Below are 72,089 nucleotides of genomic sequence, written 5' to 3' on the forward strand. Positions count from 1 at the left end.
GGAGGAACCGCACCTCATATTCTGCTTACATAGCTTACAACCCAACGGTATGAGCATTGAATTCTCCAATTTTTTGGTAACCTCTAACAAACTCCCCCTCACCCTCGCTTCCCCCCAGGCCCCCTCCACCTTCTCTTTGCCCAACCTGGACTTGCACCTATTTCTCCCCCTCCCTTATCCCTCCCACTCCAGACACGATCCTTCCTCTGGCTTCATAATCCCTTTTGTCTCAAACCTTCTCTTTCATTCTCTGACCTCTGTTCTGACCATCTGCCCATCAGCCCCTCCCCCCGTTGCCTGGGCCCACGTATTACCTGCCTTGCTTTGTCCCGGCACTTCTCTCTCTCTCTCTCTCAACAATCTCCACCCTCCCCCACCCCCAATTAATCAGAAGAAGGGCCTCGACCCAAAATGCCACCTATCCATGTTCTCCAAAGATGCTGCCAGACCCGATGAATTACTCCAGTACTTTGTGTCCTTTTCTGTAAACGAGCAATGCAGTTCCTTGTTTCTACATTAAAAAACCCCCCCTGCTGCAATCAAGTATTGCTTTTCCCATTGTTTATAATTTACCGGCAGGCTTTTGTTTTATTCCTTGGGGTAACAAGTGTCCTTATTGCCTCGTAGACACATTGTTTTTAAATATAATATGTCAACATTTCATATTATGAATTTGCATATAATAAGTTCTTGATCTAACCCTTTGTAGTTTCTTTGGTCATGTGTGTGGGGCAGGTATTTTAAATGGAAAGTGAAATACATTGTTCCTTGCTGGGTCTGGGTACAAACTGCATGGAGTAGAGGTCACGCCAGTCATGTTAGTCTTGAATAATTTCTGTAAGAAATTTCTGATCTATAGCTATTTGCAAGAAATCATCAAATTTGTTCAAAACATTCAAGGACATGTTCTCAAAGTATTAAACACCTTGGGTGAAAACACCAAGTGGTGAACTGCAAACTTCTCACTGATTGGCAACCTATAGTTGCAAACAATCTAAGCAAACTATCCCAACAGTGCTCATGAAAAGAAAGGGTACATTGTTTTGAGGTCTTCTTCTTCACAGTATACTTTATTAAATTTGTATTGTATCTTTCAGATTTTCTATTAGTCATCTAATGTTTTGATCCTTTGCAAAGTGGTAGTAAATAGGAAAATTATGAAGAGACCTGGAATTACTCGTAGAAACAAGGAACTGCAGATGCCAGTTTACAAAAAAAGACAAAGTGTTGGAGTAACTCAGCAGGTCAGGCAGCATCTCTGGAGGGCATGGAGAAATGACATTTCAGACATAGTTCCTCCTGCACTGTGTTTTGCTCAAGATCTCAGCATCTGCAGTTCTTTGTGTCTACAACTTCCAATTCAAATGGTCTTTGGGAAATGCAGTGAAAACCACCTTCTCCTCGGCAATTCGTGAAGTGTTCTGTAGTTTAGTTATGGTCTTGTTAAATGCTTTCTGCATTTCCTCCATTCGTTTGCGATACCTAGAAACCAAAGTATTTCTCAATACAAAGACAATTCTACAGTTCCACAATGCCTTTCAAGGACCAGTTAAGCATAACTGTTGAATTAATGAAACTTGTATACTCGCACAACTAGTTACATTTGATCAGCAACATTTACAGTTCACTAATTGTACCCCACTATCCAAACTTTTAGCCAATGGTTTGAGATTCCTGTGACACCATGACAGTCCAATAATTAGCCCCAGAAACAGGGAATGAAACAATCTTATTCTGATAAATGCCAAGTTAAATAATTCAGTAATGCAACTGATAACATTCTTTGTTACACGAGGACGAGGAGCACTTGGAATGTGTGGAAAAAATTGTGATGTGCTTCCCTAATGGCTTCATCCAGTAAGCAGCATCACCAAAGCTAGGAAGAATAGCTAGGAAGGGCGGCACAGCGGTAGAGTTGCTGTCTCGCTGAGCTTGCAGCGCTGGAGACCCGGGTTCGATCCTGACTACGGATGCTGTCTGTACGGAGTTTGTACATTCTCCCCTCCCCGTATTCGCAAGGTTTTCCCCAAAATCATCAGTTTCCTCCCACACACAAAAGACATACAGGTACTTAAGAAGGAACTGCAGATGCTGGAAAATTGGTGCACGAAAATGCTGGAGAAACTCAGCGGGTGCAGCAGCATCTATGGAGCGAAGGAGATAGGCAAAGTTTTGGGCCGAAACCCTTCTTCAGACGTACAGGTATGTAGGTTAATTGGCTTGGTGTACGTGTAAATTGTCTCGATTGCATGTAGGATTGTGTTAATGTGCGGGGATCGCTGGTCGGCGCGGAATCGGTGGGCCGAGGGCCTGTTTCCGCGCTGTATCTCTAAATTAAACTAAATAAAACTAATCTCAAGCTGAGGATAGACACAAAATGGACCAATATTTGTTCTTGACTTCAGGAGCACTAACCTGATGTCCTAAATTTAAAATTAATCAAGATCAGTATCTTAAAGACATCTATAAAATTATTCTCTACAAAAACAGATCTTTGGGCCCCAGAGTCCACACTGATCATCAACACTATTTACACCAATAATTGTGAATTCTCCCCACATTCCCCTCCCCTCCTCGCAGATTCTACCACTCATCTGCACACTTGAGGCTATATAAGGGGACCAATTACCACCTTTGGAATAGGGAGGAAACTGAAACACTCAAAAGATACCCACAGGAAAAATACGAATGAAGGGCCCTCAATAATAAACCATACCTATGATAACATTCGGAGAAGAGCAGTGAACTGATTAAATATTGAGAGGTTCAGTTAAATCTCCAAAATGTTAAATTAGCAAAGATGGCATTTGTCGAAAATGCAAAGTGATTTTGCAGGGGGAACCATCAAACTAAAGTAATAATATTTCTGCAGTGATTGAATTAGCAATGCGTTCATGAATTCACTGACAAACAGGATGGTGAAAGAGGTCAGGAAGGAAGGCATCTCTCCCCAGGCTAGATGACTTTGAAACCTGGTCTTGCTCTCTTACTTTTCACTGGGGAAAAGCAAACACTGCTGCGAATGTTCCCATCGCACCTCTTCATCTTACAGACAATAGTATGCCTATGCCTTTTTTTTTTGCAGAAAACAGGACTATATCATTGAAATCAAATATATAGACAGAAGGTGCCTTAATATACTTGCTGCATTTGGAACCATGAGCAGATTGAGGAGCATAAATCGCAGCGATATCTAAATCCAACACTTCTCTTCAGTCCAGTAATCTACCATCATTAGTGGCAGAGTTTTATCACAATGTCACACGCGACCCTTAAAGTACAGAGGAAAGTTACTTTACATTTTGAAATCCTCAGTGCTGCCATACCTCCCATCAGATGTAGCTTCCTTAATGCAGTTTGCACAGCTCATGATTAATGAGAGGTATCTTTGAATTTGGACAGAAATGACTCACAAGGCCCTGGAGCACAGAAATAAAATTCAAGTGTGTACAGAATGTTAGTTTTACAATTGGCTGGTTAGGAGTGCTCATGCAACAGAAAATATTCTGATCAAAGTAGAACTGAAAATCTATTAACTCTCTTTTTACCCTTGGTTACATGGAAGTTACAACACTGAAATAAATCATTCTGTCTAGTTGGTCAGCATCAGAATCAATCCTGCCGTTCTTCATTGCGTACCCATATCACCACATCCTTATTGTCCAAGGTGGACAAGTGGGAATTTGGATAGATTTGTATCAAGGGGCCTTAATATTAAAGAAAAATGTATCGAGTTTCCTTCTAATTGTCACCGTGCTGCTCACCTCAACTATTCCCTGTGGGGGGGGGGGATGTTCCGCATTCTCGCCATAGTCAAATACAGAATGACCTCAAAAACTTTGAAGACACAAGAGACTGATAGACATATAACACAGCTCATAAGTAAAGGTTGATTCAAAGCCAGTTTCAATTGATAATTATTATATTGTGCCAATACTTTGAGGAAACAAAGTTGATTAACTTTTTAAATTCAGTGTCAGATAAATATTTGTTATCTTATTGTAAGATTATTGTCAATTAAGAAACATATCTTGGTTTTATGTATTTCTCCATGTTTATAATATTTAGATCTCATGATACACGTCTATCCAATGTCTAGTATCTTTATACAGGACAATATGTTATCTTGTATAATCTAATATTATAAAAGCCATTCATTCCACAGGGATTCCTGCTCTGCATTTTTCGACATTTAACATTTGTGGCTGAGTCCTGTTTTTTTATTCATTGGCCATCCCTGGTTGGCCTTGAGAATGTGCCAGATGAGGTTACAATAAGAGAGAGAATTCCTGGATATTGCCAGGCTTATGATGCCTGCAATATTTGTTTTATAACTTACAAACGAAATTGTTCATTTTCCAGAAATAACAATGGGGAGAAAGTTGTGCTTGACCAGCAGTGTACGTAACAGGTTAGAAATGGCCGTGAATTGTACTGGACTTATGAAATCCAGTAGGGAAACAGTAGGGAAACGGGTCCAAAGTGCCCCATCTAAGCTAGTCCCATTGCCTGCATTTCACCTATATCCCATCAAAAATTTCCTATCAAAGTACCTGTTTAAGTGTCTTTTAAATCTTGTTATCATGGTTACCTCAACTACTTCCTCTGACAGCTCACTCGATAATCCACCACCACCCTCTGAGTGAAAAAGTTGCTCATCTTGTTGCTATTAAATCTTTCTTCTTTCTTTTTAGAGAGACACAGTGTGGAAAGAGGCCCTTCAGCCCACTGAGTCCACACCGACCAGTGATCACCCTGTACACTAACACTATCTTACAAACAAGGAGCAATTTACAATTTACAGAAGCCAATTAACCAACAAACTTGCAAGTCTTTGGAATGTGGGAGAAAACCTACGTGACAACAGTGTGAACGTGCAGCCAACACCCAAAGTCAGGATCGAGCCAGGGTCTCTGGCATTGTAAAGGGCCGGTCCCACGAGCATGCAACTTCATGCGGCAAGCGCGACCAAACCAGAAGCGAGGCCGCGCGGGGGTCGCGTGGAGGTCGAGTGATCCCTGTACAGGGCTGGTCCCACCAGCATGCAACTTCATGCGGCGAACGCGACCAAACCAGAAGCAAGGCCGCACGGGGGTCGCGTGGAGGTCGAGTGATCCCCGTACAGGGCCGGTCCCACCAGCATGTGACTGCATGCGGCGAACGCGACCAAACCGGAAGCGGGGGCTGCGCGGAGGTCGAGTGAGTGACGTGAAGTTCGATCAAAGTCCGCGGGAAGTTCGCACATGACGTATGGTGTCAAGACGCTGCGTCTGGCGTCTAGACACTGCGTATGCCCGTCGAGGCGGTGCGTACGGCGTCGAGGCGGCTGCGGGCCGGCAGGCCGTTGCCGTGCGGAATTTTTGAACACTGTCAGTTTTTCGGAGCCCCGCGCGATGTCGGGACCAACTCCATACGGCTCCGGCGATCGAAGTGGGACCGGCCCCTCGAGGTCGTATGGCTCAAGCGACCACGTTAGGGCGCGCTTGCCGCATGCAGTCGCATGCTCGTGGGACAGGCCCTTAAGGCAGCAACTCTACCACTGAGCCACTATCTCTCACAAACTTATGTCCTGCTTCACGATTCCCCCACCCGAGGTAAACACTTTCTTTGGTCACTCCTTCGATTCCCCTCATGATTTTATACATCTCTAAAAGATCACTCTTCAGCCAAGAAATGAAGTACTAACTTGCCCAATCACTCCCTTATGGCTCCGGCCATCAAATCCTGGCAACATCCTCATAAATATCTCTATATTCTTCCCAATATATTATTTCCTATAACAGGGTGAACAAAATATAATATAATACTCCAAACGCAGCCTCACCAATAACTGTAACATAATGTCCCAACTTGTATACTCAATAGCCTGACTGATGAAGCCTAATGTACCTAAAGCCTTCTTTACCACCTGTGATGCCACTCTCAGAGAACAGTGTTCTTGTACCCTAGATCCCTCTGCTCCACGACAGTCCCCAGGGCTCTACTGTTCACAGGTAGATAAAACTAGAGGGCATAGATTTAGGGTAAAGGAGAAAAGATTTAGAAGATTTGAAGAGCGCCCATTCTACCCAGAGAGCAGTGAGTATCTACAATGCACTGCTAGAGAAAGTGATGAAAGCAGAGTTTCTGACAGCTTTTGAGAAATACCTACTTGACCATTTGAATCACCTAGACATAGAAGGCTACGGCTAAGTGCAGGAAGATAGCAATAGTACAGATAGGTGCCTACTGGCCGGCATAAAATTGTTAGGCTCTTGGCCTGTTCCCATGCTGCATGTGTCTATGTCTCTATCATTCTTGTACAAATGTATACCAATACCCAGATCACAACCAATTTTCCATCTTTCATGACAGAACCTATTTATCGCTGGAATTTCCTTCAACACAACAAGTCTTTAAATGTCACCTCTTGACAACATTTAATAGCACCACCACTGGCAGCTTTATTTAAAAATGCCAAGACCAAAAGGGCCTTCAATTCCCTCTTTGAATCTTTCTACCTCTCTGCTCCTTCTCCTGTATATTAGATTACAGTGGGATCATTGGCAATTGAAGGTTTATATTGACTAGGTGAAATGAATGGCCTGTTTGCATGCTGTATAAATCTTTGACTCTATGACTCATATTGATAGGATAAAGGTTTAGCTTCCGGTAAGACAAGCACATGTAGGCGTGGAAAAAGTACATCTTGGTACCAGCGTCCCCACAATTGGATTAGTTAGTTGTGGAGGGTATTTGGAATTGTGATCCATGTTCAGATAAAATATCTCCATGTCTCCAAAGTTGTCTGTAAAAGTACGAAGAGCACGGCTGATTTTGGACAGGTCAACCGCTTTTGGGGGCAGATCGATCTGAGCCTTGGATAAGGACAAGACCACTGTATCTCAGTACATGGGACAATAATAAACTAAACTAAACCAAACCAAACTAAACTGTTCAATTTGTATTAGGGTCTGTTAAAATTAATTAACTATCTTAATAAAATTGTGAGTGCAATACCTTAAACAATTGGCTAATATGTAATTTGTTTTACATATTAAAATCTAACAGGTCAGAGCTTTTTTTATTTGATAATAGAAACATAGAAACATAGAAAATAGGTGCATGAGTAGGCCATTCGGCCCTTCGAGCCTGCACCGCCATTCAATATGATCATGGCTGATCATCCAACTCAGTATCCTGTACCTGCCTTCTCTCCATACCCCCTGATCCCTTTAGCCACAAGGGCCACATCTAACTCCCTCTTAAATATAGCCAATGAACTGGCCTCAACTACCTTTTGTGGCAGAGAATTCCAGAGATTCACAACTCTCTGTGTGAAAAATGTTTTTCTCATCTCGGTCCTAAAAGATTTCCCCCTTATCCTTAAACTGTGACCCCTTGTTCTGGACTTCCCCAACATCGGGAACAATCTTCCTGCATCTAGCCAGTCCAACCCCTTAAGAATTTTGTAAGTTTCTATAGGATCCCCCTCAATCTTCTAAATTCTAGCGAGTACAAGTCGTGTTCTTGAGAATATTGTTGCTGCACTGAAGATTATCTCTCTGTGGAATATCTTAACATGTCCAGCTGTAGTGCCTTCGCTCTGTCAATAGGAACAGTTGCAGGACACATGAGCATCAAACCAGGATGTTTATCCTAACTCTATGCATGTAATGTTGCCACCATCTCAGCTGCTCACGTGACCAATCTATATAACTATATCCAGGCACACCACCTTTTCCATGAAAGGAAGTTGTTGCTCCATCTAGCCTTATCCCTGCTCCCATTTACCTGACTGACTGAGATTACAGCAGCTAGTTAGGATAAACATCCTGGTTTGATTCTCATGTGTCCTTTATTTTGCACTCCCTTCTGGCGACCCCCGGCGAGGGTTCGCCCGCTCTGTGATGAAAAGTTCACGCTGCGCCTGCTGGTGAAGCTCCGGGCCTAAGTCTGGGAAAAGCCGCACAAATCCTTGTTGTTAGGCCACGAGGGAGGGACCACGCCCCACACAAGACACACCGAGAGACATTAAAACAAACATTTGGACATATTAAAAAATTTAAAAAAAGTAGAAATGACTAACGCTGCTGGCAGGACAGCCGTCTTGCAGCGCCCCCACCGCTCTGCTCGTCTCTAAGGTCTACCACTCTCTCCACACCATCCCCCTTCCGAATCCAGACGAGATCCTAATGTTTGCCAAGCTCTTGTAGGAAAAAAAAGTAATGAATTTTGTCAGTCTTTTTTCAGGCTTGAATTTAAAAGGTTCAAAAGGAACAAAATCATTGGTATTGCGTCACTCACCCTTGATGATGTAATCATTCCTATAATCTTCAATTCGTATGGAAATCTTGTCCTCAAAAAGCCTGGTGGTATAAATGGACCAAATCAAATCAAACATGTTTATCCTTCAAACTGAAGTTGAGTCTTTGAATAAAGCAAGCCTTGTAGGAGACCTTTATCTGATTTGGATTTAAGCCAATGAAACAGTCAATATACAAACTACTAATGAAAGGAATGTTGTCTTTTCACTGACAAGTTATGGCAGAAAAGAAAACATTGGTTACGAATCGGGGGTTGGGAAGAGGGGTGTACAGTGCATGTCATCATAACTAAGGTTGATAAAACTGATCACTGCTTGTGGAGCATGTAATTTATTAATGTCTTTCAGAGTACGAGTCGCTATTGATGGTGAGATTCAGAATTCCATCCTTTACATGAAACACTTTGACTTCAATTAAATAAACACAGATATTAAAAGCCATCAATTAATAGAAACCCTTTTGTTAGTCAGTATGGGAGCTTAACACTGAACGGTTTACTTGGTGAGGCTCACAGTTCTGTGATTGCCAATACTTAACCTCTTAAACAGCATTTGCAAGAGCCACAGCGAGCCAGAAATTGATTGACTCCCTCATCACTTTTATCCCCGATCGCTTTTACCCCTCGTCAAATGTATCAATCCCTCTTCTCCCCTCGCCCATCAGGCAAGAAGTACAGAGGCTTGAAAACGCTCATCTCCAGGTTAAAGGACAGTTTCTTTCCAACATGTTATCAGACAATTTAGCTGTCCTCTCACCAGTTATAGTGCAGTCCCTACTTTCCATCTACCTCATTGAGAACTTTGAACTACCTTTAATCTGACTTTATTTTGCACTAAATTATATACCCTTTAGCCTGTATCTGTACACTCTGGACAGCTTGATTGGAATCATGTATAGTATTTTCGTTTACTGGATAGCATGCAACAAAAAAGCTTTTCACTGTATCTCGGTATACGTAATATTAATAAACGAAATTGAACTATTTCCATTTGGAATGGCTTTCAAAGGCTTAGTATTACACCCGATCACTTCAGGAGGTGAAGCGGACTATCCTTGATCGGACTTTGCTGGCTTGACCTTGCACCAAACGTCATCCCCTTATTATGTATCTATACACTGTAAATGGCTCGATTGTAATCATGTGAGCACTGTGTCTTGGTACACGTGACAATAAATTCAACTGAAACTAAACTGAAAGTAACCATATCATTGTGTACTCCTTCCAAAGTACTTACACCACATTCTATTCACCTGGATGACCTAATACATAGGCAACTCTGAGCAAAGCCTCCATGTACTTCTAGAAAGGAGTCTTGCACTCATTTCATTTGCACTATTTCCTTTTAATTCACTCTTTCCCCCTTCTCTGCCATAAGCAATAAGTGGTTAATTAAGCTCTACTGGAACAATAATTGTGTTATTCCAAGTTATGTCTCTAATCTGTCCACAGAGTTCCTTTCTCATTTCCTTCCTATAATTTGGACTACTGTAATGTATCCTTATTTTTATAACAAGCAATTATTTTTAATAGCTGAACTCTTCAGTCTGTGCCCCTTCTGTAAATGCTCTCTGCACTATGTATTCCTTATGCTACCAATAATGCTTCTCACCATTTCATACTGTAACATGCCCACGTCTGTGAAATATCTTCCTAGCCATGATGTTTATTTTTCATTATCAGCCACTTTACGATCAGATTTATGCTAATGTTACTAACTTCTGTAAAATAATAACTGTCCGTAAAACTATCTGTAAAATAATAACTTCCAGTTCCCCCAATTTATTTTCCACAATCTGTTCATTGCAATTTAACCTACATATTTAATTTAACATCCTTTTTTAAACCTCTTCCTGTTGAATCAATCTGGTAGTTTGCACCTAAATTGAAACAATTTGAATTTATTTGTCTACTCTGTATCCACCTATTTTCATTGTTTGCTGCATGAATGTTGTCTTTGTCTATATTTTCCTTCATTATTCATAAACGCTAACTTATTTGCTCCCATTCTTACATTTTGTAAAAACACCCAGCTCTCACTGGAGAGGAGCAGAAAGTTCCAACTCAATCATTCATGCCCTCAAAAACCCAGCCACACCTACCCACACCAATTTTTATAACAATGAATGTTAAATTATACTCCGCACCTTGTTGCGTTGTTATTTGGCAATTTGCAGACAGATTAACAGCCTGTCCCAAATCAAGAATAAGAAGTCAAGAGTCAGAGAGTCATAGATCCATACAACATCAAAACAGGCCCTTCGGCCCAATTTACCCACACTGACCAACATGTTCCGTTTACACTAGTTTCACCTGCCCGCGTTTGGTCCAAATCCCTCCAACCCAGTCCTATCAATGTATCTGTCTAACTGTTTCTTAAACATTGGGATAGACCATGTCTCAACTACCTGCTCCATACACCCACCACAACATGACCTACCAACTTCTGTACTCAATACTCTGATTAAGGCCAATGTGCCAAAAGCCTTTTTGACCACCCTATCTACCTGTGATGCTACCTTCAAGGAACTATGTATCTGCACTCCAAGATGCCTCTGCTCTACACCACATTCCCCACAGTCCTACCATTTACTGTGTAGGTCCTGCCCATGTTAGACTATCCAAAATGAAACATCTCACATTTCTCTGTATCAAATACCATCACCCATTCCTCAGCCCACTTGGCCAACTGATCAAGATCCAGCTGCAATTTTTGATATCCATCTTCACTATCTGCAATATCACCCACTTTTGTTTCATCTGCAAATGTGCTGATCTTGCCTTGTATGTTCTCATCCAAATCATCGATGTGGATAAGATAAGAGAGTCAAGAGAGTGTTTATTGTCATCTGCTCCGAAAAAGAGCAATGAAATTCTTACTTGCTGCAGCACAACGGATATAGAAAAACAACAGATATGTAAACAGTCTTATATAATCTGTAACACAATCTTGTGTCCATCCCTAAATTGATGACAACGTTGCAAATTGGAATTCATTTTTCTTGATAGACACAAAAAGCTGAAGTAACTCAGCGGGTCAGGCAGCATCTCTGGAGAAATGATATAGATGACGTTTCGTGTCGAGACCCTTCTTCTTTTCATTTTCCTTGGTACTCTATGTACTTTTAGTCCTCCACTGAATTCCAAAATTTCCCATTGACTCACAAGCATTCCCTAGACTTGCAGCGATAAGGCAGCCACTGTGGGAAGAGCAACAATTAACATTTCCGATCAGGGAGACTTCATGGGAAACCCAACAACTCAGGAAGAATCATCAACTCAGGCAGAATATTAGTCTACTCTACTTCCCGAGAAGACTAGGGAGAGTCGGTTTGTCAAGGAGGACTCTCTCTAACTTCTACAGGTGCACAGTAGAGAGTGGCTTGGTTCGGCAACTTGAGCACCCCGGAGAGGAAAAGATTACAAAAAGTATAAACACTGCCCAGTCCATCATCGGCTCTGACCTTCCTTCCATCGAGGGGATTTATCGCAGTCGCTGCCTCAAAAAGGCTGGCAATATCATCAAGGACCCACACCATCCTGGCCACACACTCATCTCCCTGCTACCTTCAGGTAGAAGGTACAGGGGCCTGAAGACTGCAACAACCAGGTTCAGGAATAGCTACTTCCCCACAGCCATCATGCTATTAAACTTGGCTCGGACAAAACTCTGAACATTAATAGCCCATTATCTGTTATTTACACTTTTTCAGTTTAATTATTCATGTGTGTATTTATGTATATAATGGTAAATGGACACACTAATCTGTTTTGTAGTCAATGCCTACTATGTTCTGTTGTGCTGAAGCAAAGCAAGAATTTCATTGTCCTATCAGGGACACATGACAACAAACTCACTTGACTTGACTTGACTTGAATCATCAACTCAGGCAGAATCCTGAGTTCATGATTCAATGCATTTCGTTGTCTCTGTACTGTACACTGACCATGACAATTAAAATTGAATCTGAATCTGAATCAGTCTCCATGGGAAGAGAATCAGTCAACATGTTTCTTTCCAAAGATCCTGCCTGCCCGAGTTTTCCAAAATATTTATTTTATATTTCAGTTTTCTCACACCTAGTTTTGTTTCTTTCTTTTTAGCAATAATGAGTCTTGCTCCCAAATGTTGTTTCCCAAGCAACTCAATTCTTTTTGTAACACTTCAAGTCTTGCATAATCTCCATTACTGATTCCTAAACCATGCTTACTTTAGTTTAAAGATACAGCATTGAAACAGGACCTTTGCTAACCAAATCCACATCGACTATCAATCACCCGTTTGCACATTATCAAAAGTCATAAGGTCATAAGTGATAGGAGCAGAATTAGGCCATTGGGCCCATCAAGTCTACTCTGCCATTCATCAAGGCTGATCTATCTCTTCCTCCAAATCCCATTCTCCTGCCTTCTCCCCAAAGAAGGGGTCATCGGCAATGTGGCGCAGTGGTAGACTTGCTGCCTTACAGCACCATAAACTCAGGTTCGATCCCGACTATGGGTGGTGACTGTACATAGTTTGCACGTTCTCCCTGTGGGTTTACTCCAGATGCTCCGGTTTCCTCCCACATTCCAAAGATGTGCAGGTTTGTAGGTTAATTGGCTTCTGTAAACGGTCCCGAGTGCATAGGATAGAATTAACATTTGTTCGTTGGTTGGCATGGACTTGGTGAGCCAAAGGGCTTGTTTCCACGCTGTAAAACTAAAACAACTAGTTTTACGCACTCCCTACACACTAGGGACAATTTACAAAGACCAAATAACCTGAAAAGCCACACATTTCTAGGTTGTGGGAGGAAACCGGAGCACCCAGACGAAACCCACATGGTCACAAGAGGAACATGCAAACTCCGCACAGGCAGCACCCGAGGTCAGGATTGAACCCGGGTCTCTGGTGCTGTGAGGCAGCAGCTCTACCCTCTGCACCATTGTGCTGCCCTATTGTGAGAAACTTTGCACCATTACAGGAACTTCTTTCAACACACCTCCAATTCAGTTTTTGCTCTTAATCTTCTTGCATTTTTGGCAAGTGTAAGTGCAGTGTGTGCTTGTCGAAGAGTCACTTTCCATAATTTTGCAGCTTTTTACCTTGTCCACATGTGTTCCTTGCTTTGGCTCCTGGAAGCCAACCAACCATCTAAACTGCAAAACTCTGTGGGATTACAGTACCACGAGCTAGATTAGTGTATATTACCCATTTCCATTTAACCTTGAGAAGGTGGTGGTAATAAGCTCTTCTTTTAAAAAATTGTGACAAGTTGTCACAAGCCAGGGAATCTCGGAACTCAATAAGGGCGTTTGTTGCAAGTTTTCGAGAAGAATTTGCGGAAATCCTTGACGTATTTTCTTTGTCCACTTGGTAAGCAAAGTTCTGTTGAAAGATCATTGTTCTAAAAAATAAACTTGTTTTTCTCACTCAGATAATCTGTTGAGTAGGTCGAAATTTTTTGTTTTGTTTCAGATTTTCAGCATTTGCAGGTTTTTGTTTTCCTTTCAAATATTAACCTGAGCAAATAGCAGAAGGAAGTAGATGTTCTCTAATTTTTCTGGTAAAAACACATCTTAATGTATGGAATTCCCTGCCACAGAGCACAGTGGAGGCCAAATCACTGGATGGATTTAAGAGAGAGTTAGATAGAGCTCTAGGGGCTAGTGGAGTCAAGGGATATGGAGAGAAGGCAGGCACGGGTTATTGATAGGGGATGATCAGCCATGATCACAATGAATGGCGGTGCTGGCAAGAACGGCCGAATGGCCTCCTCCTGCACCTATTTTCTATGTTTCTATGTTAATTTTGAATCTCTCCCTCATCCACATGAATGTAATCTCCATTTATAAACCTGTCTAATTCCAAATTACATTCATTGCATTATCGTGCTTCCCTGAATACCTGGATTCATGAGGAGAAAGATTGAGTGTTTCATTCCAGAACCTTAAAGATGGAATAAAAAGGATATCTGCATAAAATACTGAAGAAGGCCCTTCAGCCCACCAAGTCCACACAGACCATCAAGATCCCATTACATTAAACACAATTTATTCTTCTCATGTTCCCAGATTATACCATTCACCTACCCACCAGGGGCAATTTACAATGGCCAATTAATTTATCAACCTGCCCATCTTTGGGATTTAGGAGGCAACTACAGCACATAATGTGCAGCCTCCATTCACCCAGCATCACAGGCCAAGACTGAAACCGGGCTGCTGGAGGTGTAACAACAATCTCATTCGTTTATTACAAAATTTAAGTGGATTAAAGAAGGAAGGTATTGTTGTCAAAGACCAAATTCCATTTGGTTTGTTTTGCCAGGCAGTGAGTAACAGATAATTCATCAGTTTTACTTGCAAAAATAAGAAACTGCAGATGCTGGTCTATAGCAAAGAAGATGGTAGAGTAAATCAGCGGGTCAGGCAGCATCCCCGGAGAAAAAGGATGGGTGACTTTTTGGGTCGGGTCCCTACTTCAGAACATACTCGCATATTTTCTTTCTGTGGTTGGTCCAGCCATTGCCAGGTTCTCAAAGTAAATATCGTGCGATTATCAAAAGGATGTTGTGGCATTGTTATTTAATAATAGTTTCAGTAGTTGGAGACGCCGATTTGTAATCCAGAGTCACAAACCCGTCCAACCATAGAAAATGTGAAATTTAAACTCGAAGTGAGCCGTATTCAGTTGAAGAAATTTGCTGAACTTACCAGTCTGGCTTGCACGAAACTGCAGACCAATGCAATTTGGTTGATTCTTCACTGTCATCTCAAATAATAAGCTGCTCAGCTCAGGAGATATTAAGATGTTTATAATTAAAGTTCTAGTCAGTAGTATTCACTGCCTGTGAATAAGTACTTGCTTGGTTAGATAGGTTGAGGTACCACCATTTTGTTTACCACAATTTTCCATGCACTTTCTGTTGTATGCCTAGGAGCGTGAGCATGTTGGTCGATTCAATGAAAACCTCACATGGCAGGGCAGCCAAGAGTTGGCAAAGCACATGGTTGAAAGGCAGGTTTGAATCACCTTGAATGCCAGGGATATAAAATGGCAATTAATCTGATGAATCAGTCAATTGTGACACAATTAATATCACTCGTGACACAGAGACACTAGGTTAGGTTCATGCCCTAGAGTGACCCTGAGCTCAAAAGTCCAGTCTAGTGTTTGAGATTTCACTTTTGGATGAGACATTAAAAAGATGGCATTCGGATGTAATCAATCTCATGACATTGTTTCAAAAGGTGGAATTGGATTATCCCTGGGTATCCTGGCCAATATATAAACAATAGCATCACAATGCAGCTTTCCTGCAATTCTTCGCCCACTTGTTTGTGGGATCTTACTCTGCTCCATGTTCCACGCTACACACCAGTGATTGCACTACAAAAATATGTCGTTGGCTGCAAATGTTAGGAAAGGCTCTTGGAAAAGCAACTTGTTTCATCTTCAAGACAATTCAACAGTGCCACGCCTTTTGGAGAACCATCTCAGCTTCGACCACCCCGGGCCGCGGAGTTTGAACCGGCCCGTTCGCGGAGCTCGGATTCAGACGCGGGACTGACTTACTTACCATCACCCGGCGGGGTCACAACATCGGAAGCCTGGATTGCCTCAACGCAGAGGGAGAACAAGGAGGGAAGAGACAAAGACTTTAAGACTTTTGCCTTCCATCACAGTGAGGAGGTGCTTGATGAACTCACTGTGGTGGATGTTAAATTTGTGTTTATTGTGTGTTTTGTTATTTTATTATATGTATGACTGCAAGGCACGAAATTTTGTCCAGTTTTCGGTCTGAATGATAATAAAGGAAACTTTGACTTTGCAAGGCTTAGAAACAATCAGCTCATGGATAAGGTATTGGTATTGGCTCATTATTGCCACATGAAATGAGATACATGAAAACCTTTGTTTTGCATGCTTTCCAGGCAAATCATATCATACATGAATGAGGGCAATCATACCATACACAAAGTCTACAGATAGTGCAAAAAGAGAAAGGACACAGAGTGCAAAATATAATGTTACAGCTCCAGAGAAAGTACAGATTTTAAAAAGTGCATGTGTGGATTACTACTGCATAAAAAAATCTGAAACCGGGCCAAACCAAATTGGAGCTATTGCTAATGACTTTTAGGATTTATTTTGAATAAAGTTTTGGCAGAAAGAAAAATAATCTTAAATTACATTAATTGGAAATTACTATTTTAAAATGTGATTCACTGGAATGATGCCAAAAGCAAAGCAAATATTAAATTCCAGACTGAAAGGGAAAACGTGCAGCAAAACGTAAGAGGGATGTGGGATTAATTAGTGCATTCATATAAACTGGCACAGGCGCAATGGACTGAATATCCTCCCTCCATTTTGATGGATAAATTATGCAGATTTTATCTGGTACTATTTTAGTCATAATTCTCCTTGCTTCAGGGAAGGTTAAGGGAAGAATTAATCAGGATGTTCAAAATCTTGCTGGATTCTCATGGAGTATCAGTGGACCAACAGAAGCTGTTTTCAGTGTTGGAAGGGTCGATAATCAGAGAGCCCAGAGTTGAAGAGTAAAGATGATAATGGGGAAGGAAATAAGCTTTGCACAGAGCTGAGCAGACCTCAAAGGGCGGTGGAAGTAGTAACATCAACACTTACAAAAGTAAATCCGATGAATACTCTCAAAAGGGAAATGTTTACAAAGATACAACAAACGAATAGAGGAATGGAACCAATTGCAGTCCTTGCAATGAGTTCTTAATGTAATGGCTGTTCAAGCTGTAATAATCTAAGCTTCATTCTATTTTACTTTTCCTTTCTCTGGACTTTTACAAACAAAGAAAGTTAAATAATTTATGCAATGATAGGGAAATGGTATGATAACATTTAGAAGACATTTGTACAGGTACATGGACAGGAAGGGTTTGGAGGGATATGGATCAAATTCAGGTGAGTTGGACTAGGGTAGATTATCTTGGTCATCATTGATGAGTTGGGCTGAAGGACTGTTTCCGTGCTGTATGTCTCTAAGATTGTATATGGCTGGCATAGAGGCATGGCTAGTAGATCCACTACCTCACAGCATCAGAGACCCAGATTCAATCCTGACGTCAGGTGCTGTTTGTGTGGAGTTTTCATGTTCTCTCTGTGGCCGCATGGGTGAGACTATTTCCTTCCACATCCCAAAGGGATGTGGGTTGGAGGTTTAAACGACTGCTGTAAATTGCCCCTAGTATTTAAGTAATTGGCAAAATCTAGTGGATGAAGGAAGAATAGAATTTAAAATATGGTATTGATGTAGGATTCACATAAATGGGTGGTCAATTAGACACGGAGAATCCTGTCTAAGGTCAACCCGTGGAAAGCAGTCGGACCCGACAACATCCCAGGACGTGTGCTCAAGGAATGTGCTGAGGAGTTAGCAGATGTGCTAACAGACATCTTTAACATCTCTCTTAGTCAAGCCATTGTCTCCACATGCCTCAAAACTTCCACAATAATCCCCATAGCGAAGAAACCAGTTGTTGCCTGCCTAAATGACTACCGCCCTGTCGCCCTGACCCCAATAATAATGAAGTGTTTTGAACGCCTGGTGAAACCCCACATTACTGCCAGCCTCCCCTCATCGTTAGACCCCCTCCAGTTTGCCTATCACCCCAACCATTCTACAGAGGATGCCATCTCTACCACGCTGCACACAGTACTCACGCATCTGGAAAACAAAAACACATACGCCAGAATCCTGTACATTGACTTCAGCTCAGCATTTAACACCATCATCCCACAGAGACTTGTGGAGAAACTAACCCTGCTGGGCCTCAACACCACCCTGTGTCACTGGATGTTGGACTTTCTGACAGAGAGACCGCAGTCAGTCCGTGTTGGCAAGAACACTTCAGGCTCGATCACGCTGAGCACCGGCTCCCCTCAAGGCTGTGTGCTCAGCCCGCTGTTGTTCACATTGCTCACACATGACTGTGCTGCCAGATTCAGGGACAATAAGATCATAAAATTCGCGGATGACACAACAGTGGTGGGACTCATCAGCGGAGATGATGAATCAATATACAGGGAGGAAGTAAAACAACTAGTGGACTGGTGCAGCAAAAATAATCTAGAATTAAATGTCGACAAAACGAAGGAGATGGTTGTCGACTTCAGGAGGGCGCAGCCAAAGCATACACCCCTCAACATCAGTGGCACTGCAGTGGAGAAAGTGGAGAGCATAAAGTTCCTCGGTGTGCAAATTACAGACAGCCTCACCTGGTCCAGGAACACCACTGGGACCGTCAAACGGGCCCATCAGCGACTGCACTTCCTGAAGAAACTAAAACAGGCCTCACTCTCCACCAACATCCTCAGGACTTTCTACAGGGGTACGGTGGAGTCTGTACTCACGTACTGCATAAATACGTGGTACTGCACCTGCAACTGCTCGGACAGGAAGGCTCTGCAGAGGGTAGTGAGGGGAGCAGAGAGGATCATTGGCGCCTCCCTACCCTCGGTACAAGAACTGTTCCAGAGCCGCTGTCTGAAAAAAGCTCAGAAAATTGCTGAGGACAAACTGCACCCCCTCCACATACACCTGGATCTCCTGCCATCAGGCAAGAGATATCGAAGCATCAAAGCCCGGACTACAAGACTGCTAAACAGCTTCCTGCCACAGGCTGTGAGGCTGCTAAACAGTCACTCTGTACTCACAGTCACTTGATTCTGCGGCTGGCATGGACACTTTAATAACTGGCACTGGCCACTCAAATCAGCTGCCCCGGACATTTTAATGACTGTTTTTACTGTATTTTAATGGCGCTGTTTTACCTGCTTTTAACTATTTATACTGTTCCATCAGGGACTGGATTGTTTTTAGTGTTATTATGTGTGAAATGTTTTAAATTTCATGTGCGATACTCCAGTATTCCCTGGGAAACGTCTTTTCATTTTGCACTGTACAACTGTTGCTTGCAAGATGACAATAAAGGTTGATTGATTGATTGATTGATTGATCAATGGTTGGGACAGACTGTTTCCACGCTGTATCACTCCATGACTCAAAAACTCTGTAACTTAATAAATAGAGAGTGTAGTCAGAGCTCTCCAGCAACGAAACCGGTTCAATTCTACACTGACCAAGTTTCCAAACAGAGCTAATCCTACCTGCCTGTGCCTGGCCCAGGTGTCTCCACATCTTTCTGATCTACGTACCTGTTTAAGCATCATTGTACTAACCTCTACTATTTCCTCTGGCAGCTCATTCTATGCATGCACACCTTCTGTGTGAATAAATTGCCCTCAGATCCCTATTAAATCTTTCCATTCCTTAAACCGATGCCATCTAATTCAAGACTTCCTGGGGAATTTTTAAACTTTTTTTTTTAATCATCTTCTGTATAACCCTCATGATTTTATATACCTCTATAAGGCCACCCCTTAGCCTCCTTACTCCAGGGGAAAAAAGATCCATTCTATCCAATCTTTCCTTACAACTCGACTCCTCCAGACCCGGTAACATCCTTGTAAATCTGTTTTGCCCATTTTTTAGTTTTCCCCTTTCCATATCTGCTGTTTTTTAAGCATTGGAGTTTGAAATGGGATTTGCCTTTTTTTTGCTCAGGGAGTGCTGTGCTTTTGGAGAAAGTGAGATGGAATCTTCAGTTGGGTGACTTTATATAATGTTTTGTTTGCTGCGTGCAATGGGTGTTTATTTGGATTCACTGCAAAATTGTTATGGCAACAGCCCAACAACATTTATTTGCTAGAAACTGATTGGTAAGCAAAAGTTGACACTGGAGAGATATGTTTTCATATCGCAGTTTATGAACATCAAAATTGGAAAAAAACAAATATAAATTAACAGTGCAGGATTTGTGGAAAGGTCTTTGTAGATTGACTTGTCACGATGGTCACAGGAGCTACAACTACACTGGAGGAATGTCAAATATGAGAGATTGTCAGAGTATAATTGATCAGCAGAGGCAAACAACTCCTAAATGGAGAGATGCATCATCAATGACAGATGTGCAGATGGACATTACGAGGAGTCCTTAATTCTTCTTTAATTCATAAACTCTCTCCAATAGCCCTTGTGGAACGCACACACTTTTGCAAACCGGTGCACTTTCATGCCCGACAGTGTCAATAACCGCATCAAATTGTCTGGTTTGCTTCTGGCTAAAAGTAATATCCTCCATTATTGCAAAATTCTTTGATTCGTGGCCACCTAAACACTCATTCAATTCATAGTAGACTGCTTCCCCCAAGAAAGCTTTACTTATATCAAAAATTAATGATGTCATTTTGACTTCAGCAGGTTCTGGCTCCATGTGTGCTGTTACTTAATTGGCATGCCAGACGAGCTTGGTGTATTTTTCTTTTGAAGTTATTGAACCGTTGCCCTTAACATTATACAATTTAACTATTACATTTGCCATCGCCTCTTGCTGTTGTCAATGTATTTCCATCAGCATTTTTCATCTAACTACTGGTTTTCCTTTTCACTGGGCAGGCGTCTTACAATCTTTATTGTGGATTAAAGTGCAGCTTAAGAGGCTTACTAAATACATGCTATGGTGTGTAAAGGAAATCACCCTTGAAGGAAACACTTTTATTTGCAATAGAGTACTTCACATGTGACAAAGCTCACTAAATACATGCTGTTGTAATTCATTTGTATACTTGGCCAGTTCCTTATATAAAATCTTTGACAATTTACTCTTTGAAAGCCAGTGATAAAATAACTAATAGTTGTCAATTTTGCATAATCACCCCCCATTTTCCACAGCCAGTGCAACCGTTGGTGTGCGTGGATATATTTCTTATAAGGACTTTCAATTAAATTCCTTGAAGCTTTGCATTGTGAGGCAAAATGAGCGTATGCATGGTGACGCAGGCACACAAAGACTGGATGCTCGCTGATCCAACCCAAGCAATAATCCCCTGTGATTCACTTCATTTACAACTGCAAAATGATGGAGGGGTAGTAAACTAAGATACGCCATACTGAACCTATTACATTAACGCACAAGCAATGGGATGAGCCAATTCAAAGAGTCCATCCACTAATGGTACACTATGTTCTATTTGTGTTTATCATGTAATTTCTCTTTTAAAGCCATCTATTAAAACTGGCAGCAAGGCACAAGGGCTATAGAGGACGCACACAAGAATACAACGCCTAGTTTGAGAGTGCAAATGTGGCGCATTTAAATGTAGTGGGCTAAATCGCAGTTTTATTTTCTAACAAAAAGCAACAATTTTGGAGTGGGCCACGGGGAGAGGTGTTGTGGAAAATAATTGGCAAATAAAGAAAGCAGAAAGTTAAGAAGGGCACAAAGGCCTTGAAATTGGTGGGGGAGAGAGCTATCAGTCTGAGTTCTTTCGGTCACAGTGATTCTTTCAGTATTATATTATACCTGCAAGGCACTCGGCCTCAATCTCCCTGTGAGCTTCAGAAAGTTGCTGCAGTCATGAAAAAAATGATCGTAATATTTGCCATGAAGTGATATAGCTAGGTCAATATGTCACGTGTTTTGGGAAGAAAGAAATGGAAATCTTCCATTTACATAGTGTCTTTAAGGACTATCTCAATAAACTTTTGCAGTGTAGTCAATTACGTTCCCCTGCAACCGCAGAAGATGCAACACCAGTCCCTATACCTCCTCCCTCGACTCTGTCCAGGGATCCCAACAGTCCTTTCAGGTGAGGCGGAGGTTCATGTGCACCTCCTCCAACCTCATCTACTGTATCCATTGTTCAAAGTGTGGACTCTTATACAACACCTTCGCTGGATCTGCATGGACCTACCTGATCTCCCGCTTGCCAAACACTTTAATCACCCTTCCCATTCCCACACTGACCTTTCTGTCCCAGGTATCATCCATTGTCAGAGTAGGGCCAAATGCAAATTAGAGGAACAGCATCTCACACTTTGCTTGGGTAGCTTACAACCCAGTGATATGAATATTAGTTTCCCAAATGTCAAGTAACCTTTGCATTCCCTCTCCCCCCTTCCCTCCCCCACCCAAGTTGTAACCGCTTCAAAGTTGTTTGGTTGAGTCTCATTTTCTGTACTTGTCCTCACCTAGTGAAGGTAACTGGTCTGTTTCCTTACCATCATTACTTTTTTGCATATCTTTCATTCCTTTGTTCAATATCTCTCTTCATCACCATCTATATCTCTCGTTTCCCTTCCCCGACTCTCACTCTGAAGAAGGATCTCGACCCGAAATGTCACCTACTCATTTTCTCCAGAGATGTTGTCTTACCCGCTGAGTTACTCCAGCTTTTGTTACAGCTGAATTACTCCATACCACATTCTGTTGTGGTATGGCAACAGTTCTGCGGCTGACAAGAAGGCTCTGCAGAGAATCATCAACACAGCCCAGAAGATCACCAACACACACCTACCTGCCCTGGAAGAGATCTATAACTCTCGTTGCCTGTGAAAGGCAACACGCATAGTAAAAGACTCATCTCATCCCGCATATCACATGTTTGCCCTTCTGCCCTCAGGAAAGCGTTACAGGTCCATCAAATTACACACCACAAGATTAACAAACAGTTACTACCCCAAGGCTATCACTACTCTGAACTCTGCACTGAACACACAACCCCCATAGCCAATATTTTGTTCTGCTATAACACTATACTGTGAAATATTGCACATTCTGACTTGACGACGATTTTCTTCCCGTTTTTGCTGTTTCCATTCTCGTTATTATTTATCTGATACGTTGGAGCTCTGCTCAGGCAGCGCGCGTGAAATTTCATTGTATGTATTTACAATGACAATAAGGTGCATTATCATTATTACTTTTGTGTCCATCACTATAACATGGAGATTTGGTATGTCTGCATTATTAATCAATCACTGCAACATAGTAAAGGACCAACTTAAACTGTGCAGTTTAATTCCAAGAGGTAGTAAACTGCTCTAGAGAACATAAATAGTCCTAATATATTACTTGGATTTCTTTTCTATCTCTTTTCCTTTGTTTTCTTTTAAGTTGATTTCTCTTCTGTGATCTGATACAAATTTGCATTGTTTTATCTGCATCTTTTCTCATTCCTGAAATGTTATTAGATCAGGGGATGGACCAGTGGCTCTGTGGTTCATTAATTAGCGGTTTTCCAGGGATAAGGGATTTCAGTCTATGGTGGGGAAGCTTGGAGGAGGTTGGAAAGGTATTACAAGATCATGCCAGATAACGGAGGGCAACTGTTCCGATTAGTGGATGTTTTAAGAACTAAGAGGCACAGTTTTAAAACAGTACATGCAAGATATGAGGAAATAAACTGAAATAGGAAGTGGTTTTGATCTTAAATTAGTTACCTTTAGGGTAAGAATATTAGAAAGCAGAATGTAAGGCTTAAGCAAATGAGAATGGGATAGGCTTTTGCAGAACACTAACTATGAACCGTTGACTGTCTTTAGTTGCACTAAGGATTTTGGATTCTTCTGTGCTAATATTGGGGTTATTAATTTATGGATTGTCTTGTTTATTATGTTATCTATGGGTATATTGTTAATAGGCCTGCTATTCAGCTGCAAGTAAGAATTTCATTGTTCTGTTATCAATACATATGACAATTAAATATATTGACTCGACTCAAACTATGAGACCAACGACATTGTTCTAATTATTCTTCTGAGCTGAGTCAACATCGGTTTGGAACGACTGACCTTCCTTCTAAGTCGTAATAATTCTGTGATCCAAGTTCCCATGTACATGTACGAAGAAGGGTTTCGGGCCGAAACGTTGCCTAGTTCCTTCGCTCCATAGATGCTGCTGCACCAGCTGAGTTTCTCCAGCTTTTTTGTGTACCTTCCCATGTACAATGATAGACACAAAATGCTGGAGTAGCTCAGCAGGTTATGCAGCATGTCTGGAAAAAAATGATTTTGAGTCAGGACCCTTCTTCAGTCTGAAGTAGGGTCTTGCCTGAAGCTTCACCTAAAGATTTTATCCAGAGATGCTGCCTGATCCAATTAGTTACTGCACAATTGTGTATCCATCTTTGGTATAAACCAGGAACTTCAGTTCTTTTTTTATTACATTATCCCATATGCTGCCTTGTTCTCAGTATCTAACTATCAGTTCTCAATTTCAGAACCTTAGAGGACATAGATTTTAACAACTGAACGAAAAAATATATCTCATGTTGCATGGATATTCAGGGTTTATTGTTAGACTTCAAACTCATCGTTACTTATCATGAGTTATTAGTATCAAAAAGTGAGGATGTGAGGGCATTGGAAGTGGACAGATTTGATTTCTGTGCTGTAATTGTTATATGGTTATATGGTTATATGATTTGTCGACATTGCAAAAAAATGTGAACTGAAGACAGAGGAGCCTGCTAACCGTCACCTCGAGGTTCAAGAACAGCGTCTTCCCATCAAGTCCTTGAACCAATATTTGCAAATCTAACCCATGATTAGTACGTGTGTCAGGGGTTATGGGGAGACGGCAGGAGAACGGGGTTAGGAGGAAGAAATGGATCAGCCATGATTGAATGGCGGAGTAGACATGATGGGCCGAATGGCCTAATTCTGCTCCTATAAATTATAACCTTATGACCATAAGAACCATACCCTACCCGTGCAGACTTTGCACTACTATTGTTGCATTGTACTATGGCTTTTGTACTATATTTATTGCAGTTGCTCTTTCTATTGTACCTATAAAGGTGCAGCGAGTAAGAACGTCATTGGTCCAGTTCATATCCGGTGCATATGATTATTAAACACTCTTGACTCTTGAGGTAACAAGCAAATGGTATAGGTTATAAACAGCAAAGCAACAGCCAAAGAGTTCAAAGCTGCTTGAGATTACAGGTGACAGAAATATAAATCCCCTTTTAATTGACAGTCACTTGTATCATTTGATACTCCGGATCAAATTATTGCCATTTCATTTCCAAATACCCATTTCTACAATAGCAATCTGCATGGGTATAGCACCTTTAAACTCATGAAGCACTCCAAGGTGCTTTACAGTGAACAGGCAAACTTTGCCACTGAACTATAAAGAGCTTTAAGCCAAATGAGCAAAATAATATTTCAAGATGTGAAGAAGCACCTTAAATAACTGACAATGTTATTTCCATTTTTCCTGCCACTGAATCTGCTGACCTAATTTTTTTCCAGCCTTTCCTTCTTGGGGTGGCATGGTGGTGCAGCAGTAGAGTTGCTGCCTTGCAGTGCCAGAGACCCGGGTTTAATCTTGACTACGGGTGCTGTATGTATGGAGTTTGTGGGTTCTCCCTCTGACTGCGTGGGTTTTCTGCAGGTGCTCCGGTTTCCTCCCACACCCCAAAGACATATAAGTTTGTAGGTGAATTGGTTTCTGTCAAAATTGTAAGTTGGCCCAAATGTGTAGGATAGTGCTAGTGTACGGGAATCGCTGGTTGGCGCAGACCCGGTAGGCCGAAGGGCCTGTTTCCGCGCTGTAACTCGAAATTAAACTATTTTTCAGATTTCCAACATCTGCAATATTTTGCCTTAAAGTAAATTGCTGTCAGGGTCCACTAGGTGAGTAACTGCAGTGCATTTTGTAGATGGTACATATTGCTACCAGAGTGTCATTGATGCAGGGACAGTGTGCTTAAGATGCTTGTCGGAGTGCAATCAATGGGCTCCTTTCCCCTGGATGGTGTTGAACGTCTGGTAATTGTTGGAGCTGGAGGTACGTAGGTGGAGCATTCAATCATTCTCCCAGACTTGTAGCTTGTTGATAATGGAAAGGGGGGATTGAGAAAGTGGGTCACTGATTTGGATGTTGATGGCGTGGGATTTGATGGCAATGCCTTTGAAAGTGAAGAGAGTGGATTACTATCACTATTACTATTGGGGAATTCCTCTCATACATTGCCCGATTACAGCAGTCACCAAAGCAGCGGCAACATTGCCCAGAGTCTACCTCACCAGCAATAACATTTTATGGAAGGGTGGGAAGAGAGAGGGCAATGATTTAGATCTTCCTATCACAGATACAATTGCCTAGCAGCTATGTTTGTACATAATGAGGCTAAAAAAAAAACATTGCAAAGTCAGCTATTTTTGTTTCTGTTAATTTTCTGTTAGGATCTGTGTATTTCTGGCAAGGACATATTTATGGACCACCTCTAATTGCCCTTTGACAAGGTGGTGGTGAGCCACCTTCCCGAATCACTGCACTCTTCCGGTGAAGGCATGGTGGTGTTGGGACCTAGTGAAGATGAAGAAACGGTAATATATTTCCAAATGATGCTTGGAGGGAACCTGTAGCAGATGGTGTTCCCATGTGCCCGTTGCTTTAGTCCATCTTGCCAGTAGAAGTCAAGGGTTCGGACAAAGATGGATGGAGGGGAATGAAACTTCCAGAAGCCACTGACACATTGGGTCTCGGCTGGTGATCCACAACCCCTAGGGTTTTACAGCATGGCTTTTGAAGGGCGCTGCCAACAATATGCCACGGTTAGCCAATTTGTTATGATTTTCATTCTTTTAGTTGTTTGAACTTCCGACCATTACTCTTCCTTTCCTTTCCCCATTGGACTGCTGTTCCTTGCTTAGTCTGTGTTTTATCGTTGTGTTAAAAAATAAATACTTGTTTACAACCTTCAGGAAATGTATTCATTGTCTTCAAGCCTACTTTGTACTTATGTGTGCATACAGAGTACTTGGGCAGCACAGTGTTGCAGTAGAGCAGCACAGTGGCACAGCAGTAGAGTTGCAAGAGTTCGGGTTGGATCCTGACTACGAATGTTATCTGTGCCGAGTTTGTAGGTTCTCCCTGTGACCACGTAGGTTTTCTCCAGGTGATCCAGTTTCTATACTCCATTGACACACAGGTTTGCAGGTTCATTGGCTGTGGTAAGAAATTGTAAAATTGTCTCTAGTGCAAAGGACACTGCTAGTGTATGGGGTGGTCGATAGTCTGTGCAGACTCGGTGGGACCAAAGGCCCTGTTTCTACGCTGTATCTCTAAAGTAAAGTCTAAAGTATTTGCTGAGATCAACCAAAATTAGATCTAGCTGAGATCAAAACAGTGACAGAATCTTCCAAAGCACCATGGCTCCTGCAGGCTTAGAAGAAAACAACTATCAACATTCAAATATATATATTTGATTAAATAAATTAAATACATCACTACCATCTAAATATCCTTGCCTCTCTGTTCATATTGGTCCAGAGCCAATGACACTGATGACAAGCTTCATGTTACTGAATCACCTTGGACCTTCTTTAGAATTTGCAATTGGCTGAGTGTTCAATTTCATCTTGCAATTTCAGAGTGTTCATTTCCCATCACCAATCTGGGCTTGTATAGAAACAGTGCTAGAGTAACTGAGCAGGCCAGGCAGCACCTCTGGTGAACATGTTCTCCACAGATGCTGCCTAACCTGCTAAGTTACTCCAGTATTTTGTGCCCTTCTGGTAACCTCAATCCATCACACAGACTGTATCTTGGATTGAAAATGAAAGAATAAAACTGGACATCGATACATACAGAACAGAAACAGACCCTTCAACCCAGCATGTCAACCCTGACAATAATGAACCCATCTATGTTAACCTTATTTTTCCTCTCAATTCTCATCAATTTCACCCCTATCTCCACCTCCACTATTATAGGGGCAATTTACATTTACACAGCTTGGGATGGGGGAGCAAACAGGTGCACCTGAACCCACAGAATGACAGGGAAAACACACAATCTTCACCTGGGCAAGTACTTGGATGAGCAGGGCACAGAGAGTTACGGAAGGGACTCAGTCGTGGGATTAGTAGAGATGGCCAAGATGGTCGGAATACCGTGCAATCAGAAAGTATTCAGACCCCTTCACTTTTTCCACATTTTGTTACGTTACAGCCTTATTCCTAGAAGGGATTACATTCGTCGTTTTTTTTATCATCAATCTACATACAATACCTCATAATAAAAAAGTGAAAACAGGTTTTAGAAATGTTTGCAAAGTAATTATAAAGAAATAACTGAAATATCACATTTCCATAAGTATTCAGACCCTTTACTCAGTACTCTGTTGAGGCACCTTTGGCAGCAATTACAGTCTCAAGACTTCTTGGGTATGATACTACAAGCTTGGCACACTGCATTTGGGTAATTTTTCCCATTCTTCTCTGCAGATCCTCTCAACCTCTGTCAGGTTGGATGGGGAGTGTTGATGCACAAGTATTTTCAGGTCCCTCCAGAGATGTTCGACGGGTTCAAGTCCGGGCTCTGGCTAGGCCACTCAAGGACATTCACAGACTTGTCATGATGCCACTCCTGCGTTGTCTTGGCTGTGTGCAGCATTGTCCTGTTGGAAGGAGAACCTCTGCCCCAGTCTGAGATCCAGAACGCTCTGGAGCAGGTTTTCATCAAGAATCTCTCTGTACTTTGCTCCGTTCATCTTTCCCTCAATCCTGACTAGTCTCCCAGTTCCTGCCGCTGAAAAACATCCCCACAGCATGATGCTGCCACCACCATGCTTCACCGTAGGTATGGTTTTGGCCAGGTGATGAACGGTGCCTTGTTTCCTCCAGACATGACGCTTGACATTCAGGCCAAAGAGTTCAATCTTAGTTTCATCAGAGAATCTTGTTTCACATGCCTTTTGGCAAACTCCAAGCGGGCTGTCATGTGCCTTTTACTGAGGAGTGGCTTCCGTCTGGCCACTCTACCATAAAGGCCTGATTGCTGGAGTGCTGCAGATAAGTTGTCCTTCTGGAAGGTTCTCCCATCTCCACAGAGGAACTCTGGAGCTCAGTCAGAGTGACCATCGGGTTCTTGGTCACCTCCCTGACCAAGGCCCTTCTCCCCCGATTGCTCAGTTTGGCCGGGCGGCCAGCTCTATGAAGAGTCCTGGTGGTTCCAAAGTTCTTCAATTTAAGAATGACGGAGGTCGCTGTGCTCTTCGGGACCCGCAATGCTGCAGAAATTGTATTATACCCGTCCCCAGATCTGTGTCTCGACACAATCCTGCCTTGGAGGTCTATGGACAATTCCTTTGTCTTCATGGCTTGGGTTTTGCTCTGACATGCACTGTCAACTGTGGGACCTTATATAGACAGGTGTGTGCCTTTCCAAATTATGTCCAATCAATTTAATTTATCACTGGTGGACTCCAATTAAGTTGTCGAAACATCTCATGGATAATCAATGGAAACAGGATGAACCTAAGCTCAATTTTGAGTGTCATAGCAAAGGGTCTGAACACTTATGTAAATGTGATATTTCAGTTATTTCTTATTAATTACTTTGCAAAAATTTCTAAACACCTGTTTTCGCTTCTTCATTCTGGGGTATCGTGTGTTGATTGATGAAAGAAAAACATGAATTTCATCCATTTTTAAAAAAATGTGGAATAAGTGAAGGGGTCTGAACACTTTGTTATGCCCCTGCCCCACTTAGGAAACCTGAACGGAAACCTCTGGAGACTTTGCGCCTCGCCCAAGGTTTCCGTGCGTTTCCCGGAGGTTCCCGGAGGTTTTTGTCAGTCTCCCTGCCTGCTTCCACTACCTGCAACCTCCGGCAACCACCTGCAACCTCCGGGAACCACATGGAAACCCTGGGTGGGGCGCAAAGTCTCCAGAGATTTCCCTTCAGGTTTACTAAGTGGGACAGGGGGATTAATGCACTGTAGATGCTGTGGGCTGAAAGGGCTGTTGCTATACTGCGCAACACTAGATTCTATGACCCCCACACAGATAGCATCGGAGGTCAGGTTTGAACCAGGTTACTGTAACTGCTGGGCAACAATGCTAAACAATGCCAATCTCCCATTTGGTTTGGTTGTCAGGGACTGCATGATATTTTTCTAAGCTTCAGTTTGATAGAAACTGGGAAGAGCATTCTACTTTGGAAAACAGTGACATTTGCACTGACAAAACCATTTTTTAAATATTTAAAAATAAACTACATAAAAATATACGCAGCACATTAATAGCAACATTCTATTCTGTACATTAATAGCGACATAGACGTGGCCCTTGTGGCTAAGGGGATCAGAGGGTATGGAGAGAAGGCAGGTACGGGATACTGAGTTGGATGATCAGCCATGATCATATTGAATGGCGGTGCAGGCTCGAAGGGCCGAATGGCCTACTCCTGCACCTAATTTCTATGTTTCTATTCAACCTATACGTTCATAACATTGTCAAGTTAATACAATCATAGTGGCTTCAGGTTAATGCATTCTATAAACAAGCACCAATACCCATTATATGGCCACGTTGAACAATATACCGTTCAGGTGTTTGCAGTCTATGCCTCGGTGTCTAGCGGCAAAGAGCAGATCTCCATCTGTAGCATGTCTCATTGCACCTCCATTGTAATGGTTACTAACAGAAAGCATGCCTGGTGCCACATTGTGATGTAAATGGAAATGGCATTGCCAGCAGACTAAATATAGAAAGCACCCACATTTTGACCTGACTGCCACTCGCCACTCACTGAATCATCAATCAACAGCTACCGGGTCAGCCTATTCATTGACTATTTCTGATATTCACAATCCTCTGTTTCCAGTTTTGAATTGATAAATGGTTCTGCTGATTGTCTTGTAGCTGTGGAGTGGGGGAGAGACACAAAAGGGAGTTGACCACAAAGCAATTCTGTCTGTCTGGATCATTTGTTACAGTGCATAAGAGAAGGGAGAAAACTCTACTGCCTGTGCAGGGTATATTAATATGTGCTTCTTTTTAATGCTTCAGTTTGCAAAGCAATCCACTTGGGTCGTATGCCAAGGCCTTGTGACCTCTTAATGTGCTAATGGAGTACATCAGTGCATTCTGAATGACTTTCAGATGAGACATTAAACTGAGGTCCTGTCTGCTTTCTCAGGTGGCCGCATACAATCCCACAGCTCTGTTTAGAAGAGGAGTTCTCCCAAGTGTCCTGGGGCCAACATTTATCCCTCACTCAACATCACTAAAACAGATTATCTATCCATTATCACTTTACTGTGTGTGGGTGCTTGCGGTGTGCAAATTAGCTGCCACATTTCCCGCATTACAACAATGATCACACTCAGAAAACATTTCACTGGCTATAAAGCCTTTTGGTAGTATGTCTGTGGTTTGAAAGAAACAGGTCAGGCAAATGAGAAATGCAAAAACGTGGTTATTTTGTATTCTTTTCACAGGGAGGATTATGTTTATAATATCACTGCAATGCCAGGCACACAAGGCTTTACATTGTTTTTCACCTGTTGATGGCCATTATTGCTTCTGAGGAAAACCAGATGAAAGTCGTACCACAAGAAAAGAGGCGTAGTGGCATTGCTGCCATACAGTGCCAGAGACCCGACTTCGATCCTGACTAGGTATGTAGTTTGTATCTTCTTCCCGTGACCTGCATGGCTTTTCTCTGGGTGCTTCGGTTTCCTCCCACACTCCAAAGATGTACAAGTTTGTAGGCTAATTGGCTTGGTAAAATTGTAAATTGCCCTTGGTGTGTAGGATAGTGTTTTTTTCTGTTTTTTTTTTCCTTTTTCCTTCCGCCCACAATATTAAAAATGTAAAAGAACATGTGATTCTGTTCCATTCTGTTTGTAGTTTGTCTGGTTGTTTGTTTGTTTGTTTTTTTTGCACAAAGTCCGCGAGCATTGCCACTTTTCATTTCACTGTACATCTCGTATGTGTATGTAACGAATAAACTTGACTTGCCAGTACTGAAAGAGGGAGAAAAACTGAAGCAGTGTTAGTGTGCGGAGATCGCTGGTTGGCGAGGACTCGGTGGGCTGAAGGGCCTGTTTGTCTAAACTAAAACTAAACTAAATTAAGGAAAGCTACTGAAATGAAAATTGCTTCAGATTTTCCCCCTCTCTCAGTACTGCCGACTTGCTAAGTTTGTCTTGCAAATCTTTCTCTCTCAACATCATCTATCATGTATGATATATGCATGATCATGTATGTATCCTACATATACATGAAAGGTGTAATGAATACATCCTTCATTAACCAATCAAACAGACAACTTCATCCTGTCATAGATTCTGTCTGACCTTGATGCAGTGGGCAGGTGCTATAGACCTGCACGGGAAGGTAGACACTCCCGCCCCCATGAGTTTTGGGCAGGTGGGGCTCATCAGCCTGGGAAGGCAGGCCATCTAGGAGAGGGAAAACTCGGATTTAAAACCTCCACTGCCTAGTGGCCATATCCAGTCATGGACAAAGCTCCAGGAGTAAACCTCAAGAAAATCCCGAGTCGGAGCCCCTAAGGCATTTTGTCGTTGCCTACAACCTCGCTCTGGCAGCTCCTGCGATGGTGCTGGAGCTAAACTGTAACGGCCCTGCTGTTCCTTTGGATCGATCAGCGATGTGGAAAGGGGGGGGGCATGTGCTGCATGGGCAATAGCCTGTCCTCCATATGACATCGCCCAGGCTTGCATCCAGCCACACATCACCTGCAAACTAGTCGAGGTTTGGAGCAAGCAGCCAACAACTAGGATGCATCACCCATGGTCAGTCAAGACCGAGGTGGGGCCTACATGTCTGACCTGCTGAGTGTTTCCAGCATTTCCTATTTTACAATTGAATGCTGGAAATCTGATATTTTATAAGAAAGCAATAAAGGTGCTGAAATCTCGCCAACTGCTCAGTCTGAAAGAGTAAGAGGGATAAACAAACATAGGAGTTCATGCATTGAGTTTGTACGTTCTTCCTGTGACCGTGTAGATTTTCTACAGATGCTTCGGTTTCTTCGCACACTCTAAAGACGTAGAGGTTTGTAGGTTAATTGACCAGTAAAATTGTAAATTGTCTCTAGTGTGTAGGATAATGCTCGAAAGGCCCATTTCAGTGCTATATCTCTAAAGTCTAAAGAGAGAAAATGTTGTTTATTTCTGAATCTCTTCCCCATTCCTGGTTCCAGAGAGGATGGCATTTTCCTCTTTACTTTTAACCACCTAGAATGAGGTTAATTCCACGGATGTTATATGTTGGTAGAATGGAGTGGCTGGGCTTGTACACTCTGGAATTTAGAAGGATGAGAGAGAACACTAGTTCTATCCGACATATTGGGGACAATATACCCACCCGAGCCATTTAACCTACAAGCCAGCACAACTTTGGAATGTGGAGGGGGGGCGGGGAAGACCTGAGCACCCAGAGGAAACCGACGTGGCCACAGGGAGAATGTACAAACTCCGTACAGACAGCACCCATAGTCAGGATTGAACCTGGGTTTCTGGTGCTGTAAGGCAGCAACTCTACCTATGAGCCACTGTGTCGCCCATAACACTTTTAAGTGTTGTAACGCTACCCACCTCTACCACTTCCTCTGGCAGCTAAACTTTTCCACATAGCCTCCACATGAAAAAGCTGCCCCTCGGATCCCCTTTAAATCTTTCTCACCAACATTTGTCCATTTGCGGGATACAAATGATGAAATAGGCGTAGTCTAACAGGAAACAAGTTCCTCTGTCACTAGGAGAAGGGCGCGACAGTCCGTAAAACACTGTTTTAAGCTCGAATCTGCAAAACCAGAGAAAAATTGAGGTTTTATGGTGCCATAAATATGTTATCATAAGTCATCATTTACAGTATGAACTATGGCAGCTCCCATATAAAAAGCCCAACTCATTCTTTCTTTTGGAGTCGCATATTAAGGGAGTAAATTGCCTTTCACAGTGAGCCATTAAAATGCAAGTGAAGAGCATAATAATGGTTTATGGTACTGCATGCAGTTTTGAACGGGAAGGGGGAGAGGCACACACTGAGTCGCACTTCACTGCAACATCTACAGACCCGTCTAAATCAATCTTGGACGGCGTAGCCACATCAGCAGAAAGGGTAGTGCTGATTTCCCAGTGGAATGAGAAAGGTCTTTGCCACCTTGCTATTCCACGTTGAAAAGGCAAACTCATTGCTCTCCAAACGCAAGTAAAGGCTTGGCTCTAGTTACAGAACAACTTCACTGAAATCTATCACAAAAGTCATTAAACTGGCCTATTTGGCCTCTTCTGATCACATTTTATGTAAAAGAAAAATCAGTGTGAACTTTATTTTTGTTTTAATTGTTCAGTTGCCAGAGTTAACAACGTAGTGCGGAAATATCCAGTTTTTGTAATTGATTTGAAAAATATACAATGGAAACAGGTCCTTCGTCCAACTGAGTCCACGCCGACTATTGATCACCCATTCACACTAGTTCTATGTTGCCCCATTTTCATAGAAACATAGAAAATAGGTGCAGGAGTAGGCCATTCGGCCCTTCGAGCCATTCGGCCCTTCAAGCATTCCTGCCTTCTCTCCATACCCCCTGATCCCTTTAGCCACAAGGGCCAATGAACTGGCCTCAACTACCTTCTGTGGCAGAGAATTCCACAGATTCACCACTCTCTGTGTAAAAAATGTTTTTTCTCATCTCGGTCTTAAAAGACTTCCCTCTTATCCTTAAACTGTGACCCCTTGTTTTGGACTTCCCCAACATCGGGAATAATCTTCCTGCATCTAGCCTGTCCAACCCCTTAAGAATTTTGTAAGTTTCTATAAAATCCCCCCTCAATCTTCTAAATTCTAGCGTGTACAAGTCGAGTCTATCCAGTCTTTCTTCATATGAAAGTCCTGCCATCCCAGGAATCAGTCTGGTGAACCTTCTACGTACTCCCTCTATGGCATGAATGTCTTTCCTCAGATTAGGAGACCAAAACTGTAGGCAATACTCCAGGTGTGGTCTCACCAAGACCCTGTACAACTGCAGTAGAACCTCCCTGCTCCTATACTCAAATCCTTTTGATATCCTCCCCCTTCACACACTTGGGGCAATTTACAGAAGCCAATTATCCAAGGAATTTTTGTGTCTTTGGGATGTGGCACGAAACTGGATTACCTGGAGGAAATCTATGGAGTCACAGGGAGAACGTGCAAACTCCACACAGACAGCACCTGAGGGCTTTAAAATATGACAGGCCAAGTTGAGAAGACTGCTTAAAGAAAAAAGGTGGATTTTAGGATTAGGATAGGAGGTGTGAATGACCAAAGAACATCAGTGATGGAAAACAGTTAAATTGGACCTAAACTGAAGGACTGAATCCATTTTGGGACACTAAATTTTAGGAATGTCTTTGAGAGGCGCAGAAATCATTTACCGACTCAAAGTCAGGAATGAGTAACTTCTGTAATGTGAGGAGAGTGGGGAAACCTTCAGGAAGAATGTTGGCTTGACCTCAGTTTCTTTCATTTAATTAAAAATCCATGTTAATTTGGATTACCAAATATTTCAGTATGAGAGAGAGAGAGATTCTGACACATCTACTTACTATAATACTCCTTTAAGTATGGAGGCAGTTCTTGGGTGGGGATGAAGGCAGATTGCGATGGTTACTCTGGCTGAATAGCCATCTCAAGCTCCCATACATGTTAAAATTGGTAGCAAGGTAAAAGACAAGAACAGAAAGTTAAATTGGGGTGTGTTGAAAGAAGCCTTTTTTGTAATGCTTTTCACAATTGTGTGGCACAGTGGTACAGCTGGTAGAGCTGCTGCTTAAAAGCACCAGAGACCAAGGTTTGATCCCGTCCTTAAGTGCTGTCTGTGAGGAGTTTGCATGTTCTGCCTGTGATTCAATTGGATTTTTTTGGGGTTGGGTTTTTTTCCAGGTGCTTTGGTTTTCTCCCAAAGGCAGGCCGGGGGTTGTAACTTCATTGGCCAATGTAAAATTAGAAACATAGAAAATAGTTGCAGGAGTAGGCCATTCGGCCCTTCGACCCAGCACCACCATTCAATATGATCATGGCTGCAAATTACCCGACCGAGTATGTAGGGAGTAGATGGGAAAGTAGGATAACATAGAACTATTGTGAATGGGTAATTGATGGTCAGCATTGGCTGAGTGGGCTGAAGGGCCTGATGACGAAACAAAATTCAGCAAGCCGGCCTGCTGACTGGCCTAACATTGACAAACTCTAAACTGTGAGTGAGAGCCAACAGAAATAAATAAAACTATGCACATTTTTATTTTGGATGTGTCGTTCCGCTTGCTTCTGGACCTGGCTGAGAGAAGCAGGTAGGACAACGCTTCAAAAATAAAAATACATGCATGTGCAGAATTGTGAAACACAGTCCAGAGAAAACAAATATCTTTATAGATGCTGGTATCCTTGCACAGACAACAGTGCATGTTTTGCAGTTGTATACTATTCCCAGCTGCTAGCTGACTTTAACACAATGAAAACTTATTTCCACCTCTTTCCTTGACACTGCCCTTTACAAGTAAATTTGGTGTTGAGCGAGGGGCTGGTATGTTCTCACAATGGGGGTTGGCTATTTGGCTTTATTTAACAGGCCGAATGATTCCCATCTGTACACGGCTGAGCATTTAACCAACAATAGGCTGCAAACCGTTCAGGCACTTCTTACATAGGGTACTCATCGAAAGTCGCTCAGTCAATGGAGACCTCTCCCCGCCCCCTACCCACGTCCCGACCCTTCTGTGCAGCAATGAACAAAACAGAGAAATCCCCCAAATCCATTGAAGCCTGGGCTCCAGCCTGGTCGCTGCTGACCTGTTTCCTCCTTTCCGTTCGGAATAGCGTGCCGGCTCTTCCATCACGAGGGTGGATGACACAAAGCAGGCTAATGACGGGCAAGGCTTAATGAGAATGGCGGGTCCTTGTGATGTGGCAGGGCTATGGGGCACCCTGGAGAGAGCCAGCGTGTCGTCCCTCCAACCCTTTTAGAAAGCGAACCATGAAAAATCAACTGAACACAGCCCGGTGTCTCCAAGCAGAATAGGTCCAGTGAATGGATATTTACTCCCTTGAAAGGCAGGGCATTAGCACAAATGGAAGTGAACATAAGGGGTCCTCAGGAGAAGAAAGGAGCTCTGGTCAATTTATAGACTCCCCTGCAAGAAACTGATTACAGATCATTATCCAATTGAGACAGATTGATGAGTCAAAGTAATATTGCACAGAGCAGCCAGGAGAATGGCTAAGCACCAACAGGAAACTCTACTGCCTGAGATGAAGGGAAGGTTTAGCAGTCAAAACAGTGAGATTTACCGATATCACTGCTGATGTTAATTCATACACAATAAAAGCTTTTTCTGGCCCTGCCTTCGGGGAGAACTGCCTCTCGAGCTGTTGACTCTTTCAAGGAGCAGAGCCCGCCTGAAATGAAGGGCCACGCGTCTATCGGCTGTGGGGTGCTGCCTATCCACTTAACGCAAGCACCGTAAGGGTAGAAACATTGAAATAACACTTTCATTTGCGCTGGGCCTTTCTCAACTTCAAGGTGCTTTAAATGCGATCTCAGGTCTTCTGAAGGCCAGTCAGTGTTTTAGAAAATGTGTCAGGTAATTTTAATGCAGCAAGATCTTGTTGTCAGCGAAGTGATGATGATCCAGAACCAGCGGCCACAGGCTTGGAATAAAGGTGAATAAGACTGAGGTGAGAAAAAACGTTTCCACCCAGAGAGTTGTGAATTTATGAAATTCCCTGCCACAGAGGGCAGAGAAGGGCAAGTCGCTGGATGGATTTAAGAGAGAGCTAGATAGGGCTCCAGGGGCTAGTGGAATCAAGGGATATGGGGAGAAGGCAGGCACGGGTTATTGATAGGGGATGATCAGCCATGATCACAATGAATGGCGGTGCTGGTTCGAAGGGCCGAATGGTCTCCTCCTGCACCTATTTTCTATGTTTCTATGTTTCTATGATCAGGTCCTGTTAGGGTGTCCGGGGTTATGGGGAGAAGGCAGGAGAATGAGGTTGAGGGGGAAAGATAGATCAGCTATGATTGAATGGCGGAGTAGATTCCCGAAGGGCCGAATGGCCTAATTCTGCTCCTGAAACCTAAGAACTTATGAAGGTTACTGGTCTCCAGAGCACCCGGAGAAAACCCACGTGGTCACAGGGAGAATGTACAAACTCCATACAGACAACAACCATGGTCGGAATCAAACCCGGGTCGATGGCACTAAGTCAGCAACTCTACCACTGTGCCTCTGTACACAGCAGTCACATACAACTCTCGCCATCTTTGTCTTTATTTTAAAACATAGCACTAAGTGGACAGATATCTGGACAGGAATAGTTTATAGAGATATGAGCCAAATAGGACTAGCCCAGAAAGCCAATGTAGGTGGCATGGACCAGATGGGCCAAAGGGCCGTTTCCCATGTTATACTGCTCTATGATTTGAAGTGTGGGACCATTCAGCCCCTCAGTCCTGGTCCATTCAAACATTGATGATAAACGCATTAACAAAATGGAGAAGAGTATTCAGTATCTTCAATTTGCTCTGCATTCAATAGACCACAGACTGTTTGCAGTCTGAAGATGGGTTTCGATCCGTAACATCACCCATTCCTTCTCTCCAGAGATGCTGCCTGTCCTGCTGACTTACTCCAGCTTTTGGTGTCTATCTTTGGTTTAAACCAGCATCTGCAGTTCCTTCCTACACAGAGTGTGTCCCCTGTCCATCTTCGTGTGATTCCCAAAGTATACAAAAACCTGGCAACCTTGGTCTTTTTATTGGTTTAGTTTAGAGATACAGTGCAGAAACAGAACCTCCGGGGCCCCCAAGTCCACGCTGACCAGCAATCTCTGCACACTAACACCATCCTACACACACTAGGGACAACTTACAATTATACCAAGCCAATTAACCTACAAACCTGTACGTCTTTGGGTTGTGGGAGGAAACCGGAGCTCCCGGAAAAAACCCATGCACGTCACGGGGAGAACGTGCAAACTCCGTATAGATAAGCAACCGTGGTCAGGATCAAATCCAGGTCTCTGGCGCTGTAAGACTGCAACTCTTCCGCTGCACCACTTTGCCGCTCAAATGCACCCAATGATTGACTGCCCACAGCCAAAAGGTGGAGAGGGTGGAGAGGGCGTAACTATCCGAGAAAATAAAATTCTCTTAACCTCAGTCCTGGGGTCAAGGAAAGAGCGTTCACGTCGTAGCCTCGTTTCCACTAATCTTTCCACCACCACGTACAAGAAGCACAAGAAGCGCAAGACAGACAGCATTGTGCAGGTGCCGAGAAGTGTGTTCCAGCTCTGGCTGATTAACTTAATCCTGTATGTGGTCTCGTTAAGAAGAAAACCTCAGTCCTAAATGTCTAATTCTTTGGCCTGAGACTAATTTCACTGAGGAAGGAGACTGCTTGGCATCGATCCTGAACAATTTATTTTAAAATATGAAATTACGTCCATGACCTCGAGTGCAAAGTGTAATGAACATAGGCCAATCTTCATCTATCTTTTGTCAAATGAAGAGACAACACATTCCATTCAATTCAAAATGCTGCAGCAACACTGGGGGTCAAGCACCATCTCTGATGATGTTAGGTGATGTCTTGGGTCGGGACTCGACTTCTGGTTGTGGTGCGGAGTGGGGGAAGAAAGCTGGAAGAGAGGAGGGGCAGGCAGGACAAAACCTGGCAAGTGATAGGTGGATAGAGGGGAGGGAGGTTACTGAGAGGTGGTGGATCAAACTGGACACAAAGTGCTGGAGTAACTCAGTGGGACAGGCAGCGTCTCTGGAGAGAAGGAATAGTCTCCAGAGATGCTGCCTGTCTCGCTGAGTTACTCCAGCATTTTGTGTCTATCTTCAGTTTAAACCAGCATCTGCAGTTCCTTCCTAATTCATCACTCACCAGGTGTTGTCCTGCCCCTCCTCTCTTCCAGCTTTCTACACCGCCCCCTTGTGATCATTCTGCAGAAGCGTCCTGGCCTGCAACATCACCTAGTTACATTCTCCAGATATACTGCCCGACCCGTTGAGTTACTCCAGCACTTCATGTCTTTTTTGTTAAAAAAGTTTACAGTTCATTGATATCCTACAAATGATCTTTGCTTCAATTCCATTTACCCGTCAATATTTGATAGTCCACCTACCATATATCACTGGGCTTTAACACCGCTAATAGCCATGTAACTCGCGATCGGTTTCTGGCCAGAGTTTACTGGCCTTAAGTGCCTGCCCCACTTAGGCGATTTTTTTAGGCGAATGCCAGCGACTAGGACAATGGAATTCACCGAAGCCAGCACCAGCGACAACCTACGACAACATATGGCAACATACGGCAGCCCAAATTGTCGCCACTGTTGGTGAAAAATTTTCAACATGTTTAAAATTTTTTGGCAATTGCCTGTAGTCGCCTAAAAAAAATCGCCTGTGGGACAGGCCCTTTAGGTTAAAGCAGGATTCCACAATTATCCTGAGGCTTCCCCATAAATAAGAAAAGCAGCCACAGTGCCTTCAGTTTCAGTATTCAGTATTTATTTAATATCATTTTAACTGAGTACATGCCTACACAGATGAAACGAAAAAAACAGTTTATCGATCAGTTTCCATTCAGTGTAGTTAATAAAAACAGGATAAAAACATAGAGCTTTAAAAAAATTAAAATTACCATATCTAAAAACAAATGTCTTTAAGACATGGTATATCCAAGGAGGCAATGGTTTAGTTGAAAGGCAGAACACTTTACCTATTTTACATGCTGAGACTTTAAACTGGCAGAGTGAGTTATTGTGACATTGTTACAGTACGTCATTGACAACCATGCATTCCAAGTCTAAAGCAAAAAACAGCACCTTAATGTAAACATGTCAAAATTACTTTCTAGAAATTAGTTTCTATTGACTTCAATTAAACAAATTTCAGAAGTGGATATTTTTTGAAGCTTCTCACAACTAGTGCTTACAATATAGGAAAAGTTGACATTAAGTGCACACCTCAAACAATGATAATCTGCATTCACGTGCGTCCTTTGATGCAGTTAAACCGCCCAAGACACTTCGTAAAAATACCGACCAAAATTTGACAGATAATGAGCAAAATATCTTTACCGTCACCACACATTCCTACAGTTCATCGAACCTTTTTATCAAGACTTCATCCTGAAACCCCTGAAGAATATTGGCCTGAACCTAATTCATTATTCGGCAGCCATCAACTGCAGACCAGTCCGAGAAGAGATAGCAATAAAAATTGATACCAAACATTTCCCCACAGGGTTATTCCTAACCAGGCACACAATTATTCAGAAGACAGACACAAAAAGCTGGAGTAACTCAGCGGGACAGGCAGCATCTCTGGAGAGAAGGAATGGGTGACGTTTCATGTCGAGACCCTTCTTCAGACCCAACCGTCACCCATCCCTTCTCCCCAGAGATGCTGCCTGTCCCGCTGAGTTACTCCAGCTTTTTGTGTCTCTCATCGGTTTAAACCAGCATCAGCAGTTCCGTCTTGCGCACAATTATTCAGTGTCACTTTCAACACACAATTTACTAGAGTCCAACACCGGACACATACAGCAACCTGCTCCGTTTCCCACTTTAGATTTGCCGCTGCCTTGTGTTAATTGGTGCCTAATTGGATGTGAATGATATGTTTAGTGGATGTGAAGTGAAAGGAACTTCTTTGAGCTTGATTGCTGTGCCAATGAACTCATTTTGCCAATGAGAAATCAGGCTGCAGTGGCCCTATCTAGGGGATTAAAGCATTTCCATTCATCAGTGCTGTGTGAGTGATTGTGATCTCAGGCATTTCCACATGAAACCCTGAGCTTCATACTGACTGTGCTGACATACACAGGGCATGGTTGCATGCAGGAGTGTCTCAGTTTACACAGAATCAGCTGGCATTTACAACAAAGGTTCAACCTATTTAATCTATTGGTATTCTGCTATCGGAGCACATAAACCTCATGCTTTTTCATCTCACCTCATGATTCCTTAAGAGCCTGTCCCACGAGCATGCGACTCCATGCGGCAAATGCGACCTAACGTGGTCGCTTGAGCCGTACGGCCTCGCGGGGCCGGTCCCACTTCGATCGCCGGAGCCGTATGGAGTTGTGCGGAGCTGGTCCCGACATTGCGCGGGGCTCCGGAAAATTGACCGTGTTCTAAAATTCCGCGCGGCAACGGCCTGCCGGCCCGCAGCCGCCTCGACGCCGTACGCGCAACCTTGACGGGCGTGCGAAGCGTCTCGACGCCGTATGCAGCGTCTTGACGCCGTACGTCACGTGCAAACTTCCCGCGGTCTTCGCTTGACCTTCACGTCACTCACTCGACCTCCGCGAGAATCCCGCTTCCGGTTTGGTCGCGCTTGCCGCATGCAGTCGCATGCTCGTGGGACCGGCGCTTTACTTTTTGGCTTGACCACTTTCTGTTTCATATCCTCATCTCAACCCTGGGTGCAGGTGATTTTTGAGGACATAGAACACAGTACAGCACAGGGAGATGCACTTTGATCCGCATGTGCCCAACATAATGCCAAATTAAGGTAATCACTTCTGCCTGCCCAGTATCAATATCCCTCCATTCCCTGCTTATTATTGGGCCCATCTAAAGCCTCTTAAATGTCAATATCTTCTGCTTCCATCGCCACCCCCTGGCAGCATGTTCCAGGCACCCATCATGCTCTGTAAAAATGTTAAAGAAGGAACTGCAGATGCTGGAAAATCAAAGGTACACAAAAATGCTGGAGAAACTCAGCGGGTGCAGCAGCATTTATAGAGCGAAGGAAATGGGCAACGTTTCGGGCCGAAACCCTTCTTCATGCTCTGTAAAAATCCTACCCTTTGTAACAACAAAAACTTCAAAGGAATGACATAAAGAAAGTTGAGGGATAAAAAAGTTTGAGGATGAAAAAGACATCATGAAGATATAGTAAACTAATGCTGAGTCTCACCTTTTTGGGAAAGGGTGGCTTTAGGATGACACAGGCAGACCTGAGAAAGGGAGGTTTTAACCACGTCACTCAGTGCCAATATGGCTAAGAGTTCAGGCCCATTATCACTGCAGCTCTATTTTAAAATTCCTATCTTTCTTGTCATAATTTTCCACGACTTTATCCTCTTTATCCCACTAATCTTCTCCAGACCTGCAATCCTCTGGGATTTTCTCCACGCCTTCAATTGTGGTGCTGAGGTTTTCAACCCCTTCACCGACTGTCACACCTTCACTGACTGGTTGTTGTGTTCAATTAGCCTCACTCCCTTACTTTTGCCTGTGGTTGAAGTAATTATCCAATTTCACTTTGAAAGTTACTATTCAATCAGATTAAAATGGAAGGAAAAAGATGCAAATTGCAACGTTATACTTACCACTGGGATTTATATTTGACTGAGTGTTTAAAGTTCGGCTTCAGGTTGTGTCGGGGAGGGGGCTTAGAAAGATCGCTGAGGCTCGCAGTACAAATTAACTGAATTAACAGCAAAAACACCCATTAACCCAGGGGCCAACAGCAATTGTGTCACTTCAGCTGTGCTTGTTAATTCAGCATGGGCAGCAGAGATTTCATTAGAGCTGACACAAAGTAGTGATCACTGCTTGACAGGGATATTCAAGCAGGAAATGTGTCAGGTGTGACTCAGTCTGTGTCTGGAGATTGCGACTCTAATATTTGTGGCGCAAACTCAACCACAGGCTTCTCAACTCGTATTCCCAAGAAACACTGAGGCTGCTGCATTTCAGATGGCACTTGAAGCTGAAGGCCCCTCAGCACCACAAGACACTTGTAAAAATCCCACAGCACGATTTCAAGATATGAAGGAGAGTTATCCTTAGGCGATAGTTATTCCTCAACCACCTGTAAAAAATCTACGCAAAGGACGGTAGGTGCCTTGGGAAGGAATGAAGGAGGACCCAGCCTGGGTGGGTGGGGTGGGGGGGGGGGGGGGGGGTGAGGATAGAACAATGGACAATGGGTACCCAGTGTGGGGGGGGACTGCTATGAGGGAGGGGGAAGAAACAAAGGGGGAACGGGCGGGGGGGGGGGGATTTGCAACTTTGTAAGCGCCATGGGCGTCTATTGCATACAGTGGCGGACTGGGTCTAAAAATATTGGTTGCCTCACTTCATCAGGGGCCCACTTGATATAGGGGGCCCACTTGATATAGGGGGCCCACTTGATATAGGGGGCCACTTCATCAGGGGCCCACTTGCCATCAGGCAAGCTGACACCCTGGCCAGTCCACCACTGATTTCATACCTTGGCATGATATGCAAACAAAGAATTTCACTGGGACTTGTCACATGTGACAATAATTTTTTTATTCATTCATTCGTGCTGGTTTACAAAAAAATACATGAAGTGCGAGAGAAACTCAGCGGAAACTCAGGCAGCATCTGTGGAGGGCATGCATACTGTAGGTGATGTTTTGTGCTGGAACTTCCTCAGTCTGTTTCTAGTAGGACAAAGCCAGGCAACCGATGGGTGGATACATGTGAGGGAGTATGTGCAGGAAGGAACTGCAGATGCTAGTTTACACTGAAGATAGACACAAAACGCTGAAATAACAGTGGAACAGGCAGCATCTCTGGAGAGAAGGAATGGAGGACATTTCGGGTCGAGACCCTTCGTCTGAAGAGGGGTTGAAGTGGGTGTTTGTTGGTTAGTTCATTAATTAGTGCCTGTTCAATATCTGTGCAGAACGTACCTGGTACATTTTCCTTTCATTCCTCTTTGGTTTGGTGAAAGGTTAAATGGGCTACTGTAATTTGCCTCTTAGTAGGTTGGTGGTGGATGATTTAGGGAAGGGGAGTTCATAGAGACAAAGAGCATGCGCTTTTCCAGGGAGATGCTAAATGCATTTCGTTGTCTCTGTACTGTACACTGACAATGACAATTAAAATTGAATCTGAATCTGAATCGGAAACAGGCCCTTTGGCCCACCAAGTCTACATCAACTACCCCTTTAAGTTGTAGGAAAGAACTGCAGATGCTAGTTTACACCGAAGACACACAATGCTGCAGTAATCAGCGGGACAGGCAGCATTTCTGGATAGAAGGAATGGGTGACCTTTTGGGTCGAGATCCTTCTTCTGAAGAAGGGTTCCTTCTCACCCATTCCTTCTCACCCCTTTAAGTTGTTGGGCATGTGGGAGAGAATAGGATACAAGGGAATGGGATTAAAGGGATTACAGTGAGAGCCAGCATAGATTTAATGGAGCAAATGGTTACCTGCTATGTCATGGCTAAAAATTGTTAGCATCAATAAGACTAACCCAGCACGCTCTGCAAGATTTTTCACCCATGATTGACAACAGATGTACCTGGTTGACACCATAAACTATGTGTAGTATTTGAAGTTTAAAAATACTTCAGGCTGTCAATGAATTAACCATCATCTGCCCAGGAATGTACACATGACATGGCCACGCACTCGATTAATGCTTTGCTGGCAATCATCAAAGGGACGTCAATGCATAGTGGCTTCCCATCAACAATGCAGTACAGCAACAAAGGCATGATCCGAATAGTTTTCCTGCTCCTTTTCACATTCCATCAAGGGACTGATGTGTGCATGTAAGAGGTCCTTTAGAATTTCATGGCTTCAGCTTACCTGAATCAAGAACTCCATTCCTTAGAGGTGATGTCACCTAACAAAATGTGCCCTTTTCTTTCTGATCATATAAGGAAAGAAGTCCACGTTACAGTGTGATGTGCCCGGCTGCTGAAAGTGGAAACAGTTCATTGCAGGATGCCATCCCATAGAATGCAGAATAGTTTTATATATATTTGTGTTGTCATAGTTAAAGAGCAATAACCAATGAGTTTCCTAAGAAGTGGAACTAATCTAAGGTCCAGCTTTTGGCTGGCATCAACACCATGGACCTTATGTCCTCCCCCTGTTCAAGTTCAAGCTTGTGCTTATTGTCACTTAACTAATTAAGGTACTGTGAAATTTGAGTTACCATCCAACCATACTAATGGCCCTGTCCCACTGTACGTGTTCATTTGAGAGCTCTGCCGAGTTTAAAAAAAACCCAGACTCGTGGTAAGCACGGCGAATGAACGTAGCGGGTACGTCGGGGCTCGGGGACAAATAATCCTCAAACATTTTTGCCACCTCCAACAGGATCCCACCACTGGCAACATCTTCTCATCTCCTCCCCTGTCTGCTTTCTGCAGAGACCGCTCCCTCCATAACTCCCGGGTCAATATGTCCCTTCCCACCCAAACCATCCCTTCTCCTGGCACTTTCCCTTCCAACCGCAGGAAATGTTAATTTGTCATTTTATCTCCCCCCGTAACTCCATTCAAGGACACAAGCAGCCTTTCCAGGTGCGGCAGAGGTTCACCTGCACCTCCTCCAACCTCATCTATTGCATCCGCTGCTCTAGATGTCAGCTGCTCTACATCGGGGAGACTAAGCATAGGCTTGGCGATCGCTTCGCCCAACACCTCCGCTCAGTTCGCAATAACCAACCTGATCTCCCGGTGGCTCAGCACTTCAACTCCCCCTCCCATTCCGAATCTGACCTTTCTGTCCTGGGCCTCCTCCAGTGAGCAACACCATGGCAGCAGAGTTGGGCAGTCCCAGCCGTGAAATTAGCAGTCCCTGGAGCCCACTGTCTCTGCATCTCCTTTATGTCGCTTGGGAAGTGTGACACCCTCCAGCAGTATGAACATTTTTGACTAAATTCTGCAGGGGGGGAATGGATAGGGGGGCAGAAGTGGGGGGCCCATTGGAGGGCCTGACCTGTTGAGGGCTCCAGCTCTTTGCCTTTCACACAATGTTTAAAGGCGATGTGCAGGAGGTTTTGACAGAGTGGTGAGGGAAACATGCAATCGGGGGGGAGGGGGGGGGGGGGGGGGAGTGGGGAGGGGGGGGGGGAGGGGGGAGGGGGGGAGGGGGAGGTGTGGAGTACTTTAAGAGGCTTTAAGATAGGCATATGGATATGCAGGGAATGGTGGGATTTGGATCATGTGCAGGCAGAGGAGATTAGTTCAACTTGGCATCATGTCCGTCATGGACATCGTAGGCCGTAGGGCCTTTCCCACTGCTCTATTGTTCTATGTTCTATGTTAATCCTGAGAGAAAAGGAATGTACAGAAGAACCATGACTCTTTACTGATAAAACATGTGTGAAAGAACTGCATATGCTGGTTTATACTGAAGATAGACACAAAATGCTGGAGTAATTCAGCAGGTCAGATAGCATTTATGGAGAAAATAGGTGACGTTTCAAATCGGAACCTTTATTCAGACTGAAAGTATAGATGGGGGGAAATAAACTGGTGAGAAAAGGCCAGAAAAAATCAGGGCCAGCAACCAGTGACCTCAGGAAGTGTGTAGCACATAATGGCCCATTGTTGGCTGGGGAATATGTGATACAAGGATGCAACAGTGGAACTGGTAGGATGACTAGGATGGGGAGGGGGGAGGAGGATGCTGCCAGACCCACTGAGACACTCAAGCATCTTCTGTCTATCGACTCTTTATTGATAAATATATTTCTAAGTTTTTAAGAAAGGGTGGCTCGTGATATTTCTTAAAAGCAATTTACTTTCAATTTTCTTTGAAATCATTTCTTTGAAGCCATTGTTAATATTGTGCACACCAATGAATCTCCATAATTAATGACAAACATAAGGAATAAAATAAACAGAAACTAAACCAAACTAAACATGTTTACTATAATATTGCTGTTTGGACAATATTGCTATCAAATGAATCTACTGAATTGTGTACATACAAGCTTCAAAAGTATTTTGTTGGCTATTAAGCACTTCGGAACATATGGAACTGACACAAAGTTTTCTTTCATCCAAAAAGATCTGGAAAAAACCCCAGAGAAAGCACAATTCACCGAAAAGAAGTAAGCTTACTTATAACCACTTGAGGTTTCTTAATTTGCTATTACTGTATATTGATGAACATACAGAAAACTCTTGACATGGATATTAAGTTAATTGCAGGTCTTTGTGTAATTTTCCAAATGTTCTTAACCACCAAGGTGCGTTGCATTGTAAGGTATTTTCAACTCAAATATCATCTCCAAATGTAACTTTTAATGGGAACATTTGATGGGAACTTACCAAGTTGAAATTTAACCTGAAATCCACAATTCCTGTAAATTAAAAAAAACGAATTATCTATTAAAATGGAGCATTGTGATAAGCTTGGCCCTACTCATCATATAACTGGTTAAATCAGCATTATTGCCCATCCCAAAATACCAATTGTATTAACAGGGAATTGTTCTTTTGAGGACTTTTCAGAGTTGACCCTGCTAAGTCACATTTTGGTTCAACTGCTTGAGCTTAATAAAAGAGAAAGGTTTTTACAAGGGTCTTCCTAATTGATGTTGTGATGCCGCAATTAGGAAAAGTAATGTCGTTGGAAATGATATGGAGAAGATTTATGAGGATGTTGCCAGGGCTCGAGTGTGTGAGCTGTATGGAGTGTTTGAGTAGGCTGGGACTCTATTCCTTATACCCCTGTCCCACTTAGGAAACCTGAACGGAAACCTCTGGAGACTTTGCGCCCCACCCAAGGTTTCCGTGCGGTTCCTGGAAGTTGCAGGTGGTTGCAGGTAGTGGAAGCAGGTAGAGAGACTGACAAAAACCTCCGGGAACCGCATGAAAACCTTGGGTGGGGCGCGGAGTCTCCAGAGGTTTCCGTTCAGGTTTCCTAAGTGGGACAGGGGCATTAGAGCGCAGGAGGAAGAGGGGTGATCTTATAGAGGGGTATAAAATCATGAGAGGAATAGGTCAGGTCGACGCACAGAGTCTCTTGCCCAGTGTAGGGGAATCAGGAAACAGGGGACATATGTGTAAGCTGAAATGAAAAAGATTTAATAGGAATCTGAGGGGTACCTTTTCCACACAAAGGGTGGCTGTATGAACGAGGAGGTAGTTGAGGCAGTGACTACTGCAATGTTTAAGAAACAATTAGACTGGTACATGGATAGGACAGGTTTAGAGGGATATGGACCAGATGGGACTAGCATAGATGAGATGTGTTTGAGCCAAAGGGCCTGTTTCCACACTAAATTACTCTATGACTCCATGACATTTCCAGTACTATCTGAAATTTGGTAGCGTGGATAGAATTTGAATTTATATCCCGGATCATCCAATGAGGATTGATGTTTCAGTATCCTAACAACCATGCTACCAAAGCCAGAGTTCACACCAGATAAAGATGTACCAAACACTACAGTGAACTGGGCAATAAACATTGAACCAAATCAAAGAATATTTAACGCAAATGATACTACAAATTATTTCGATCCAAACAAATGAGTTTTAAAAAGTATCTAAAATGTACAGAGAGATATATGTCCTGGACACCAGAATTTCTATGCCTGAGTAAGCCCCGTCCCATTGGCAGAACAGACCCAGTGGAGACTGCAGCATAGTCGGGAGGGATCTGCCCTAGGAGTGCTCAACATTGACTCCAGATCACATGAAATCTCATCTGATTAAAATTGGGCAAGAAAACCTCCTGCTAATTATCACCTACTTCTTACCTTATTGGTGAAGAAAGGTCATTGACCAGTTGAAGATGGTTGGGCATTGGGCACTACCCTGAGGAACTCCTAAAATTATTCCTCGCAGCTGAGATGGATGGACTTCCAACCACAAAAACATCTTCCATTTACACTGATCTGCAGGGCTCCCCCATCATTGAGACATGTGTGGGATTTGGGTGGAGCCTGTTGCTCCATTGAGTTATGTAATTGCCCATCACCTTTCACAACTGGATGTGGCAGGACTACAAAGACTACATTGGTTATGGAAGCGCTTAGCTCTATCCATTGCATGTCATTTATTTTGTTCAGCATGGAAGTAGGGTGAGGGGTCACAAGCTTCACGTGGTCCGCCCTGTTTCGACGAATGTAATCAACCTGGCATGCACAAACAGAATATCAAACAGAACAAGTTGTCTTACAACTTTAGGCTGTGCACGCGATAGTCAAGAAGAAGAGGCATGGAAGTAGTCCTGTCCTGCAGCCAATCTGAGGTATGCCTGGTGCGGCTCTTTAGCATGCCCACGGGCACTCTTCCTTGAACCATGGTTGATCTCATGAGTTGATGGTGATAGTAAAGCCGGGCCATGAGGTTACAGATAGTGTAGGAAGGAACTGCAGATGCTGGTTTAAATCGAAGATAGACACAAAATCTTGCCATAGAGGGAGTACAGAGAAGGATCACCAGACTGATTCCTGGGATGTCAGGACTTTCATATGAAGAAAGACTGGATAGACTTGGCTTGTACTCGCTAGAGTTTAGAAGATTGAGGGGGGATCTTATAGAAACTTACAAAATTCTTAAGGGGTTGGACAGGCTACATGCAGGAAGATTGTTCCCGATGTTGGGGAAGTCCAGAACAAGGGGTCACAGTTTAAGGATAAGGGGGAAATCTTTTAGGACCGAGATGAGGAAAACATTTTTCACACAGAGAGTGGTGAATCTCTGGAATTCTCTGCCACAGAAGGTAGTTGAGGCCAGTTCATTGGCTATATTTAAGAGGGAGTTAGATGTGGCCCTTGTGGCTAAAGGGATCAGGGGGTATGGAGAGAAGGCAGGTACAGGATACTGAGTTGGATGATCAGCCATGATCATATTGAATGCAGGCTCGAAGGGCCGAATGGCCTACTCCTGCACCTATTTTCTGTTTCTATGTTTAAAATGCTGGAGTAACTCAGTGGGACAGGCAGCATCTCTGGAGAGAAGGAATGGGTGATGTTTCGGGTCGAGACCCTTCTTTAGACTCTGAAGTTCCTGCTGAGTTACCCCAGCATTTTGTGTCTATCTTAGGTTACAGATACTGTTGAGTACGATTCGGCTGCCGACGATTGCCCATAATGACTCATGGAAGCCTATTCCTGAGTTGCTTGAACTGTTCACAGTCTGTCCCATTTACCATATGTGGTGCTAAGTGACACTTTCTTCAATCATAAGATAAGAAGTAGGGATGTTCTTTGATGAGTACACAAAATCCAGTGCAATTTTTCACTTCTGAGAACACGACAAGCAACATTTACACCACATTAGTGCCATATAATGATAATATTCAACAAGAGAAAATCCAGCTAGCACTCCTTAACATTCGAAACCATTGGCATCACTGAATTGCAACTGTCAATATCCTCGGAGTTACCATTGACCAGTAACTGAACTGGTGTATCCATACACGCAATGTGTCTACAAGGGTAGGTCAGAGGCTATGAATATTGAGATGACTAACTCACCTTCTAACTCCCCATGCCTGTCCACCATCTGCAAGACTCAAGTCAGGAGCAGGATGGAATACTTTCCACTTACCCGATTAAGTGCAGCTTGAATTACACTCAAAAAGCCCAACATCATGCAGGATATAGCGGCACACTTGACAGGCACCCCATCCACAAACAGACACTCGTTGCACCACTGATGTAAAGCAGTGTGTACTATCTACAGGATACACTGCAGCAACTCTCAGAGACTCTTTGGACAGCAGTTTTCAAATCCACAACCTCTACCAGATGGAAGATTGAGGGCATCAAAAGCATGGAAGCATCACCACCTGAGAGTTGCCCTCCAAGCCACATACCATCCTGACTAGAAAGTATATTGCAATTCCTTCACCGCTGTTCGATCACAAACCTGGAGCTGCTTCCCTGACAACATTGTCTATACCTCAGAGACTGCAGTTGGTCAAGAAGGCAACTCACCATCATCTTCTCAAAGACAATTAAGAATGAGGAATTAAATGTAGGCTCAGTCTGCAAAACATACATCCCTTCCATGAATAAGAAAAATGCACATTTACATTCTTATTCTTGCCAGTTTATTGAGTACAGAAGACTGTGCAGGGCAATTTTGTATTCAGTTGTAGCATTTGGTTATTGGAGATAAAGGAAGCATTTACTGTTCCTTCCACAAATGCCCTTGAGAAGATTTAAACTATTAAAGTTTCCTGCTGGTTCAATGATTCAGTGACTGGGTTTATGCCAATACTAGCCCCAGTGGAAATATAGTTGCGGATATCCAGGGAACCAACTCCCTCTGCAGGCCAGAGTATGATCCAACAGCATTCTACACCATCTGGAGCCAACTGGCCATTGCATTGTAATGTGAGTCAGTCACTGATCTACTGTATAATGTAAACAACATGCCAAACCTTTCACAGCCATTGTATAAAATTCTTGATTGGAATGTTGTGCATACAAGTCAATCTCCCGTCATAGATCACGTAAACCCATGGAGTCATGCTTGCACGGAAACAGCCCCTCCAACTCACCGAGTCTGCATTAACCATTTATACTCATGCTCCAGTATTCCCATTTTTATTCTCTCTTCATTCCCCAAAACTCCCCTGGATCCTACCACCCAACAACAGAAAATCATTTTAAAGTTTGCCTCTGGAAGCTTGGAGTAAGTAGGTGGATTCTCTCCAAAATATTGACCTGTTTGTTTTCTGCAGCTTTAGTTTGATTTTTATAGCTCGGAAATTACTTTTTTTTGTAATTGAAACTGGATATAACATACCAGTCCTGTCCGATTGAATGTACTGTTGCCTCAAAAAATGTGGTTTTTTTGATTTTGGGATTGCTAAATTAGCAATATTTAGCCGTACCATATAAGTATTGTACATATGCTTCAACTGAAACAGTTGGTTTTGTGAACTGAACTAGGAATTTCTGGGCATAACCCTCCATTTTTCCATATAACTTTTATTTTTAAATGATAAAAACGAATTTACTGGAAGCTCATTCCACACAGCCACCAGGGGCATGTTATAAAAATGATTCCAATCACATCTACCCTACCCTGGGAACATGTCTCTGGGAAGTTTCAACAAGATACATGGCCAGAGGGCAGAAGTTTAGGGGTAATATGAGGGGGAACTTCTTTACGCAGAGAGTGGTGGCTGTGTGGAAGTGGGGAGGCAGGTTCATTGGTATCATTTAAAAATAAATTGGATAGGCATATGGATGAGGGGAATGGGGGTTATGGGAGTGCAGGGGTGGGGGGGGGGGGGTAGGGCCGAGATGGCCTGTTTCCGTGCTGGGAGTTATACATGGCAAGTCCCCCCTTAACCTTCAGCTCCAAAGTAAAGCCTAACTTGTTCAACCTATCTCTGTAACTTAGTTGCTGAAACCCAGGCAACATTCTAGTAAATCTCCTCTGTACTCTCTCTATTTTGTTGACATCCTTCCTATAATTAGGCGACCAAAATTGTACACCATACTCCAGAATTGGCCTCACCAATGCCTTGTACAATTTTACATTACATCCCAACTTCTATACTCAATGCTCTGATTTATAAAGGCCAGCACACCAAAAGCTTTCACTTCACTACCAACCCTACATGGCTCTTGAAGTGGGAAGACACCAGAGCAAGGGGGTCCTAATGGTCGCAAGCATGCAAACTCCATCCAGCCAGTTAGGTGAGGATTGAACCTGGAAAACTAGAGCTGTGAGACACAGCTCAGTTAACTGTGCCATTTTGCTGCTTATATCTCCCATTAAGTCAGTAAACCCATAGCTAGATTTTGTGTCAGATTTTGTGCCCACTTTGGATCATAATTATGTTCTGCTGCCTGGATTTTTTTCTGATGAACATGGAAATGATAATTTATATAAAAAGCTTCAATGCAATCTAAACCATTTCAGAAAACTAGCTACAAATTTACTAACATTCAACTTACACTTACCGAGTCAACAATGAGCAAGAAAACAGCCAAGATTTTTTTTTTTAATGAGAGGTTGAATTCTGCCAATTTTAGGGTGTACTTACAGTGTATACGTCAGATACAATCTAAAAACCTATTTTCTATTTTTAGGAAACTATTTTAGTCTTTCACTTGCTTCAGTGAAATAATTATGTCCGAGTGAAAGAGCATAGAAAGCTGCAGCTGAAATGTTGGAGCGTCGGATGGGACTGAAATGTATAAGTGTTTATGTACAAGTAATAAGAGATCTGCCAATCACAATGGTAATAATGATTCCTCACGGCACTGGTGGTAATTTAATCAGTTCATCGAATGTTGTGCATTTCTTGACAGAGATACATGTGAATCAGAGGCCCCAGCAAGCTGGGAAGGCTAAAACTGCCGTAACTTTCTGGTGTTGCATTTGAGCTGCTCATTGGATAACTAAGATCCTTTGTTTTTGTCAGTGTGATCTATAACCATATAACCATATAACAATTACAGCACGGAAACAGGCCATCTCGACCCTTCTAGTCCGTGCCGAACACATAATCTCCCCTAGTCCCATATACCTGCGCTCAGACCATAACCCTCCATTCCCTTCCCATCCATATAACTATCCATTTTATTTTTAAATGATAAAAATGAACCTGCCTCCACCACCTTCAAAACACACCGCACTCTCGTAAACTTTACCCTGGTGCATTCTTTGAGAATCTTCCCTACTCTCAGTGGGAAAAGCTTTGGACCTCTATCAACTAAGCCCTAACTTGTTCAACCTTTCTCTGTAACTTAGTTGCTTGTTCTAGTTGTCTGTACTCTCTCTATTTTGTGATCTTAACAAATTGTACACATACTCCAGAATTGGTCTCACCAATGCCTTGTACAATTTAAAACAGTACAAAACTTCTATACTATGCTCTGATTTATAAAGGCCACACAACAAAAGCTTTCTTTAACACCCTATCTACATGAGATCCCACTTTCAGGGGTTGTGCACAGTTTTGATCCCTCTGTTCACCCATTCTTCAATTCCCTACCATTTACCATGTACATCCTATCTTAACACTTTTTATTGTCCCATTCAATCAAAACAAGTCCAATTCTGAGTCTTGAATTCAAGGCACTGATTGAATATGAATTTAGTTATTGTTTTTTGATCCAGAGTTTTGTTCAAGGCAAAGGTTAGTGTCCATGGTTGTGCACTAACAATCTGTAATTTTAACTCTGCTACTCTGTCCACAGATGCTTCCTCACATTTTAGAGAGTTTACCACCATTTGTGTTTTGCATCAGTTTTCCAGCATCTATAATATTTTAGTTCTTTAGTGATTTGGCAACACATGACTTAAGAATCTTGATGCTTAGATATCCTCCATCTCAAATCAAGGGCATCGAACAGTGGATCGTGCAACGAGTAAAGTCAGATACATGGAGTTGGACTCGTTGTCAGGTGTCATCTGTGTTCTCCCAATGATAACATGGGCTTTCACTGTATTCTCCAGATTTCCTCCACATACCAAAAATGCGTGTCAGTTTAATTCACCAGTGAAAATTGGCCCATTTCAATGCTGTATCTCTACATCTCGAAAGCATGCAGAACAATTTGACGTGTTAGTAATTTGGCATCCTTTTCCAACCAGCCTGGCGAAAATTGTAGGTATCAGCGCTTGATTCACGAAAAATAAGATGGAATGATTAGACACCATGTTTGCTGAAAAACCATCATTAAACTAAGGGAAAATATAATGTGTTATTGATGTTTAGCAACACAATGGGTCTGGCAAAAAAACATTAAACATCTCCCGTGAAAGAAAACCTTGTATCTTTCATGATCTAAGAATGCCTCGAAGCATGTTACAGCCGATCAACGACTTTGGAAGCGCAGTTACAGTTACAGGTGAAATATGGGCAGTCAATGCATACTCCCACAAACTATTATGAGGAGCATGTCAAGATTATCTGTAGACAAATGGTTAGATAGTTGTCATGTCTGGGAAGAGTGCCTTGTTTCTCTTTAATATAGTGCCCAGGGATAATTTACAGTATACATTGAAATTGAAATATTAATCTGAAGTCCCAACTGCAACAAAGCAAAACCATCCTGGAAGTAGATATATGTGCAAGGTTTTGCAAAGCTCTAGCAGGGAAATTAGCTGTTACTACTATGACTGCTACCTTAGACAGTAGGTAGGTGTCTGCATGTGAAAAGATTGCATTTTCCCCAAACCAACAACCCTATTGTGAAAGTTACAGAGTGCATATTGCTCCCTATTGTATCAATTTCAAATCGACCCACTTTGAATAAGATGATATTCCAGGCACCTAAGTTCAATATGCTATTATCTGGATAGGTGCTTTGAATATTCAAGTAAGCTAAGGTGAGTGCCCAGGACACCCCTTTCAAATATGGGTGCATCAAATAAACAGTGATGTTTCATCCCCCTTCCTCTCTCTGTATTTCAAGTTAATTTTGAGTGCAAGCTTCGTGTCCATATAATCTCCGACTGAATGTGAGATGGAACATAACTTTGACAGCTGTATCCATGGTAACACAAAGGCAAGTTTATAATTTCCACAATTTTTCACCCTCAAACTGGGGGAAAAATAGTGGAGTTTGAATTACAAAGCAGAGAAATGCGGAGGAACTTTAGATGAAGTCTAAGCTCAGGTCTTTGAAAGGATCATTCATGATGAAGTATTGTTCATGCAAACTGACAGCTGCAAATATTGAATCTACAGTGTCACCTTAAATGCAACAAGATCCTTCAAAACTGGTTTCACATTAGGGTGTGTCTGCACGACATCCTGTGCTTTCTCAGTTTCCATCTAGTCCGGTACTTTAGGAAGAATTTAACCCTCTTTTGTCATTGGATTTCATTTAACTCTCACTAACTTATAAATGACTGCACCTTGAGCAGACCTTCTGAAAATGGGCAATTTAATGCCCAATTAATCCCAGGCAGATAATGGCAAAAAGGACTTTAGCAACAGAAGGATTTACAACCTGAAACATTAACTCTGGTGATACAAGGAACTGCAAATGGTGGTTAACAAAGAAAAGACACAAAGTGCTGGAGTAACTCAGCGGGGCAAACAGCAACTCTGGAGAACATGGATAGGTGACGTTTTGGGTCAGGACCCTTCTTTGGACCTAGCTCTGTTTCTGCTTACGCAGATGCGGCCTGATTTACTGAGTGTTTCCAGCGTATACCATTTCTTTTTAATGTTCAGGTTATTGCCCTTGTTTATTGTAGGCTTTATGAGGCACCTTTCACATCCATTTTAAGAAGTAAGTAAGTAAGTCAGTAAGTCAGTCAGTCAGTCAGTCAGTCAATCAGTCAGTCAGTCAGTAAGTTTATTGGCCAAGTATTCACATACAAGGAATTTGCCTTGGTGCTCCACCCACAAGTAACAACATGACATACAGTGACAGTTACGAAAGACTCAGAAAACACTAAACATTAATAATAATAAACATTAATGATAAAACACCATTGATCAAGCATGTGAACCAACAAAATACCAGATCAAAGGGAGGCTACAGATTTTTGGCTGTTGAGTAGAGCAACTACTCGTGGATAAAAACTGTTTTTCTGTCTGGCTGTGGCAGCTTTGACAATCCGGAGTCGCCTTCCAGAGGGAAGTGATTCAAAGAGTTTGTGGCCAGGGTGAGAGGGGTCAGAGATGATCTTGCCCGCTCGCTTCCTGGCCCTTGCAGTGTACAGTTCATCAATGGAGGGAAGGTTGCAGCCAATAATCTTCTCTGCTGATCGGACGATTCGCTGCAGCCTCCAGGTGTCGTGCTTGGTGGCTGAGCCAAACCAGACCATGATGGAGAAGGTGAGAACAGACTCTACGATGGCCGTATAGAATTGGACCATCATTGCCTGTGGCAGATTGTGCTTCCTCAGCTGCCTGCCGCAGGAAGTACATCCTCTGTTGTGCCTTTTTGACTGTGGAGTCGATGGTAGCCCCCACTTAAGGTCCTTGGAGATGATGGTTCCCAGGAACTTAAAAGACTTCACAGATGTGATCGTAGTGTTGTTGATGGTGAGTGGGGTGAGGGGAGGGGGAGCTCTTCTAAAGTCTACAATCAATTCATTGAGCTCCAGGTTGTTGCTACGGCACCAGGACGCCAGCTGTGACACTTTCTGTCTGTAGGCAGATTCCTCCCCATCCTGGATCAGTCCAAGTTGTGCCGTCCGCAAACTTGAGAAGCTTGACAGAGGTGTCTGTGGAGGTGCAGTCGTTGGTGTAGAGAGAGTAGAGGAAAGGAGAGAGTATGCAACCTTGTTCCCTTGTTCCCTGCAGAATGTTCCCTTTTACTGAAATACTTTTGAAATGTGACACTTATGCTCTGGTACCCAGCTAAATGACACACACCAAGCTTCCACAATAAATAGTACTACGGTGTGGTGGTAAACTGCCCTCGAGGGTTAAGGTTCTGGAATGAAACAGTCTCAATCTTTCTCCTCATGAATCCAGGTATTCAGGGAAGCACGATAATGCAATGAATGTAATTTGGAATTAGACAGGTTTATAAATGGAGATCTAGGACTCAAGGGAGAATTCTTCTATTCCACTTTGAAAAGATGCCACGTGACGTTTAACGTCTATCTGAGAGAACAGACAGAACATGCTCTCCTTGTGGCCTGGGTGCTCCAGTTTCCTCCCAAGTCCAAAAGATATGCGGGTTGGTAAGTTAATTGGTTCTGATACATATGTGTCTTTGGCAGAATTTGTGGAGAGTTGATCGGAATATCGGCAGAATAAAACGAATGGCTATAGGATCAATGTAAAGCAATGTTTGATGGTCAACATATATTCCGTTGGCCAAAATGCTTGTTTCCATGCTGTCTGACTATGACTCTGAAATTTGAAACCTTAGGACTTCTAATGGGCCTGTCCCACTTAGGTGATTTTTCAGCGGTCTGCTGCCGACTGTCAAGTTGGCAGGCAACTGGAACGGCTACTGTCAGACAAACACATCGCTTCCTTCACCAGCCCGTGTGAATTTTTCAGACAGCGCTTTCTCCCGCATGCCCTGTCTAAAAAATACACTCTGTGCAAAGCCAAGGTGATACAGACACACACCGCGATGAACAGGAAGGTTGGCGCTAATTAAGACGGCTAAAGCACAGTGTATGGTAAGTCTTTTGAAAGAGGGGGGGGGGGCAGAGGGGAGGGGGAGATGGGGGGGGAGGGGGGTGAGAAGGGGGGAGAAGGAGTGGACACAACTTTTAAGAAGCCAGAGAAACACGGCTGTGAATCTCGGCGGACATTTAACGTATCCTTGGTTCTGAAAACTACTGTTTAACTTTTTTTTTCCCAATGGGCCAATGAAATTCACCACTACAACCTACGAGAACCTCCGAGAACCTTCGACCTTCTAGCAACCCATTTAGGACCTCCTGGTGACCCACCTACAGCTCGAGAATTCTCGCTAATCTAGGCAACATACTTGTGGATCATTTCTGCCCCCTTTCTAGCTTCCTGTGGTGTGTTCAGTAGTGCTTTACAGGAGTGGAAGCTTTAAATTTAAGTGCTGAGCTTTCCAATGTGAGGTTTGAACCCAAAATGCTCCAGCTCCCGGATGAGAGTGTAAAAGTTATCATCATCAGTGCAGACTTCAGTCGCGACGATTTGTTTCTTAAGGGCCCGTCCCATGAGCATGCGACTGCATGCGGCAAACGCGACCTAACGTGGTCGCTTGAGCCGTACGGCCTTGCGGGGCTGGTCCCACTTCGATCGCCGGAGCCGTATGGAGTTGTGCGGAGCTGGTCCTGACATCGTGCGGGGCTCCGAAAAACTGACACTGTCCAAAAATTCCGGGCGGCAACGGCCTGCCGGCCCGCAGCCGCATTGAGGCCGTACGCACCGCCTCGACGGGCGTGTGCAGCGTCTAGACGCCGTACGCAGCGTCTTGTAACGCCGTACGCAGCGTCTGGCGGCGTACGCCTAGCGCGAACTTCCCGCGGACTTTGCTCGAACTTCACGTCAACTCGTACGGGATCACTCGACCTCCGCGCAGCCCCTGTGCGGCCCCTGCTTCCGGATTGGTCGCGCTTGCCGCATGCAGTTGCATTCTCATGGGACAGGCCCTTTAACTACATTATACATCTTGTCTGCCTGACCTTTAATAACCTTGGCTAACAAATTAAACAAAACTATCAGACTTTTTGAAGCTTTTACTTTGCCTCCAGTACGACCAGCTTTCAGGGACAGTCAAGTCAAGCACTTTACAACCCTTCGTGAGAAGATGTTTTTCCTGATATTACCCCAGGAGAGGTTAGTGCCAATTTGAAGGATATGCTTCCTTATATTAAATGCACCCACCCATCTGAGGAAATTGATTCTCCCCATCTACTGGTCCAATAATTTATTCATCTCAAAGACCAATGAAAATAACCTTAATGGAGGATTACATTCCAAAGCACTTGATAGAAAATAATTAAATTGAATTTGGCACTAACTCACTGGAGAGGTGTGAAAATCAAAGGACCCTTTTCTGTTTCTGAAATTGTTGCTCTGCTCTGCATCCGAGAGAAACATTAAAATATGATGGGGTTTTTTGATATTTGGAGTCCAGTGGTTCTATCATGTCTTAAGAATAGTGCCTATACGGAATTGTTATCATGTCACAGAACACTCATTCCCATCTATGGCTCCATGGAAATTCCAAGTCACAATTCTTCAACCTGTGCAGTACCCCTAATGTGAACATTTGAAGAACCACCCCACCCACTTCACCAGCTAGATTGGGAAATGTTTTGGTATCTGACCAGACTTCCCTAGTCTACAAGAATAATTTGAGGAGAACATAAGGGGTGTAAACTAATCATGTGGATTGTTTAACATACAATACAATACAATACGGTTTTATTCGTCACATTGCGCATAAAATGCAAGTGAAATGAATTTGCCAGCAGCGATACAATAATAAAGAACACACAATACACAATAAAAATGTAACACAAACATCCACCACAGCATTCATCACTGTGGTGGAAGGCACAAATATTTGGCCAGTCCTCCTCCATTTTCCCCAGTGGTCGGGACCTCAACCCTCCGCAGCCATCACTGCGGGCGTCCAGATGTGCAGACAGGTAAAAGTCCAGGTAAGTCCAAAGTTGGCTCTTCCCCACCAGAGATCGCAGCTTTAGGTTGGTGCAGGCCACAGGCCGGCGGTCGAAGATTTAAAGTCCCCGCCGCAGCCAGAAGCACCGCAGAACGCAGGGCCGGCAGTTGAAGCTCTCCTCCAGGGGTGATGGTAAGTCCACGCCGGGTCCACGGTAGAAGTTGGCCGCGGGCCGGCATTCGGAGCTTCTTCTTCTCCCGGGTCCCCCACAAGGGATCCCGGGCTGCAGACGCCACACCAGCTGGAGCTCTGCAGACCGCGGCTTCAGGCTGCCGGCAGCCACGGGCAACGAAACGGAGCGCTCTCCTCCGGCGAGCCCCAGCGAGGGCTCACCCGCTCCACTCCGACAGTCCACTGTGCCCGCCACTGAAGCCCCGGGTGCGTCTCTGGGAAAGGCCGCGCTGATCCCCCTGTTAGGCCACGGGGGAGAGGACATGGAAAAAGTCGCCTCTCCGTGGAGGAGGCGACCAAAACGGTTTCCCCCTTACCCCCCCCACACCACCCCCGACACAAGACACACACAGATACATTGACTGCAAAGAAAGTTATCCAACAATAGGAGTGGTAATATTGACACAATTAACATTCACAAGAGAGCTTTGTTTATTTAAAAGTCTTATGCAAAGTTCCTGTCAGTTTACCAAAATCTCCACTCTTTTTGGAATCTCTAGATCGAAATAGTTCAGGATGTTTCAAAAAATTGGCCACTGTAAATTGTGTCCTTTAGGGATGGTATGGGATGTGTCGAATGGAAAGATGGGGAGGAAAAAAATGGGTTCAGTATAATAGGTAGGGTTTCAATGGGCCAAATGACCTGTTGCCATGCTTATGACCTTATTCTGGAAACATTGTGTACCATCCTGGAAATGGGACTCAGTCTCTTGGACTCAACCTGCTAGAGACATAGAATCGCACAGCATGAAACAGGCCCTTTGGTCCAACTCGGCCAGGCAGATCAAGGTGTCCCATCGAAGCGAGCCACATCTGTTCATGTTTTGCAAATAACATACAATCTTTCTTATCCATGTATCCAGCAAAATGTCTTTTAAATGCTGTTATTGTACCTGCCTCAACTACTTCCTCTGGCAGCTCATTCCATATACCCATCACCCTCCGTGTGAAAAAGTTGCCCCTCAGGTTCATTTTAATATTTCCTCTCTCACCTCAAACCTATGCTTCCTAGCATACCCAGCATTCCACAGGGTGCCCACTCCACTGCCTATTTGGAAATGCAAAATGGCAGCCTACCACTCAAGAGATGAGTTGAAGATTGGAAGCCAAATTAAAATATTGCGAAGGCCTTGGCTTACAGGTAAGGCACCACATCAAGTAAGCAACCTCTCCACTTTTATATTTACTCAATCACAAGACTTGGACGTTAAGAGTTTGAAAATTTACTGCTCTCAGCTTTAGATATAATGAATTACCATTCACAATTCATGCTTAAACCTCATCTCAAGCCCAAGTGGTTATTCACCACCCCCTTATTCCATGAATTCTAGATTCCCCAGCCTAAAGATACACTCTCTTGTATCTAACCAGTCAATCCATCTCAGAATGGTGCAGTTTTCAAACAGGTCACCTCTCTTCAGAAGCACACTAGGCTGCTTCAGGAAGTTTCAGGATTTTAACCCAGCAGCAATGAAGTAGCAGATACATTCTCAAGCTGAATGGCATGTGAATTAGTTTGACAGGAAGATAAATGCATTGGTGGTGAGACCCATTTCTAGCTTGGAATAAAATCAGACCTGCGGTCTTCAGTGCCCTCGAGATATCAGATAATTATTTCAGTGGAATTCCCAAGATATCTCCTGGACACTCGTTAACACACGCTGAGACTTTCTCCCTATAGTTTGTGGTCTTCAGAACATTGTTCCCCTCAAGCCCCTATCCCTATTTATCTTCTACCCAATCAAACTTATGTTCAAACTATTTGATCTCCTAATTACTCTTGTTTGTTGAATTTGTTGGTTGATAACATCAAGCACATCTCCCAGTTTTTCGTGTCTCTCTTTTGTTATCACTTTTCTTGAGGGTCGTTAATGTGTGGTCAGTTTAAAACAGATGTAAAACAGGAACCGGTTAAACCTGCTACGGTTTTCACATTCTCTCACTGGGAGCATTTGGTTACCTGGCTGATGATAATGAGGAGTTCTCTCATGACATGCCCTGGAAATGTCTTACTCTGCACACAAGTGGAGTTGGAGAGATTTTACTGGAGCTGCCTTCTTTGGAGGAATGTTGCTGACCTCACAACTGTGGCAGAGTCATTATAGGGAGCCCTGCACTGTGGTATCCCCACAGCAAGGCAAAGTAACCACATGTTTCCAAGTCACAACTGTATCTTCACAGCAAATAACCTGAGAGACCACTGATGCGATGACTAATAAATTAAGCTCCAACCATCCCTACTCAGTTAACTCAATTATAATCTCCCCACTCCCAGTGCATAAACAGACGATTTTTATAGTGCCCGTCACATATTCAGCACTCCACAGGTAGGGAAGTACTTTTGAAGTGAAATAATATATGAAATGAAGTTCTCCATTTTGGCACTGTAAGATCCCATCAAGACCTAAACACGTAATAACCTATTTCCATTATGATGGCTGCAGAGAAATAGATTACCCCCAATTCCAGAGATAATTCAACTGGTCTTTGTCTGTCAAGTACCACTGTATATTTTACACCCAGCTCGGAGATCAGACGTCCCTCCATTTAATGCCTTCTACAATGGGGGCACCTGTGACAGTCGAACATTGTCAGCATTACCTCCATTTTTGTGCTCAGATCTCTGGAGTGAGAACCTCTGGCTAAGAGGAAGTTTTTAGTCACTGCTCCACAGTGAAATACAAGACGCTCAGTGAGGTAACGTGATCATACTTCACCAAGTCAACGCCCTGAACAAAATAATGGGACAAATGTAAGATTACTATCAATGAGTGGAAGAATACAGTTGAGCAGAGGGATCTGGGTATAACCGTGCATAGTTCCTTGAAGGTGGAATCTCATATAGATAGGGTGGTAAAGAAAGCTTTTGGTATGCTAGCCTTTATAAATCAGAGCATTGAGTATAGAAGCTGGGATGTAATGTTAAAATTGTACAAGGCATTGGTGAGACCAAATCTGGAGTATGGTGTACAATTTTGGTCGCCCAATTATAGGAAGGATGTCAACAAAATAGAGAGAGTACAGAGGAGATTTACTAGAATGTTGCCTGGGTTTCAACAACTAAGTTACAGAGATAGGTTGAATAAGTTAGGTCTTTATTCTCTGGAGCGCAGAAGGTTAAGGGGGGACCTGATAGAGGTCTTTAAAATGATGAGAGGGATAGACAGAGTTGATGTGGACAAGCTTTTCCCTTTGAGAATAGGGAAGATTCAAACAAGAGGACATGACTTCAGAATTAAGGGACAGAAGTTTAGGGGTAATATGAGGGGGAACTTCTTTACTCAGAGAGTGGTAGCGGTGTGGAATGAGCTTCCAGTGGAAGTGGTGGAGGCAGGTTCATTGGTATCATTTAAAAATAAATTGGATAGGCATATGGATGAGAAGGGAATGGAGGGTTATGGTATGAGTGCAGGCAGGTGGGACTAAAGGGGAAAAAAATTTGTTCGGCACGGACTTGTAGGGCCGAGATGGCCTGTTTCCGTGCTGTAATTGTTATATGGTTATATGGTTATAGTCAACATGGACTCAGTGGCTGAAGGGCCTATTTCCATATTTAATCATTCTGTGAGTCTGTGACCAATGCCTCAAAGAATATGGAAGAGAATACTCTGTACAAACAGCAGCTTTAGTCTAGTTCGTATTCCTGATGCAGCATATAATCTCAATGTGGGATCACATAATTGGCCATCTTGTTTCTGTGAACAAGCAGGTAACCAAGAAAGACAGCTCACCTGTGTAAATGGCTCATTCTAAGCTTCACCCCAGTCTAGTTTCAGTAAAAAATCACTGAGTCAAGCAATTGCGCAACATACCTTTATTTTGACAAAACACAATTATAGTTCCCACTACGATACCTAAACACCACGGGTTTGATCCTCGTGTCTGCCTGGCCAAGCCCTCTTAGCCTTGTTCAAGCAGAGACACTCCAGAATGTCACGCCGTCCCAAACGTTCTCCCAGAAGATCGACACAGGACCTTATGGGAATGGCCTTTTATAGGTCCCCAAACCTTGAGGGGCCGAACCACAGGGGGGTTTGCCTCCATACAGTCCAATAACAGATATCGATTAACTCAGTACATTATAGATATTTCCCCAACCCAATAATAAGTGCCTGTCCCACTCGGGAGACCTCCACCGCGACCTCTGGCGACCTTAAGTGACTAAAAACAAAATCAAAATCGCAGAGACCTACGACCTTCCTCGATTATGTGTACAATCTCTGACTACTAAGTTGAAGACCTCCCTCAACTATGAAGAAGACCTCCTTCGACCTCCTTCGACTATGTTGAAGACTGGCTTCGACCATGTACATTTTACTCGAGGATGGTCTCTGGCAAATTGGTCCGTGAATGAGCACGACCCCCTTCCACCTCAGAGGACCACACCGAAAACCAACAACGACCAGTGACGAGTGCCTACAGCTCAAATGATCACCTGATAAAATGATGTCATGTCTGCATTTTTTTCTCACTAAAAAATGCATCCCAGGTTTAAAAAAAAAATTATTTTGAACCATGCAAACAATGAAGGTACTAGTTTTGAGGATGTTAGTAAAAATACAACTACTGCTGTTTGTAGTAGACCTTTTTCTTCAGCAGCCTTTTAAGAAAGGCAGAAGGGGACGAGCAAGGGTGAAGAGGAAGCACAAGAAGAGGTCTCAATGGGTGAATGGAGATGATGTGATGGACTGTCCCAGTACACCAGATGACTGGAAGAGAGTGGCGCTGGGCTTTGACAAAAGATGGAACTTTAAGCACATATGTGGGGTAGTGGATGGCAAGCATGCCATTCTTGTCCTTGTCCCTGTACTCCTAATTTTCCTTTTCATACAGGATGGCATTCAGCTGGAACCATTCCTCAAGGTCCTCCTCCTGCTGCCTGGTGAAGGTGTAGGGCATAACCTTCCTCCAGCCCCCCCCCCCCTCACCACCAATGGGGCATCTGCCTCTGATGTTGTGTCAGACACAGGAGAAAGGGCTGCTTTGCTGCCTTCAAATGAGGCAGTGAAGGATGGGGTGGTGGTGGGGACATATACTACCACCCTGGTCTCCTCCTCCAGGGGTCTCTCATGCAGGGCTACCTCCTCCTGCACTATCACCTCCTGTGGCATCACCTCCCACCACTCCTCATCCTGGGTGGGTAACACCTGCATGGCAGGTTTTTTTGAGGCCCTGCACTGCTGCCTTTTTGGTGCCACCTCTAAAACACAAGTCTCCTCTCCAAAAAACACTCCAGCTATGAATGAACACGCCTTGGAGAGAAAAAGGTGACGTTCTGCTGATTAAATGACCTTTTTTTTCTACTGACCTTTTTTTCACCCCAGAGCTATTATCTTCCACTTCGACCTTCGACCACCTACGACTAGCATCACGACCTACTACGACCGGCTTCGACTAGACCTATGACTAAAAAAATATTGTTTTTTCCCACGGCGACCTATTTTTAGTCGCGGTCAATTGTGAACATGAAAAATACGCAGCAAGCTAGTTGAAGCCTCGATTACGCGGAGACCACTCTCGACCATGAAGGAGAGTGACGAAGACCTCCTACGATTTCGTGGGGACCTTGCAATGACTATGGGCCGCAGACAAACTCGCTAGAGGTCGCGGTGGAGGTCGCCCAAGTGGGGCAGGGGCTTCACTATGTTTCTCTTTTCATAGTCCTTCCTTTTAGTGAGATTTCTCGATCCCAATTAGATTATTTGTGTCTCTCCTCCTAGGATTTGGAAGGGGGTGATGTTCTTTCTGGCTCTTATAATTGATTATTATTTTTGGGCAATGTGAGGATGCCCTCAGATTTCATATTTTGTATTAGCTGGCGGGGTCAGGGCTACCAGAATGGATTTGGTTGCCAGAATGTCCTTGCCCCCTGATCTCCAGGTCAGTGTCCTCTTCCTCTACCTTCGGGGTCCCAAGTGTCCCTGTAACCCGCCGGGATCCACTGATTCCTTAAATCCCGTGGCCCTCTTCTTTGCCCCCTTCCTTCTCGGTATTCCCTCACAGGGCACCATCGGCTCCAATGTCCTAATTCCCCACAGTTGTAGCACTGATCAGGTCTAACAGTTCTATACCCTCTCAAAACAAACTGAGGAAAAGTCGGCACTCGGAATGGCATGTCTATCCAAGTTTTAAGGTCCTCCTCCTCCTCCTTATCTTCCTTCAAAGTTATTTCCCATTTCTGGATTCTTAGTACGGGTCTCTGAGCTGCCGTCGAACCAGGTTGCATTGAAGTGTGGACGTCTGTGGCCCGGGGATCATTCACACCTACTGCGGTATCTAATACCAAAGATGGAGTAGGCAGCTTCCTACAAGGGAATTACCTATGGGGAATCCGTTCTATACCCACACCGTCAGGAATTTGCTCCGACCTAATAATACCATCAATGTCAGGATCAACCACTTCGTATCCTCCTGCTGTCTCACCCACATAAACGCTACTCGTTCTGTCCCTGTACTTCAGGAAGGATTCTTTCACTTTCCCACTCGATTTCCTAATTAATTTTGGTACCCACTTTGGCGGAACCTTCCCTCTAGCTCCTTGATCCCCCATACTATCCTCCGCTGGTGGAGCAATCATAGGAGCAGGAAGGTCCTTCCCCAATTTTTCCATTTTAGATTTGAATTTAGTGGGCGGAGTTGAAGATTCTGCTGACTCCTCCCGAGCGCCCTGCTCACAAGCTGCACATGGTGTCTCCGAACTGAGAACATGAGAGTGGTGTGAGGAATGCTGTGGCTCCATTCTGACACATTCTGCCCACCCTGGCATATAGTGAGCTTCTCTCCCTTCGAGGTCCACAGATACTGCTGCACTCATATTAAATTTAATAAGTTTGATTTTAGTCGGCTACCTCCCCTTTAAGATCCATCTCAGCCATTTCTCTTTTAGAAGCTGGTATTCTCTCCTGCTCCTGCACCTGCTGTTGGCTTCCACTATCATCCTTCCCCTGTTCCTGAATGTCCCAAGAAGGACCAGTTCTCTCTTGTTCCCCTCTAATCCCGAACGTGAACGTTGCCATTCTAAAAGTAGAAAGCAGAACGATTTATTTCTTTCTTTTTCTTTCAGTGAAGAACATACTCCATATTCCAATAAGCTTGTTCCCTTCTTCACTGTTTCCATATCATCTGACAATTGTCTCTATGTAGGTTATTCCTACTACAGATTTTAGTCCATCCATCTGCCAAAATTCACTCCTCAAAACTTAATTTAATTCTCCAGATAATCCTCTTAATATTCTGCTTCATGCGGAAGCTTCTCAAAAATTATTCTTATCGGGCTTTCGGGTCTATTTGATAGGTCCTTCTCTGAGACATTCCCCATTTTTCTGCACAATAGACACAATACAAAATAAAATTCCTGACACTCGCACCTACTTAATACTCGCTGCTTCATTTCAGACTCCAAGGTCACGGGAATCGCTCCCACACAATGACTAATCGTCTCCCAGATTCACACTTCTCACACAATTGTTCCCTTCTAACCATTATTCAATCACCCACTCAATTGCTCCTATTCAATTATTCAAATCAATTGCTCATATTCAATCGCTCTCCCAACTTCCTTATTAGTTTGATCACAATCACTTCATTCAACTCTCAGCCTCAAACAAAGAATCTCTGGTTTCTCAAACTAAGACTCCAACTCTTAATCACAATCTCTCCCAAGCAGCAATCTCTCCCACTCAAACCACTTTAAGTTCGCACAGACAAACAAATCTGAACCACTCCAGTAAGACTATAATCAAAAAATATCCCCTCCCCCCTCCAGTTACAAGTAACCCCAGACACGCCCCAATATAAACTACATACATCCACTTATTATGCTGATAAATCACACTCTAATAAATCCTCCTCGCGGCGTACTCGGTCAACGGAATGACTCCTCCCCCGATGCAGCGATCGAACAAAAACGAACCCTAATCTAACCACCACAAATTGGATTATAACAATACTACAATCTCCATTTAAACAAATACAAATATTTAATTCAAACACACTTTTACTCCAATTATCTAACAACCCAAAAATCCTTAAGCTCTCACACAGGCAATACAAATAGCGGTCCGCGAACTTAACACACTCTAAATCTTAACTTTCTAAATCTTTAACTCTAAATCTTTTTACATACACAAAGTATTTATACAATTCGGATCCAGTAATGAAGTTAAAAATGCTGGATTTCTACAATTTTACAATAATAATTTAACACGCTAGCGCACAGTTTACAAACACTCGATCTCAATGCCGCGTCGTGCTGTTATCAATCAGTGAACCTCTCCCTCTGATACCGAAGATTTTCCCCTTCCTAGGATACCCTTTGCTGAGGGGTACGACTCCTTAAATACTTTTCCTCCTAAATGTTACTTTTCCCAGCTAAGACTTCAATAGGGGGACCTCTATCCCTCCTCTCTAGGTTCTACAGAATTAGGGGTACGTTTCGCATCCGGGTACTTTTCACCAAGTAAACCAGGTTCCCGTCTCTCAGTTATTCTTCGCTATCAGATACTGATCAACAATCAATCAGAGGGTTATTATTCACTGATGATCAGCCGCTATTCGGAAACAAATCTCAAACATGCGCAAACTCTGACGTTCTATTTACACAGAATTCGAATTCTACCAAACGGGCAGAACTTCAATGTGAAATTCTGTATTTGGAAATTAGATTCTGCAAATCTAGACCCGTTCCTGGGCCAACTAGTATCCCTCCACATACGCGGACTCTCGAATTCAAATTGCCCAATGAAATCTCGAATGGAGTAGAGTATTCCCAGCCAATCTATACTCGAGCCACCGAGCCCAGTGCCTTTACGAGATTCCTCGTTCGTCACTTCAGGGAGGCTCAGATATCTTAGAAAACATAGAAAAACATAGAAAATAGGTGCTGGAGGAGGACATTCGTCCCTTCGAGCCGGCACCACTATTCATTGTGATCATGGCTGATCGTCCCGAATCAATAACCCGTGCCTGCCTTCTCCCCATATCCCTTAATTCCACTAGCCCCCTAGAGCTCTATCTAACTCTTTCTTAAATCCATCCAGTGATTTGGCCTCCACTGCCCTCTGTGGCAGGGAATTCCACAAATTCACAACTCTCTGGGTGAAAATGGCCTCCTCCTGCACCAATTTTCTATGTTTCTATGATCCCTTTCCAGTCTACCTTGGCCAGCTCCTCTCTCATGCCTTCATAGTCCCCTTTGTTCAACTGCATCACTGACACTTCCAATTTAACAGTCTCCTTCTCAAATTGCAGATTAAAACTAATCATATTATGATCACTACCTCCAAGCGGTTCCTTTATCTCGAGTTCTCTTATCATATCTGGTTCAATGGACAACACTAAATCCAGAATTGCTTTTTCTCTGGTCGGCTCCATTACAAGCTGCTCTAAGAATCCACCTCGGAGGCATTCTACAAACTCTCTTTCTTGGGGTCTTGAACCAACCTGATTTTCCCAGTCTACCTGTGTATTGAAATCCCCCATCACCACAGTGGCATTACCTTTGTTACATGCCAGTTTTAACTCCTGCTGCAACTTACACCCTACATCCGGGCTACTATTTGGGGGTCTGTAGATAACACCAATTAGTGTCTTCTTGCCTTTACAATTCCTCAACGCAATCCACAGTGACTCTACCTCATCAGTCCCTATGTCTTCCCTCGCAAGGGACTGAATTCCATCCCTCACCAGCAGAGCTACCCCCCCTCCTCTGCCCACCTGCCTGTCCTTTCTATAGGATGTATAACTTTGAATATTAAGTTCCCAGGCCCGATCCTCCTGCAGCCACGTCTCAGTAATCCCCACAATGTGATATCTACCTACCTCTAACTGAGCCTCAAGCTCATCTACTTTACTTCTTATACTTTGCACATTCATATACAATACTTTTAATTCCTTACGCATCTCACCTTTCACATCGATCCCTATTACACTTGGCCATACTCTCCTATCCCTTTTTGAGCTTCCTTTCCCTGTAATACTGGGGTCATTATTTCTGGGATCATCCCTTTACTCTTTTCCCTTTAACTCCATCCTTGACTATCACATTTGACACCCCCACCCCGCTTATTCCGTTTAAATTGACCATATGGCCTAGCAGCCCAGAAGCCTTTACTCAATTTTAATGTCCTGGCCTCTACAATTTGGCCAGAATTAACATCTGCAAGCATACAGCATTAGTTTAGACTGGTATAAGGATAGGAAAGGTTTAGAGATATGGGGTAGATGTGGGCAAATGGGTAGATGAGCATCTTGGTTGGCTTGACTTGGGCAGAAGGGCCTGTTTCATGCTGTATGACTCCATGACTCTAGACTGGCATCATGGTCGACTCAGTCATGGTGAGGGGGTGAGAGATTGCAACCTTCATGTGGTCGGCCCTTTTTCGACGCATTCAATCATCCTGGAGTGCACAATCAAATACGATTAAATAGAACAAGTTGTCCTACAACTTTAGGCTGTGCACGCCATATGCAAGAAGAAGAAGTCATGGCGAGCACTTTACTCTTCTATGTTCTAAGTTCCATAAACATAACGGCAATGGACAAGAATAATCATCATATTTAGTGTTCAAAGCACAAAATGGTTGAAGGAATTTTTTTTGTTTGTTTTTTTTTGGATATAGATAAAGGCAATTTGTCCCATCAAGTCTGGGTCAGCTCACAATCTCATTCTCTTCTATCAAGGATAATAGGGAGCAGGGAGGTTCTACTGCAGTTGTACAGGGTCTTGGTGAGACAACACCTGGAGCATTGCGTACAGTTTTGGTCTCCTAATCTGAGGAATGACATTCTTGCCATAGAGGGAGTGCAGAGAAGGTTCACCAGACTGATTCCTGGGATGTCAGGACTTTCAGATGAAGAAAGACCGGATAAACTCGGCTTGTACTCGCTAGAATTTAGAAGATTGAGGGGGGAATCTTATAGAAACTTACAAAATTCTTAAGGGGTTGGACAGGCTAGATGCAGGAAGATTGTTCCCAATGTTGGGGAAGTCCAGAACAAGGGGTCACAGTTTAAGGATAAAGGGGGAATCTTTTAGGACCGAGATGAGGAAAAAAAAATTTCACACAGAGAGTGGTGAATCTGTGGAATTCTCTACCACAGAAGGTAGTTGAGGCCAGT

The 72,089-nt window shown here is 43.3% G+C and overlaps 1 long non-coding RNA gene across 1 annotated transcript; it reads right to left on the reverse strand.

The window, feature by feature from the left end:
* Positions 1–8,205: 8,205 nt before the first annotated feature.
* Positions 8,206–54,285, reverse strand: LOC129696677 (uncharacterized). Its single transcript, XR_008723380.1, has 4 exons — positions 53,664–54,285; positions 48,055–48,086; positions 45,575–45,685; positions 8,206–8,348 (listed from the first exon to the last, which is right to left on the reverse strand). It is a non-coding gene; the product is annotated as an uncharacterized LOC129696677 (long non-coding RNA).
* Between the last annotated feature and the right edge of the window lie 17,804 nt (positions 54,286–72,089).

This window comes from Leucoraja erinacea, chromosome 4 (genome assembly GCF_028641065.1).
Source record: "Leucoraja erinacea ecotype New England chromosome 4, Leri_hhj_1, whole genome shotgun sequence".
NCBI lineage: Eukaryota > Metazoa > Chordata > Chondrichthyes > Rajiformes > Rajidae > Leucoraja > Leucoraja erinaceus.